General features: G+C 41.3%; 2 protein-coding genes and 3 long non-coding RNA genes across 5 annotated transcripts; 3 read left to right on the top strand and 2 right to left on the bottom strand.

The window, feature by feature from the left end:
* Positions 1–4702: 4702 nt before the first annotated feature.
* LOC139985016 (uncharacterized) lies at positions 4703–11395 on the bottom strand. Its single transcript, XR_011799254.1, has 3 exons — positions 10234–11395; positions 5872–5933; positions 4703–5456 (listed from the first exon to the last, which is right to left on the bottom strand). It is a non-coding gene; the product is annotated as an uncharacterized lncRNA (long non-coding RNA).
* A 3454-nt stretch (positions 11396–14849) lies between these two features.
* LOC139985015 (uncharacterized) lies at positions 14850–20886 on the top strand. Its single transcript, XM_071999195.1, has 7 exons — positions 14850–14898; positions 15443–15527; positions 16292–16466; positions 16657–16865; positions 17562–17718; positions 18327–18457; positions 19435–20886. Exons 4-7 carry the CDS (start codon positions 16710–16712, stop codon positions 19741–19743), a joined length of 753 nt encoding a protein of 250 aa, XP_071855296.1. The 5' UTR covers positions 14850–14898; positions 15443–15527; positions 16292–16466; positions 16657–16709; the 3' UTR covers positions 19744–20886.
* Positions 20887–35919: 15033 nt separating this feature from the next.
* Positions 35920–37129, top strand: LOC139985170 (uncharacterized protein ZSWIM9-like). Its single transcript, XM_071999427.1, has one exon. The coding sequence runs from the start codon at positions 36076–36078 to the stop codon at positions 36790–36792; it is 717 nt and encodes a 238-aa protein (XP_071855528.1). The 5' UTR covers positions 35920–36075; the 3' UTR covers positions 36793–37129.
* Positions 37130–39526: 2397 nt separating this feature from the next.
* Positions 39527–51170, top strand: LOC139954846 (uncharacterized). The gene is made up of 3 exons (XR_011788212.1): positions 39527–39541; positions 40720–40871; positions 50526–51170. It is a non-coding gene; the product is annotated as an uncharacterized lncRNA (long non-coding RNA).
* A 5502-nt stretch (positions 51171–56672) lies between these two features.
* On the bottom strand, positions 56673–61483 carry LOC139954644 (uncharacterized). Its single transcript, XR_011788149.1, has 3 exons — positions 61369–61483; positions 60481–60719; positions 56673–60168 (listed from the first exon to the last, which is right to left on the bottom strand). It is a non-coding gene; the product is annotated as an uncharacterized lncRNA (long non-coding RNA).
* Between the last annotated feature and the right edge of the window lie 3579 nt (positions 61484–65062).

Genomic DNA, 65062 nt, shown 5'->3' with positions numbered 1-65062 from the left:
TTTGCTTTTAGCAAGGAACCAAAAAGCTACTAGGAGAAAGCTGAACATTCCATCAGGATTGCAGGGGGAGCCTCAGAAAAGTGCCTCTGAGCTTAAGAAATAGTGGTCAGAACTGAAGATTCTGGCCAAAAAAATATCAAAGAGCAAAACATACAACAGGTAAATAGCAATTATTGGCACCTCACATCCATCACGGTTTTCTTGACATATAATTAAATGCAAATTGGATAAACATTGTTCATATCATTTTATTTTAGGTGGAGGGCCAGCAGCTGATTACAGCCCTGTTTATGAGGCCGTTTTAGAGGCAATGGCCTTCAGGCCAGAGATGGTGTCAATGCTCTGAGGACATCAGAAACAGACCCTTTGACTGCTATGAGCGAGTCATCACAGGTACAATTTATATGATATTCATGTTAAAAGACCCAATTTGAATTTGAGTACAAGAAGCCTATAGTTTTTGGTGATCACCAGAAGAAATTATGAAAGCCTACCGTGGTACTTTTAGTCCGCAAAGCGATGACAGCCGAAGGGTCGCCAAACTTCACCTCCGCGCACAGCTTTGAGAATTTTCTCTCCGCCGCCGTGCGCGGGTCACGCAATACTGAATTGCGTAACGTTTGATGCGCAACTTGACATCATCCCACCATTGGGATGTAGAGGCAAAGGCCGGCTTCAAGGTTTGCCATCCTTTGTACCTGGTTTCGAAACCTTGGCGGAACTCTTCCTCGCCAAGTATCTGACAGTTAAGCTTCAATAGGCCCCGCCCGATTGGGAAAATGGAAGGCAAAACAAACCGTGCTACAACGGTGTCATGATCAGAGCGCGGACAGCCCAGTGTCACGCAACCCGAAAATTTCAAACTAACGGGCGCATACACTCGATCTATCCTGAAGGCATCTTCCTTGTTAGGCCTCACCCACGTGTACCCCGTACTACATGGATGCATATGCCTCCAGACATCGGCTAAAAGGTTTGCAGAGGTAAAACTGCCCAGTTCTGTGATGCCAGCGTCAGGACTAGCAGACACAGAAGCCCCGAGTCTGTCAAGACCAGAGTCTGGGACACAGTTTAAGTCTCCGACCATGACACATGGTGCACTACCAGGAACAAAGGAAGGCAGCGTGTTAAAAAAATCTCGTCTAGCAGAAGGCCGATTGGGAGCATACACTGTGCAAAGGGAGATGTTACCCTGTGGATACTTGAATAGAATGCAAACCAATCGGCCCTCGTGATCCGTCTCCACCCTAGTGGCACAACCCGCCTGACGAGGTGACAGAAGGATGACAGTGCCACAGGATGAAGACGAACCAAACGAAGCATGCAGCCCACCACCCCACTCAAAAGCCCATAGAGGGACATTTTCTTCCAAAATGTGTGTTTCTTGCAGGCAAACGCAGTCGATCTCCATTGACTTACAATACTGGAAAATGCGACTGCGCTTGCGATGATCCATCATGCCATTCACGTTCAAAGTGGCAACTGAAAGTGTATGGGCCATTAAGCTTCAAGCGCGCCCTAGACGACATATCATCGTCCGAGTCGTCACTTGAGGCCGACCTTTTTTTAAGAGGGTTCCCCCATCTCGTCGTACCAGCTCGTCCCAATGGCACGCTTCGGCTCGATGATCACCGAGTCTCCGGAGTCGCCGTCAGACAGAGCCTCCGGATCTGGCGATACCGGCGCGGGACTGGAGACGGAACTGGACGAGTTGATGGGGGAAGCTGGTGGAGACCCTGTGTCCCCTTCACGGTGTGGTGGATGCGGTGTGGGGAACGACTGCAACAATGGGGGAGGGTGAACCAGGTGCGGAAGGTGAATCCTCACCCGGTTCCCCTTCCTTGCGTGAAGTTTCCTTCGAGGCAGTAAGTGCGTCAGAACTTAGGGACTTTACTTGACCCCCACTCTTTGTCATAAAGACATAAGAGGAGGGACAAGCGCGAAAGACATGTCCCTCCTTTCCACAGAGTGAACACACAACTTCTCTTTGGCAAGCAGAGGTATCATGCCCAAGACGAAGGCAGCGCCCACACTTTTTGTTTGGGCAGCCCTTGGCTTCGTGCCCGGTCTCCCCACACCTGAAGCAGGTACGGGGCTGACCGGGATAACGCACGTGAGCTTTATGCCCGGCAATAAAGAGGAAGGAGGGAATGTCCTGCTTTGACAGCCCCAAACCGATCTAAAACAGTTGCGACAAGTTCCTGACGCACCTCTAGTCCTACGTGGATGACAGTTACCCATACGGAACGTTCGTATGGAGTAACTGTCGACCATCGACACCACTCAAAACGTGTCACCCTTCTGTCGGGTCACGTCACTGGTAAAACGTAGATCGTACGTATTACAACCCTGGAGAGCTTGCAAAGCATCAACCTCTCCAGGCACCGGTGATGTCGTGCCCATTGGGGCCCAATTTTGTCAAAGGTGTCATAAAATGTTCTTATTTATAAAAAAAATTAAAAAAGTATAATTTTATAAAATGTTATAAAAATTTTATGAAATTTTATTATTTCTAAAAAATTTCTAAAAAAAAGGGTTTTTGAAATCGCCTCTTTCATGGTCGTTGCGGATTTTCCAAACGTCGCTGGTGCCTACCAGCTAATTCTCACCCTGCAAGTAACTTCCTGCTCATGCGAGCGCGGCTTTGTGAAGAATTCTTTGCGGACGAGCATGTCCCAAGCACGCCTGATCGACCTGGTGGTGCTGGACATGCACCCCGACCGCGTGGAAGCGTGCAAGCTGACCGACATTGACTCATTTTGGAACCTAACTCAGCGTCGTTGAATGAGAACAGTGTCAGCAACTGAATTTCTTGTTGGGCCTACGAGAAATGGGGCTTCTGTTGACTGTTTGGTCAATGGTAGTTAATTGTTGATATTCAGTCAATCGAAACAGTTAATTACTGGTTGATAAACAAGAGCAGCAATGCAGCTGTATCTCCATCTATATTATTTCCACCGATGTAAAATGCTATTGAAACATTTCTTGAGAAATAAATCAAGGTGATCGGTCTCAAGTGTCTCGCATGATTGAGCTATCAGTGTTTTTTTCATCGGTATCCATGCAAATCACCTGTTCCAGAGCAAATGAGCCTACAACTATATAGCAAACCATGTCAATATAGCTGCTGTGGTTAATAAGATATACTTCCCGTGAACTTTGATGATAATTACCAAATTTGCTCCAATGACCTTATGTACCAAGTTTCATGTTGATCTAACAATTAGGATTTATTTCACTGTCTAGAGTGAGGTTATATATAGAATAATCAACGCTCTGGGTTTAATACAAGCGAAGTCAGAGTGCATCCAGCGATAGCATTAAACACAGAGCGTTGATTATTCGTTAGATAACCTCACGATAAGACCAATCAAATTTGAGGATTCTATTCAAGCATGAATGAATGTCTAGTAAAATGACCTCCCCATTTTGCAGCACGAAATGTTGGCTAAAGGTACCAAGTTTCATGTTGATCCAACAATGTCTAGTAATTTGACCTCAAATTTTCAGCATTTTCAACATATTAAAATATACAGAAAAGACAGTCGTAATTGTTTGTTTTATAGGCTCGTTTTATTTCAACACTATTCTAGAAATGGCTGATAGAACTATAAACATAAAAATAAAGAAGAACAAATGATGTAAAAGGAATATAAAAAGAAACTTAGAACAATAACAATGTCATAGTCTGTCTAAAGACTAAATGGCAGGAATGTGTTGGATATTACATGTCGGCAAGGTGATATCAATTATTTAGTTGAAATATAGGTGACTTTTGGAGCACACATGATAAATAAGTACTATTTTGGGGGAAAGAATCGGTTGAGAAGACTGGGAAAGTATAAAATGATATGTTGTTAAGGTAAAAGCCCCCCTCTGGTTTGTTCTCTCTGAATAAATATCATGCACAGCCGCCACTGATTGTGGACCTGTCCACCAAATATGAAGTTTGACCATAGCTGTGCTTCATGTGGAAAAATTCATTTTAACCTCTCTTATTACTGGATTACTGGAACAATAAATAAACAATATAGGGGTAGACTACTTCCTTGAGACTGCCCAAGATAATGAAAGGTATATGTGAATACTGCACGTAATAACCAGAAATCTGTAAACACCGCATTTTTGAATGGTGGTGTTGATAAACAGAATGAGGTCACTACTGACGTTGTCTGGTAGGCTACGAATCGAACCGTATGTAGAAAGTTTCATTGTTGTACACTTGCTTAAGATACTCATTTTACATTTACTGAATTGTTACATGGCATGTTCAACAGAAGTCAAGAATACAGGTTTTGTAGAACCTGTATTCATACCTACAGGAGGACATCCTGACACACAATCATGATTGCATAGATTCTTTGAGCCTCTGGCAAGGAATATAAAATAATTTATTTGGAAATAGTTTGATAAGACTGAAATTATGATATGTAGTGAATAACTTCAGTAAAAAAACTTTGTACATGAATATGTTTCACTTTTGATTTACACAGCTGTCTTTTGCATATAGTTTCAAAATGAAGAAGTGTATTACATGTTATGGAAAACCGTGTCTAATGGAACAGTAACAGTTTGTAAAAACGAATGTTTAATCTGATTATACAGATGACCAAATAACAGGGGCTACTTTTGTAAAAACAAATAACGTCTGGTCATGAGCAAAATTGCATTACGTTCCCGCCCCTTCAGAATTTTCATCAGATGAAATTTCGTACCACACAAACGTACCAAACCACCTACCAATGCCATCAAAACAAGTTTGATCAAAATCGGACATGCAGTTGCCGAGATATTGACATTTTAGAGAATTCGCTCTAAGCCCTGCCCACTCATAAATATTCATGATATTGGAACCAAAATAAATAGAGATCGTCTACTAATGATGGGCAACTTCTGTACTAAGTATGACCTCAAATCCACTTTTTGAGTGCCGAGAAAACCTACTTACAAGCTTTGTGTCACACACACACATGTCACATACCCATACACGCACACACACATGCACTCATGATTGCATAGATTCCTACGGCTTGAGCTCCTGGTTGTCAGTTTCTTATTTTGACTTGCTAACTATACACAGGTAGCAACAGGGTAAACTGTTTATCTGTGACTTTATTTTCTATTGTCAATTGACATTGAAGCGGAGTCATGTTAATAAGGTCAAAGCCAGTGACTTCGAGAAGACTGGGATTATAGAGATGACCAAATAACGGTCAATCAGGGGCCAATTTTGTCCAGAAATAACCTCTAGTCATCAGTTTCTTATTTGGACTTTCAACTATACTGCTGCAGTAACAAGATACTCGAACTGAATCTTCTTGACCTTATCTCCTTCCACTGTAAATTGACATTGAAGCGGAGTCATGTCAATAAGGTCAAGGCCAGTGACTTCGAGCAGACTGGAAGGTAGGTCGAAGGTGTTCCCGCACTCTGTGATGATGGAGATATTGTCTAGTCTGAAATTTGAGAAGAAATAAAAGTAAATAAAACTAGGGCAGATGAATTTATTTTATTTTTCTTTATTTTCTTGGTACAGGAAAACACTCAAGATAATGTGTCTCCTTCTAAGGACAGGGAGAAGGTTGTACACTTGCATGTTTACTGATAATCATCGTTCAGCGATCAGCAAAAGGCGACAGAGATATTTCTGATTGTTTTACAGAAAGTGAAAACAAAGGTAACGGAAGGCTGTTTTTTCTTCCAAAACTTTCAATTTGCTGTTAACCTACAACTGAACCATATATGATTTTAACTTGAATAGTAGGGTGGTGTTTTGTTCAAATATGGTGATTGGTGAGGATGTAAATTTTCTTGTAAGGAAGGACACTAATGCTCATGTGTGATGAAATTATCTATGTCAATTGAACTTACTCTTCGTTATCTATGCGAATGATGGTGTAGGTTGCTTCGGCTGAAACTTGTTTTCCTGTTATCTGTGAAGAAATTGGAAAATAGTTGTCATGAGCATTTTTGTTCATGTGTTTATGGTTTACTGGTTTTGATTGTTGAGTTAGCTTTATAATTTGTTGTATTATATTATAGGCAGGAGCTGAAAGGCACAATTGAATTTTGATACTGAAATTTGTAGGGTCATTTGACTTGGTTTGGAATGCAGTCTTCAGGGTTGTGCACAATAGAGAGGGCAGAATATTAGTACTATAAGAGCATGCAGTAAAACTTTCCCAAGCTTTTAAATCAAGGTAAGATATGCTTATAACACTTATTCCTATGGCTCCTTAGGTGTTTTAATTAACACTTACAGATTCTCAGGAGTACAGATTACAAAGATTAAATAAGACTCTTTCATTAAAGTCATGTACTACAATGGGTGTAAAGAAGTTATATGTTAGAAAATGTAGTTTCTCACCACACTGAAATCACTACAATACTTTAAAAAACTTCTTTTGGAAAAAATCATTTAGAAAATAGTATTTTTCAACAGACTTCAGCATCACTCTGCAATGATGTTGAAATAGTTTATTAGTATGTACATCACATGGGAGTCTATATATTTTGAGAGAAAAAGTCTGAGGGGAGCAGGCAGAGTGGCTATGATGGCCCCAGTTACACGTACTTAATTCTGCCTATCCTTTTATCCAGAAAAATAATGAAAAATATTGTAAGTCTGAGTGTCGCAGGCAGAGAGCGTAAGATGGCTTTAATTCCATTGTTTTCATTGCGGCCTATTTTTTATACAAACAAATGTTAAAGAAAATTTTAAGTCGGAGGGAAGTAAGGATAGTGGCTACGAAGGCTTGGTTTTCATTTCTGCCTATACTTTTACATTCTATTAAAGACCGAGGGAAGTAGAAAGTCTGGCTACCATGGCTCTGATTGCATCGGTCTCATTTCTGCCTATCTTTTAATAAAGAAAAATGTGAGGGGAGTAGAAAGAGTGGCTAGATGGCTCCAATTGCAGCGTTCTCATTTCTGCCTATCTTTTGATACAGAGAAATGTTTAAGAATTGTTTAAATCTCAATGTGTAGGAAGACTGGCTAGGGTGGGTCCATGCAACTGCAGTTGCATCTTTCTCATTTGTGTGTATCATTTTGTACAGGGAACAGTAGAAAATAATTCAGAGTATGTATGTATGTATGTATATGTGATCTTCCCGCAAGCAGGAACTCGCGAAAGAAGCCATGGAGGCTTATAGACTCGCAAGCTGACCGAAGCCAATCTCTCGGCACACATCCATTTAACGTCCATGTCGGGAAGTTGTTATTGAACAACACCCGTGCTTTTTACGTGCAAAAAAACGGACACGGACCAAAGGTCAACAAAACCAAAAACTGTTTAACAACCACCAAAAACCCAACTGAAAACCCACAAACAGAAATCTCTCACTAACCCACAAATGTATAAAATATAGCGTTTAACGTGACCGTGAAAAGGACACGGACCCAAAGGCCAACAGAACCAAAACAATAAAGCTCCACAAACCAGCCCCAAAAAGCCAACACCAAACCACAAACAGAAAACCCCCAACCCATATTATGTAAGGACCACACAAACCCCCCACCCCACACATAACAACTAACTCCAAAACTCATCCGGGGTACGCCGTCCCGATAGCAGACGACAGGCTTGCGCATTACCTGCGAAATTTTCCCAATACGGGTCTTTTCAAGCCCCTAACAGTATTCCCCCTTTTCTTACGAGGGAGCAGAGTTCTTAACTCCTCGTCAACCTTGGTCGAGTGGACCTCCCTGTCAGGAACAGGAGGTCCACTAGCGACCATCGTGTCCGGTATAGCGGAAGCGGCTGCGGGTAGGGTGGAAGGGCCACTCGAGTCAATGAGATCAGTGGCCTGTTTTGTCTCATCAAACCAATCGGAGGACTCCTTAGCTACAACTAATAAGGCTGTAGTGCAGTCCTCCATTGGCGAGTCAGAATCTGGGCCACTTAATGTCTCTTGGGCCGGTTGACTCGGGGCCCGACTAGTATCACCGATAGCGGGCGTAGCTACCGGTGAACCAGTACAAGCGGCATCCTGCGCCGCGTGCCACTCCGCTAGTACCATCTCCGCCGTTTTGTCCTGCTCTGCCTCAGTGGGCAGGCTGGCAGTCTCGGCAAGTTCGATCAGGGGAGAGGTCGGACACGAAAGGGGGAACAAAGCCTCCATCGGGGCGCTAGTGTCGGACACTGGGGCGATGACAGGAGCATCATGTGGTACGGTGTCAGAGGCCGGGACAGGGACCGCTTCAACCACGCCCGTAGCCACTCTCGCGGCGTATGAGCGGTCTGGGCATAAACGGGCGAGATGGCCCGTTTTCCCACACGAGTTGCAAACGATATCCCCTTTACACTCGGCCAGGGTATGCCCAACCTGTAAACAGCGGCTACACCGCTTGTTCGGGCACAACCTGGCCTCATGCCCTTCCAGCCCACACCTCCAACAAGTGCGAGGCTGGCCCGGGTATGCAACGTGGGCCCTGTGCCCATTAGCCCACAAGGTAGAGGGGATATCGGACTTGAGTTCAACTCTAACTCGTCTAGTCCCGGTCTTGACACCCATACATTCAAGGAATTCCGGCTCCTCGTAGCCGGTCACTTTGCCGAAACGCCCCAGTGTCCGCACAACAACCTGTTCAGACATGTCCAGAGGGAGATGGAGGACTGTCACCCACACCGAACTGTCATACGGTGTGACCTTCAGTCCCTCAACTCCCTCCAACACATGGACGCCTCGGACGCGGGCAGCCTCGGAGGTAAACCGTACATCAAAACAATTCATACCCCGGAGAGGTTTACGCTGAAGCGCGTCAACCTCTCCAGGGACCTTTAAACCAACAGAACGCAAAACTGAAAAAACTTGTACGGGGACGACCTTAGCCTCCCCCGAAAAACTCAACAATACGATTTTGCTGTCACGGCGAGCCGCCATGACAGCTAGGGGTGTGGCAAAGCCACGCACCTATACACAAACCAAAACGAAACAAACCCAAAACACACAAACTACACTAAAACAAACTGTAAACTAATGAAGGGCCAACGTAAAAACACAATAAAGGTGTGGTCAACGAAAGGTGGAGAGCAGCCGAAAACACGTCCGCACTCCACGAGAACTGAACTGAACTGAACTGAACTGAACAACACCCGTGCCAGACGACACACCTTGCTCTCGGCGGGGAATCGAACCGGGGATCTCATGACTGGGAGACATGACTGGGAGAGTCAGAGGGAAGTCGGGATAGTGGCTACGATTGCATCGTTATCAAGAACGTAGCCACCAAGCAGCCACCTAGGCCTACAGGGTGCAGGTAAATTGTGGCGGGGTATTAATGCAACTAGGCCTGGCTGGAGCCTTTATTACATATATTTGAACTGGTAGGATTTATTTTTCTCATGCTGAATTATTACGAAAATGAAGGTGTTCAGACTATGCATTGTTCCTAACTTAGCATTACTCTCACTGTTATATATTACTTACGAGTACAACTGGCCTAGTACTAGTAGTATTACTATTTAAATGGACCCTGCATAGTTTAGAAACAGAATATGAGAGGATTTTCAACCATTGAACTGAAGAAATAAACGTGTGAAACAAAATTCACCCTTCATTAAATCTGCTCAGCAGATATCAATTGTGAAAGTTTCGTAAATTCCGGTAAATTTTTTACGAAAAATTGTATTTTCTGTACACGAAAATATTGGCTCAGCCTAGCCTATGCCTAGGTTGACAACGTCGGAGTATAATTCGAACGGCCAACTAAAATGGCGGCCAAAAGTTAAAAGGCATTAAATATTTGAAATAGACTGGTCTAATTCTTACCTTCAATTCATAATATATTCACTTTATTCAACGAAAATTGTGGTTGATTGGTAAAAGTGTTGAGTTTTGCGAGGTTCCATTCAAGTTAACACAATGTTCAAATACCTGACGGAAATATTTTTTAAAGGTCATTTTTTCTGGGAAGATCGTAAAATGTTGTGACCTAACAACGAATTTGTTGATGATTTTTATTACATATTAGGTTTTCATTTTCCCTTGCTGTAATATTACGAACATGAGGGTGTCCGATCTTAGCAGAGTTCCTAACTTCACAATACTGTATATAGGCCTAGGTTAGGCCTAGTAATAATAGACTAGTACAAATCAGCCTTAACTTAGACCTACGCTAGGTCCACTGTACTAACGGAGTAACGTTAGATCGAACACAGTGGCCAGCCAAAATTCATATTATTATGATTTAAATATTATCATTAAATACTTACTAAATAAATAGACTTACCGCTTTCTTCTACTGGCGAGTCGGATTTGGTAAATATGGAACGCAAATACCAATATTCTACTGCAATGGATCTATCTAATTGTGGAGAGTTGGGTTTGGTGTGCTTTTCACGTGACCCGCCATGCGGGATACAAAACGTCACGGGTGGTACGAGCAAGTGCACAGTCTAGACGGAAATACACACAGCACTCAAACATCCAGCATATCGACAAGCGCTCGTCCAATCACAATAGGAATCATAAATTCAACCAATGATATTGCCTTATTACTGCATGATCACCGTGTGCTTTTATCTAATTATCATAAAGACGGAGTTGAATTTAAAGGTCCAGGTCACCGATGTAATTGAGCAAATGGTTACGTCTACATCGCAATACCTTTAAGTACCATGCGCTGTATTAAAAATCACCTAAAAAATTACGGAAAACGTACCAAAAGAATGCTTTCTGATCATTTTAAAATGTTATTAATAAGTAACATTTAAGTGTCATCTTGTGATGTACACTACGATGAAATTTCACATCAAACAGACATTAGGGTGTTACTAAAACGAATGACAATTGCGTTACACATAACGAATGACAATATGTTGTACACACTAAAAAATTGCGTTGACTAAAACGAATGACAGTAATGACAGCACAGACATTTGCTTCAACCGGATATCACAGTTCAGACTTCGTGGGTATCCAGATCTAGTAAAGTACGGACAAGATAAAAACGCACCTTATAGTAAGCGAAATTGTAAGTCTGATTTTAAAAAGTAAATTTAAAGTCATTTTTCCGATATTAATTGTTAGAAACTAACAATACTATAATCTTGAAACGGCTTCAGTTATCTTTCTATATAAATCTACAGAGGTAAAAAGCACAGCACTCAAGCGCATTCTCACACAAAAACTTTCCCTGTGGTTTCTATCCGTAAATTACACCAAAAGCCTGCAACCACGTAACATGCGATTTTCCTCAAATCATTTTTGCGCAGAAAACCAATAACCGCATTTACTCTACTCCGTTAATCATTCTATCTTTTCTCAACACTGTCCTTCGTTGTCCTTTGTTGTCCTTTGTTGTCCTTTGTTGTCATTCGCAAATGATAATTAACCCTGTACAAAGTCAATTGTCATTCGGTCCTTCACTGTCATTCGTTTTAGTTTGTCCCAGACATTAGGGTAAAAACTAGTAGGCATTTAAAGAGCCCTCAGACTGAAAACGATTGGTGTGAGATAATCTCCATATATGTAATATATGGAGATAATAATGAGCCAAATGTGCCATCAACGCTGCCATCGTTGAACAATATTATATAAACTAGTCCCAGAGTAAGTGCAACCCGTTAACTTTGCCAAAGTCAAGTCAATTTACCATGAAAAAATGGCGATTTTTTTCATTGTTTTCTACACTCTTAAAACACCTGGGTCATATTCATGACCCAAACGCAGGGTCGATGGTCTTATAACCCAATTTGGGTTGTACCATACACTAAGCTGACCTAATGCTAAGTCCGAAACTGACTTTCATCAACGAGTCAAAATAATATTGGACTATGATTGGTCAACATTATAGGAATATGAGTGCACCATGTCAGATCAGCCAATCAACGAACACACATTGACCGTCCGATAATATTGACCCTGCGCGCGCGCCATAGACAAATTGGCTGTAGGACAAGTTTGCTGACAGAGCGAACATGATCCGAAGCACAAATTGATTCGTTCGTGAAAGATAAACTAGAAGAATGGGGCTTGATGGAATGGGCTAATTCATTTCAAGGTATGGTATCATGTGCAAATATCTTTTTTAATATGTAATTAAATTTCAAGAAATGCTGAAGTAGCATACGAAGACTTAACGTATGGCTAAGTCGGTGACTAATTCGTAGTCGTACTAGCCTATAGCCTAACGCTAAGCCATAACATAGGCTAGGCCTGTAAAGAGTTCACTATTGCAGTTGAGATTGAGATGATGTATACATGTACGGAACCTCTAGTATCTGATAGATAAATCCACAATCCTGATATGAATATTAGGCCTCTAATGGTTGAAATTGTTAAAAATGGAGCTATTTAACAGAAAGTTCTGTCCAAGTTGTTAAACGGACCCGTTTAGCCTAGTCGCTGCCAGTTAGCCTAGGCCTAGGCTACGTACAAAAAATGCAAAGTTTTTCGATAGGCCTGAGAATAAGATGTCAATATATCATTTAGGGCCTAGGCCTAGGCCTATTAATAACGTTAGGATCACCCGTGGAAAGACCCATGGACTTGCACGGAGACCAATCATTATTCCATATTTTTTACATTTGCCGAACTGTATATTTAAAATAAATATGACGATGCACAACTGCATAGGCTAAGTAAGAATTGTTGACAATGCATAAGTAGCCTAGGCCTAAGCAATGTTGTGCCAAGTTTGGTAAGTAAATATGATGAGGCCTAGGCCCCTAGGCGAGGCCTATTTGCGATCATGAGGGTCTGCGATCATGAGGATGACGGCTAGATTTAGACAGGCTAATGGAGTGGGGTTTTTTTTGTACACACAGGGCAGCTACTGTAGTGTGAAGCATTTGGAATATGCGTAATGTCGTAGGCCTACAGTAGCCTAACGTTAGGCCTAGGCTAGGCTAGGCACTACTGCGCATAGTGTTATAGGCCTAACGTTAGGCCCAGTTATGGAACAAGCCCCAGTGACCCAAAAAAATCATCAGCGTTTTTACCAGAATTTTAGGGTTACTGTAGGCCTAGGCCTAAATAACAAAAATAGCTTAGCCTAGGCGTACTGTAGCCTAGGCCTAATGTTACATCTGATTAAGCAGTAAGTGTACTAACATAGCTTATCAGACTAGGCCTACCGAAAAAAAGACAAACAAGACCAAACAAGAGGCAGAACTTGGAATAAATTTACAACAATTTCATTTAAAAATTTCTTGGCAATGAAAATTTTGAATCTTCATACAAAATTAACATTTAGGCCTAGCCTAGAATGTTAGGTCTTTTTGGTCAAGATGTGAAAAAGACAGCCCGTTTTGCATATATTATGGTTGAAAATAAGTAGGCCTAACAGATCTTATTTGTTCATGGCACTTTTTGAGCATGTTGCTACGGTAATATTGGAACGTAATGTTAGGTAGCCTAGGTTTATATGCATTATACAGCCCCCGCAGTATTCGGGCACCTTGATATACCCTACGATAAGTACTTGTATATTAATTCTACAAATTAAGTATGTACAGTTAAGCAGGGGGAGGGGGGGGGTCGTTGTTGTAAGTAAGTAGCACTGGGTTCCTGTATACTGTGCACTTTTCAGCTAAATTGCTTCAACATTCATTGAAAATATTTACATTATGATGCCTGCACCAGTCAAACCTCAATCTATATAGGCCCTGGCATAATTGCCAAGGTTCGAAATACGTGGTAGTTCAGTAGGCTGTAGCGGAGTGTAGCCCTAGACGACCAAATATACGTTGGACTACCAGAACTGTCAGAACACTGAGTAGCAGTAGTCCGGTGGGCTACCAAAATTTCCCAACTTGAAAGCTATTGTTTGTGATAAACTGTTTTCACCCACACACACAATGTGTAAATCTTTTCTATAGCAATATTGTATACTGTATGTCATGTATCATCATCGTTTAAAAAATTATAGGAAAAAAAATAAAAAAATAATAAATTGGACCAAGTTTACCATAATAGAACAACACAAAATGGCTGCCAAGTTTAAATCTCATCTATACAAAAAACAATGATAAAATTTTTTTTTTTATTATAGATTAGGCCTACCTACAAATAGTTCAAAAATTATATCCTTCTATAGAATCACATTTAAATTATGCTTCTTCCTCTGGAAAATACAAAACAATTTGTGGGGTTGACTACTGGTACGCAAAATGTACATACTTTATCTAAACCAAAATGGCATATTGATACATTTTTATTGGTAATATTATGTTACCTGAATATTTGCTGCACGTACTTAATTCAGGTGTTATTTTGTATTTTAGTCATAATTTTTCTATTTATTTTTTACATTTCTATCACATATTTTTCTATACAATCTAATCTTTTATAACCTTTTAACTTTTATACTTTGAACAAATTTTTTATCTTTTGCTGTAAAGCGCTTTAGAGCAATTTTTTAATTGAATAAGGCGCTATATAAATTTTGTGTAATAACAATAATATTTCTTAAGAGGTTGAATATTAATCACTCTACTCTAGGCCTAGTTTTTTCACTGTCTTGTTTAATTTTTTGGCAAATAAAAAAAAGTTCAACCACATCATTTGTTAAAACTGTGCAATTCATTCAAACTATACTGTCGTTTATAGTTTGCACACCTACTACTGAATTATTATAGGATTGTACGAGAAAAGCGTTTCTGTGTACACTCAGCTTGGACTGCACCAGCCCATCATTAAAACAGTATTTTTCTATGTGCAAACAGTAGTTTCTTCACAACACCTAGATTCTATATTCCTTTATCCCTTCGTGGGACCAGCGTTAAATGGTTAATTTGCTAGAGTTTTTTTTTTCTTTTTGCAGACTCAGGATAGCCAGGCATATCAATCTACATTGCAGTCTCCAACTTTTTCATTACAATCACCTAAATCTTTGATAACCACCTCAACACCAGAACATAGCAATACCCCAAAGAGACCGAAGTTACATTTTGTAAGTACTTCTCCCTTGTATAAATCTGCATTGGTATGTGATTGTCATTAATAAGTCTGCCATCTTTTTACAGTAATCGAAACAATTCATGCAGCACTGTTTAAATGGTGCACACATCAATCATTACACACCCAATTAACCAGACAGATCTGTCTTCTGTAAGGGGGCTGTTGTTCCCCTTTAATAGGTACAGTACAAAGCACAACTAAGCTCCAATCTATCAACATGTATAAAAAATATGAATGAGCAATCACCAGTTTTGTTCTTGATTTCTCCTTTTCAAAGGATATCCGTAAAATACTAAATGATAACAACGGCGGAGATATCATTGAGTCTGAAATGGACGAAGGACTACTTGGTCACAAATATCGGATTCAAGCTGTCAGGATGTTTGTATCACACCTGATAGAACAGTTTGGAGGTGATTTGAATTCTATTTCTTTGAGAATTAGTGGTGACCAGTGGTGAACAAACATTTTTAGTTTTCACAATGTTTACTTTTATTTAGCAACTCATTATTTTACACAAATTGTTTATATTTCAGGCCCACATCCCATGTAAAAGAGGCTCTTGCAAGATCCATTGTAAATGAGTTTCCCAAACTGAAGGGAGAAGATGGAGATGGTTATGTTAGTATCAATTTTTGTCATGTTAGATCACTTTTTTTTTTGGATTACGTTTTTAAAATGTAGAAGGATGGCTGTTGCCAGTTGGATACTACCATTCTTTATAATTGTCAACATGTTATCCAAGTAGCCTATATACCATATACAGAAAACCCTTCGTTTTAAGTCAGTGGGTCAATGAAATAGCTTTGACAAATATATATTTGGCATAAACTGGGAACATCAAGAAATGAATTGATTTACTCTGAGAAACATGGAAATTGTTCTCTCCCGGCCCATGTGATCATATGCATTTGAGATGAGGAGGAATGTGCCCCCTCAACTTGGCTCATTAAAAAATACTGTCATTTTATTTGCACTAAATAATTTCAGCTCTGATGTGATTGGTGAGTTCTCAGTTGAATGTTCAATTTGGTTTCATGATTTGTTTGCTGGAAGCTAGAGAACATTGATTATAGATGTGTCAGGTCGTATGGATGGGATTACATTCGGTTCTAGGACATCTCACCCCGCATCAATTCCCCACCCGGACAATTCCCCCCCCCCGGGCATTCCCCACTGTCCGGGGGAGGTGTCCGGTCACGATACAGTCTGCCTCAAACCAAAATGAAAGGGGGCGAAATCATCATTTACATTGACTTTCTGTTATGAGCATATAGCTAGGTGCTCATTATTCATAACTGCTGAGTAGTTTTAGGATCGGGAGTTTGAGTTCTGACCATGTGTCCTTAGGCAAAACATTTTACCTTCATTGGTTGTTTTCACAGGAAGCTTGGTACACTTCTAGCATTGGACAGCATGCAGCTACAGGTTATTTGGAAGAAAGACTCAGGAATGTGAGGAAGAGAACAGCAAAGAAGAATCATGTGAGCATTCGGAAGGCCAACAAAACAAACTCTGACTCCACAGCTTCATCAGTCAGTAGTCTGGAGAGTGATGAAGGTATTTTTATGTGTTTTTTTTTTAAGTTAACATTTGAAATGTTAACAAGAGTAAGAAGAAATTACATATCATGCATAGGATGTTCATTCCTGGCGTACCTTTTCATCTCCTTTGTAATGTGCAGATTTTCAGAATTCACATTTAGAACAATATCTTTGTCATGATTCCTTGGTATATCCATTCTTCATAGGGCAATTATTGTTAACTTTTCCAGATGACATCGAACCTGCTGCCATTGAGGCGATGGTACAGTGGATGAAACAAAATAAAGAACCTCTGGGTAAAGTCAGAGAATACCACCAAAAAACAGCGAAGTCCAGGCTCATGTGGATTAGAGAAAATCCAGAGGGCGTCGCCATCTTTGCGAAATATCCTAGACTACTGGACACTTCAGGACTGGTGGGTTTTATTTAGATAGTTGATTTATTCTGTGATGTGGCAAGCTCAGGGTAATAAGCAGGCAAATTTCATTTGTAGGTCTTCTCATGTGTGAGCCAAGAAATCAGTGAGGAAATCTGCTCGTACCTTCAGATCAAGGATAGGGCAAGAAGAAATGGCCTCTGTCAATACTCGAAAGACACCCCCTCTGGGAATACATCCAACTTTGTCGGTGAGCTAATGGTACGATGAAGTGTAAAAACAAAAAAGGGATCAGTTAACTCAATGGTATACTGTTTTTGTTCTCAAGAAGGGCAGAATTATAAGCACAACGCAAAAATAAAAAAAGGCATAATACCTGCTGTATAATTTCATTTTTTTGTTCATAGTTTGCTTTAGCAAAATGGAAGATTTTGTTCAAATCGATGCAAACAAATATTTGGTATGCTTTGTGGGATATGTACTCTCAGTTGCATTTTCAAGAGCATCACGTTACTCCTGTATCTCTAGTTAAACAAAACATCTGAGATGATATGGTCCTATGCTCTGTAGCAGTATCCAACAAAAAGAATTCACCTCAGTGCCAGGATATGGGACATCTACATCAGTTTGTTTGGATGGTCCTCCAAGACTATTTTGCAGCTCTGTTCACAGTCCAAGTCTGGGTACAAAAAATGCTTTCTGTGCAGACATGTCTCATATTTCATCCTTTTTCAGATTAATCTGGACTTTGAAGTCATCAAGCCAAAGTGTAGGGACAAATTGTTCCTGTTATGGACACCTGCAGTCGCTAGGAACCTACTGCATTATGCTGACAAGCAAAATGATTGGTCTCGACACCTGGGGATTGTTCAAGACAGCAGTCAACTATCAGGTAACTAAGTTGCAATAACTTATTAACCCAGGTAAAATGCATGTGAACTGTTTTCATGTGGCACTGCCAGTGATGTTTCAATTGGCCCCCAGTTGAGCTTCACCTCAGTCAGGGGAAATAATGAAAATGGTGTGTATTTGGAGGAGGGAGTCAGTCAGGGGATTAAGGTGGTCAGACAACAGAATAGTGTCAAGTATTATGCCTGATTGCCATATTTCAGTACACAATGCCCCAGGTCTGGCATGGGCACAACCCTGCACAGTCAACATAGATGACATCGGATTTGTTATAAGCTACAAATGTTTTCTATTCTCGCATCAGAATTCTGGTAATATTGTATTGCTTCATCGACGAACATTCATTGGCCTGGCACCCAACTTTGGATCACAATCAGAGATGCTGTTGAGAAATTGGTGGATTTGTAGAGCAGTCAGAGATCCTATCCACACTATATAATGCATATTGTTCCACTGAAAGACATTTTTTAACTGAAAAATCATCATATATTCCCACAAATGTGTTAGCTTATAACACGGGTATAATCAGTGCCTCCATGAGTGTTAAGTCTGTGAATCTTTCCCCAAGGTTCTTATTTTCCCTCTTTACAGATGATGAAGTATGCAACATTGCACTGCAGTGTATTCCATGCATTCTACCTGTTGGGTCACAGAAGATAAAGGGCAAAGGAAAACGAGCTACAATTGAAGATGCCCTCACTTCATTTGTAGATTTGCAAAAGGTGAGCTGAAAGCTAAATTTGAAGTAGAAAAATTCCTTTTATAAGATCATCGTCGGTTACAGGTTCATCTAGGAAAATTGACAGACGATAAAATTATGGATGAAACAGGCAAAGAGCTTGCCTTCTCTTCGCGAGCAGTGTACATCGATTGGTGAGACAAGACATTCATCAGATACAATCCCACCCTGCTCCTAGAACCACCATTTTATGTTCCCATCTGAAAGACATGAACGATGCATTCAGCCACTTTCCCAAGGGGAATGGTGGAAGGGGACTATCAAAGCATCGGTCACTAATGCTCTGCAGCTGTGCCAATCAAATGCCTGAAGAACCTCACCAGCCCCAGAAATTGTGGAACCATAACCCACTAGCAAGTTCTCACACAGACCACTGCACCAGGTTGCATTGTACAAACCCTTAACCAAATTTATTACAGGTAGAGTTGTAACAATGATTTCTTCATTCCAGTATACACATGATATATGAATACATATATGTATATAAATGTGAATGCAGAATATGTTGAATGTGCAGTAGAAGAGTGTACAATCTAATTCACACCGATTGGATAGGACATTGTGGTATTCCAGGCAGTATGGTGTGATAGTATGATTGTCTTGTTAACTTCTGAACACTGTGTTCATCCATAATCAATTGTCAAGGGTTCCTAGATGAGCCTCAAAATAACTTACAGAGACCCGACAATTCCTAATATCTGAAATAGTTTTAAAAAAAACTTGTTTTCAGTACAATGCATAAAGTACCTGGCACCTCTAAAACCCGCTATGAAATTGTGGCACTATTCATCACTGAAGTTGTGAAATGCTAAATACTGCACATTCTTAATCAAAACAAAGATTGCTTCTATCAATCCGCCTTCTGGGGAGTACTACAATATATGATCCTTTCTATATGGAAGGCAGCATTTGAATAAATCTAAGAAGTTTGCTTCCATAACCTTTGCTTTTTCATTTCAGATTGGAACCAATATTCCACACTACCTTGAAGGGGTGAAACAAAAGCAAGCATTCGTTCTAGCTATTGGAAGCAGCAGGGTTAGCCCGGAACAAACGTACATAATCATAGAGAGAGAAGCCATTCCACAGGAGTCGCTGCTTAATGCCATTGATTTATGTTTTAAATGTTTTCATGTTTTTGATATGAATTATCAATGGCAATCATACAACACCTGGCAGTTCCTCCAGACTGTTGTATACAACTTACCTGGGAAAATGTCATCTTCAGTTGTGTCATTGAAGACATATTTGAAAGTCAGAAGGAAGTAGGGCTGAAAATGTTCAGACCTGGGTCCCATATATATGCTTCAATAAGAACTGTCAACAAAGTTGAAACAATAGTCGCACAGTGCAACACTAGAATTAACTTGGCAATCGATTCAACTGTCCATTACAACTCCTTTTTACATGACAGTTGAAAGAATTTGGACACAATTTTGTTCAATGCCGAGCAATCTTTATTATCATCTGAAGTTGTGTGATTTTAGTTGAAATCTCAACTGTTAGTTGAATCACGTTTATGGGACCAAGGCATACTTGCCTCATATACAAAGCAAAGATATGCTTGTATTCTAAGAAGAATTGGCAAAACGTTTTCAGCCTGTATGATCATATTTGTTTTCATCTCATAAATTCCAGTTCCAAAGTTGCAGCTCACAAATATTTTGCTGTCATGAAATTTTAGAAGCAAATTATATGGATTGTCCCAGTCCCAGTTATCTGCTCTAAATAAATTGCTTGGACTATTTTCAATTGAACGGCTCTTGGAATACAGAAATATGTGTATCCATTCTACACATATTTACATATACAATATTTACCTGTGCTGGGTTATGTACAACAGCAGTATATTACACATAATATATGGACTCATTACTTAAAGGCTTTCCGCCGTTTAATGAAATCCATGGATAAGTGTTAAAAAGGGGGGAGGGGAATCGTCTTTACGAGGCCTAATTTAGTGAACATTTTCAAGACTGACCATCCAGCAACCCATCTTTTAAAAATGGGCAACCATGTTTTGATTGTCATTTTCTTCTTTTGTTATTACATCGTAAGTAAGGCAAATACTTTCCCATGCGAGCTAGTCTATGCTCTAGCTGATAAATATCATTATGAAGACACACACATGTCTAGCTAGAAAGTGTTCGTTCATTCATTCAGCAAATTGTATTTTATCCATACAAGTCTAATAAAATGTTGAAATTGTTTATGTAAAAATTGCACTGGGGTAAAAAACATTTTTGATTCATTGGTAACGCTTCAAACAATTCCTTCCTTTAGATCTTGTGCTATGGTACCATATTAATGAAACATTCAGTTTTGTTGCAATTTTACATTACTTTTTAGCAGTTTTTCAGCAGTTCACTTTCTTTGAAGGAGTTACATCAATAAATTGCACTGTCAAATGAAGCCTTTTGTATTTATGTATTTTTTCCTATAAGAGTCAAGCTGACCCAAATGTGGTTGATTTCCATCATAACCCTTGCCGGGGTCAATATTTACCAATATTTCTGGGTCAAATTTACGACCCATAAATTGGGTCACTTATTCTGACCTAATTTTCTGGGTCAGTTTGACCCAAATGTGTTAGGTTCCCTCCTGACTTTCATTTGGGTCAAAAAGTGACCCAATTTGGGTCAATTTTAACCCAAGTGTTTTTAGAGTGTAAGCCTGTAACCAAGTTCTGAAAGTTAAGATAAATGTAGTGAACATCCGTGTGAATTTCTTCTTAAGTAATGCAATCAGTTCGCTAAAAGGTCTACCAGGATAAATTTTCCTCATCATCTGATAGGTAGTTTCGAAAAAAAAAGTGAATAATAATAATCATTTGAAATACTGACACACTTAACCTGGAAAATAATCACTTCGTTATCGCACGTTTTACCTTAGGTTTCGCTACTTTCGCTTTTTCTGCCCATGTTTTCAAACGGCATAGCTTTTTCCTCACCCAGTCACGACTTCTCACGAGCATGGGCGGCGATCATGGATCAGCCAACACAAAAATGTTTCGATTTCTTAAATTTTGGGCGCTTCTGGAAGACGAGGAATTGGTAAACTGAGGAATATCACTTCGAGAATATTTCCCAAAATAAAAAATTGCCGAAAATTGTTATCAATTTCAGGGGTGTTGCTTACTGCCATAAGGCACGGGAAGTGCCGTTTCCTGCAATCTGAGGGGTCCGCCAGACGAAAAATTTTCTTCTACGCTTAGCGCCCATGTGGTGGCGCTCCGCTTAGATAGTCATCACCTGCTCACGGGCCGCCCTTAAATTTATTTTCGCACGACGACCCTGCCAGGCACAACAACACCCTTACTTTTCAAGATACTAAAAACTTCCACCGGTGGAACCGCTTGTTCACCGGTGAAGGTCAACTTAACAATTTAAGAATCACGGCACGATGCCATGATACCGAAGGTGGCTAGGCCACAGAGGAGCAAAAAAAAAAAATAAAGACAGGTTGGTGAAACTACAAACGATTTACGAACTGACGCACACACAAACACAAGCTATCACACCCGCCTGGCGGGAAGTGCTTTTTACGTGCAAAGAAACGAACACGGACCAAAGGTCAACAAACCCAAAAACAATCCCAGTCTGTTTAACAACCACCAAAAACCCAACTGAAAACCCACAAACAGAAATCTCTCACTAACGCACAAATGTATAAAATATAGCGTTTAACGTGACGTGAAAAGGACACGGACCCAAAGGCTAACAGAACCAAAACAATAAAGCTCCACAAACAGAAAACCCCCAACCCATATTATGTAAGGACCACACAAACCCCCCATCCCACACATAACAACTAACTCCAAAATTCATCCGGGGTACGCCGTCCCGATAGCAGACGACAGGCTTGCGCATTACCTGCGAAATTTTCCCAATACGGGTCTTTTCAAGCCCCTAACAGTATTCCCCCTTTTCTTACGAGGTAGCAGAGTTCTTAACTCCTCGTCAAACCTTCATCGAGTGGACCTCCCTGTCAGGAACAGGAGGTCCACTAGCGACCATCGTGTCCGGTATAGCGGAAGCGGCTGCGGGTAAGGTGGAAGGGCCACTCGAGTCAATGAGATCATTGGCCTGTTTTGTCTCATCAAACCAATCGGAGGACTCCTTAGCCACAACTAATAAGGCTGTAGTGCAGTCCTCCATTGGCGAGTCAGAATCTGGGCCACTTAATGTCTCTTGGGCCGGTTGACTCGGGGCCCAACTAGTATCACCGATAGCGGGCGTAGCTACCGGTGAACCAGTACAAGCGGCATCCTGCGCCGCGTGCCACTCCGCTAGTACCATCTCCGCCGTTTTGTCCTGCTCTGCCTCAGTGGGCAGGCTGGCAGTCTCGGCAAGTTCGATCAGGGGAGAGGTCGGACACGAAAGGGGGAACAAAGCCTCCATCGGGGGGCTAGTGTCGGACACTGGGGCGATGACAGGAGCATCATGCGGTACGGTGTCAGAGGCCGGGACAGAGACCGCTTCAACCACGCCCGTAGCCACTCTCGCGGCGTATGAGCGGTCTGGGCATAAACGGGCGAGATGGCCCGTTTTCCCACACGAGTTGCAAACGATATCCCCTTTACACTCGGCCAGGGTATGCCCAACATGTAAACAGCGGCTACACCGCTTGTTCGGGCACAACCTGGCTTCATGCCCTTCCAGCCCACACCTCCAACAAGTGCGAGGCTGGCCCGGGTATGCAATGTGGGCCCTGTGCCCATTAGCCCACAAGGTAAAGGGGATATCGGACTTGAGTTCGATTCTAACTCGTCTAGTCCCGGTCTTGACACCTTTACATTCAAGGAATTCCGGCTCCTCGTAGCCGGTCACTTTCCCAAAACGCCCCAGTGTCCGCACAACAACCTGTTCAGACATGTCCAGAGGGAGATGGAGGACTGTCACCCACACCGAACTGTCATACGGTGTGACCTTCAGTCCCTCGGCTCCCTCCAACACATGGACGCCTCGGACGCGGGCAGTCTCCGAGGTAAAGCGTACATCAAAACAATTCATACCCCGGAGAGGTTTACGCTGAAGCGCGTCAACCTCTCCAGGGACCTTTAAACCAACAGAACGCAAAACTGAAAAAAGTTGTACGGGGACGACCTTAGCCTCCCCCGAAAAACTCAACAATACGATTTTGCTGTCACGGCGAGCCGCCATGACAGCTAGGGGGTGGCAAAGCCACGCACCTATACACAAACCTAAACGAAACAAACCCAAAACACACAAACTACACTAAAACAAACTGTAAACTAATGAAGGGCCAACGTAAAAACACAATAAAGGTGTGGTCAACGAAAGGTGGAGAGCAGCCGAAAACACGTCCGCACTCCACGAGAACTGAACTGAACAGTTAGGATCAATGACAGTTAGGATACCAACTAAATGCCATAAGTGTGGCTGATGTGCCGAATGTTCCCAAGTAGTTATGGCAATGGAATTTTGCATGGACATAATGGGTCATGGGAAATGAGTCATTTGGCGTTCATCCCAAATCTCAACCTGATGAAAAATCAGTATTTCAAACAACGATATCCACAAAATGGAGATTCGGCATTAGTCATCTCAAATGTTGGCAGCCATTCTTAACATCTGTATAGATACGAAGGCACAAGAAAAACTGGCCAAATTCCCAAAAATAGGCCAACTATTTAGATGGGAAGATGTCATGGGAATGTGTGTTGGTACTCGGCCATTTTGGATTTTCGGCTGCCTGTTTGTATTCTTACATAGGATTATACAAAATAATCAATTCGAAATGATTTCCATTGGCTAAGATTTGGCTTTGGCGGTGTTGAAAACCATGCGACTTGCTGTTCAAAATTTTCAAAAAATAGACTTACCAGATCAAAAGATATCGTGAAATTGAATGTTGTATTCAACTTGTTTTTTTTTCCGCTGCCATTTTGGATTTTGGTACAGGTAGATAACGACCGATCGATTCGAAATGCATTTCATTGGCTTTGGCAATACTGAAAACCATGATTTTCAGTTCAAACCGGCAAAAGGCACTTACCAGAAGGGAAGATATCATGAAAATGAGTCTGTGATCGGCCATTTTGGATTTTTGCCGGCAATTTTGGATGTTTGCACATGAATATACCATCCAATCGGTTCAAAATGTGTTCCATTGGCTTTGGCGCTGTTGAAAACAATGAAATACTGTCCAAAACCAGCAAAGAGCACTTACCAGACGGGTAGATTTCTTAAAATGAGAGTCTGTGATCGGCCATTTTGGATTATTGGCGGCCATATTGTAATTTTGCCTTTCGCCTGCGTAAATTTTTCTACACTTCTGCTTTTTACGTGCAAAGAAAAAACGGACACGGACCAAAGGTAAACAAAACCAAAAACAATTCCAGTCTGTTTAACAACCACCATAAACCCAACTGAAAACCCACAAACAGAAATCTCTCACTCACCCACAAATGTATACAATGTAGCGTTCAACGTGACATGAAATGGACACGGACCCAAAGGCCAACAGAACCAAAACAATAAAGCCAACTCCAAACCACAAACAGAACCCTCCAACCCATATTATGTAACGACCACACAACCCCCCCCCCTCCCCCACACACCTGAAAAATAACCCACTCCAAAACTTCATCCGGGGTACGCCGTCCCGATGGTAGACAACACGCCTGCGCATTACCTGCGAAGTTTTCCCAATATGGGTCTTTTCAAGCCCCTGGCAGTTTTCCCCCTTTTCTTACGAGGGAGCAGAGTTCTTAGCTCCTCGTCATTGATCGAGTGGACCTCCCTGTTAGGAACAGGAGGTCCACTAGCGACCATCGTGTCCGGTATAACGGAAGCGGCTGCGGGTAGGGTGGAAGGGCCACTCGAGTCAATGAGATCAGTGGCCTGTTTCGTCTCATCAAACCAATCGGAGGACTCCTTAGCCACAACTAATAAGGCTGTAGTGCAGTCCTCCATTGGCGAGTCAGAATCTGGGCCACTCAATGTCTCTTGGACCGATTGACTCGGGGCCCAACTAGTATCACCGATAGCGGGCGAAGCTACCGGTGAACCAGTACAAGCGGCATCCTGCGCCGCGTGCCACTCCGCTAGTACCATCTCCGCCGTTTTGTCCTGCTCTGCCTCAGTGGGCAGGCTGGCAGTCTCGGCAAGTTCGATCAGGGGAGAGGTCGGACACGAAAGGGGGAACAAAGCCTCCATCGGGGGGCTAGTGTCGGACACTGGGGCGATGACAGGAACATCATGTGGTACGGTGTCAGAGGCCGGGACAGGGACCGCTTCAACCACGCCCGTAGCCACTCTCGCGGAGTATGAGCGGTCTGGGCATAAACGGGCGAGATGGCCCGTTTTCCCACACGAGTTGCAAACGATATCCCCTTTACACTCGGCCAGGGTATGCCCAACCTGTAAACAGCGGCTACACCGCTTGTTCGGGCACAACCTGGCCTCATGCCCTTCCAGCCCACACCTCCAACAATTGCGAGGCTGGCCCGGGTATGCAATGTGGGCCCTGTGCCCATTAGCCCACAAGGTAGAGGGGATATCGGACTTGAGTTCAACTCTAACTCGTCTAGTCCCGGTCTTGACACCTTTACATTCAAGGAATTCCGGCTCCTCGTAGCCGGTCACTTTCCGAAAACGCCCCAGTGTCCGCACAACAACCTGTTCAGACATGTCCAGAGGGAGATGGAGGACTGTCACCCACACCGAACTGTCATACGGTGTGACCTTCATTCCCTCAACTCCCTCCAACACATGGACGCCTCGGACGCGGGCAGCCTCCGAGGTAAACCGTACATCAAAACAATTCATACCCCGGAGAGGTTTACGCTGAAGCGCGTCAACCTCTCCAGGGACCTTTAAACCAACAGAACGCAAAACTGAAAAAAATTGTACGGGGACGACCTTGTAGTGATATTAAAAGCTGTAATAAGTGGAGAGCGGAAGCGAAACACGTCTGCACTCCACGAAAGCCAACTACCCACTTCAGAGGTAGGTGTTAAAGCCAGTCCAACATGGGATGCCACTAGGTTACGTCCATCAATCTCTGAATCTTCATAACTGTTGTTACCAGTAACTGTTGTTATCAGTACCAACTACCAACTGAGGAGCTCGCGGTAAGGGCGGCGTCCTGAGTCATGTGGTGCTCAGCGGTCTAGTTGGCGTTCGTGTCGTCGGGTAGGTCCCGAGTCATGGTGGGAGGAGGGAGAGACAGGTAATTATCGTCGCTCCTAAATCCCCAAACCAGTAAGTTTTGGGGAATTTACTTCGCTCCTCTCATACCTGTCTCCCACTCCACTATTGCACGGAGTGGCACTGTTGCGATGGTGGGAGGTCCAACGGGCGGGACCTGCCCAAAGGAACCCCCAACACCGTTTTGTCCGAATAGTGAACTACAATATACAGTCATAACTGATACTATATTGAGTTTGTGATTTTGTTTGTGTGGTTTTTGGACAAATCTAAAGAGATGTATAAATTTAGATAGTCAAATGAGCTGAAATGATACGATACCATACCTCGATATGTGTTGCTTTGTACAAGCTTACTTATTGAATGAGGTCTCTTCGAGTGTGGCTGGGTTCTGAATAGGCGTCATCAACCACGGCTGTAGAGGATAACCAGTCCCCGAAAAGTATCCCTTGAAGTTGGTGTTCCTCAAACTGTCTTCCAACAAGGCTTTCACTCAATATCCTACTGCCATGAGTACTGCCTTGCCGTCGTGCTACAACATTGATGATTTTGTATTTTCCACTATACAAATTAGCTGTACATTGATTGCATGTCTACCTTTACGGCTAACAAAAACATACTCATCCCCCAGGAAAAAATTTAACCTCAAATTTACCGCGGTAACATACCACACTTTTACCACGGTAAAACCGGGGTAAAAACGCGGTAAATCTGTTGTACATTACCGCGGTATTTTGGCCCTATGGACGCGGTTAACCGCGGTTTACCGTAGTAAATTACCACAAATTTACCATGGTGTTACCTCGCTTTTACCCCAATTTGTCCACGTTGTTACCATACTTTTACCGCGCTTTTACTACACTTTTACCACGCTGATACCCCAAATTTACCGCAATTTTACCGTTCTTTTACCGTATATTTACCACGCTTTTTCCTTAGTTTTACCTCAATTTACCATACTTTTACCACAGTTTACCGTTCTTTTCCCCCAATTTTACCCTACATTTACCACGCTTTTACCCTAAATTTACCACAGTTTTACCGTTCTCTTACCCCAATTTTACCGTATATTTACAATGCTTTTTCCTTAGTTTTACCTCATTTTACCATACTTTCACCACGCTTTTACCCCAATTCTACCACGCTTTTACCTTAGTTTTACCTCAGTTTACCATGATTTTACACTAATTGTAGGACAGTTTTACCTCACATTGAGCACGATTTTGTCCTAATTTCAATCAGCATGTACACACCATAAATTTCTCTGAATTTCACCCATCAGTGTAATGTATCATAATTTGGCTATGTGCCTTTACCCTTATTTTAATGGTTGTATGCCTGTAAGTCCACAGTTGTAACATGCAACAGTTTTTTATTCATCAAATCCATCGAGGTTTCACACATAGGAATTTCAATTACCCTACCTGGTATGATTCCTGACTCTCTTCTTTTGACTTAATTGGTAGTCCAGATTGGACTTTTGATCTCTTAGTATCCTCAAAGACTTGTTTTAAATGAAGAGAGTACTCTGATTATAGACACTTAGACTTGTCGTGTCATTTAATGGACCTGACAGAGAATATCCAAATCTGAGGACACTGATTGGTCAATTTTCGTGTGCTACAGTGTTGAGGCACAGATGCTTTGCCAGATGTGTGCTACTTTATATAGTTCTTTTTTTTTTCATTTGAAAGTCTTTTAGGTTCTCCCTCATGATGAAAAAAGAATTAATTGTTGTCTCCTCTCAAATATATCAGGGATTCCATGAAGGAATTCTCTATGTATCTATCCTCTGCTTGTTTTTTTTTTAGGTAAAAATATACATACTATAACATATAAGAATAGCTGATTGTCTCTCTTCGTTATTCAACTCATATCCACAGGTAATTTATATTGCCAACATTATATGAGTAGAACAAAAGGTTTGTCATATTAGTATTGCAAAAATATGGGACAAAATCATGGAAAAATTGCTGTAAATGCACCATCATGTTTCATAGTGTGACCCATATATGTTCTACTGTGGTAAAATCATGGTACAATTCTGGTTAATTTATCATAGTATAATTTCACTGTAGTTTATGTACCATATAAATTTTCTCTACTTTTACTCCAGTAATATCATGGTAAAACTAGGGTAAATTTACCGTAGTAAATGTACCACACTTTGACCCTACTGTTACCGCGGAAAAATACCATGGTAAAACTGCTGTAAATTTACCGTAATAAATGTACCACACTTTTACCCTACTTTTACCGCGGTAATACCATGGTAAAACTGGTAAATTTAGCTTAGTAAATGTACCGCACTTTTACCGCGGTAATACCATGGTTAAACTGCTGTAAATTTACCGCAGTAAATGTACCGCACTTTTACCCTACTTATACCGCGGTAATACCATGGCAAAACTGCGGTAAATTTACCGCAGTAAATGTACCGCACTTTTACCCTACTTATACCGCATACCATGGTAAACCTGCGGTAAATTTACCGCGGTTGATTTTACCACAATTTTACCACACATTTACCCTGTTTACCAAACATTTACCATAGTTAACCGCGGTAAAATTAGGGTACATTTTTTGCTGGGCCGGCCCATAGTTACAACCGTGGATTCCAATCGATGTCCCATCTACTGCACCCACACCTGCGGAAATCCTGCTCCCTCTGAGCATTGGTCACAGAGGCTGGAGTGATTGGGAACTTAATTTCATAATTCCGGATTTGAACCAATGCTCTTGTAACCCTCCTCAATGCCCGTGAAGCAAATGACTTGCTTCATCCGTGTAAAGAGGCACACTCTGCTAAGGCACTTTTCGATCCTGATGCATAAAATCTTAGAGCAATGAAAACCTGCAAAATGGCTGACAGAGTTGGTGGGATGTTCTAACTGGGCCTGTAATCTATTGATTATAGCGATACAGCCTAGCCTAGTAAACCTATATCTTTGGTATATGTCAAAATCATTGTCAAGTTCAAAAGGCTGCCTTCTGTCTATAAAAATTCTCTCTCTTTGTAGAATCCGACGATAATTGCGTGGTTGACCAGCTTGCTGATACAAATATAACGCCTTTTGTGCACAAGTATAAAATTCACATATTACTTCTACATGTACAGTAAAAAACTCAAACAAATTTAAATCAATTGCTTACCATAGCAACGTATCATACTTACGATTGATCTGGATCACTACTTAAAGTTACGCATGATCGGATTGAACTTTAGCTTGATATCAAGAGTAAGTTTCTTTGTGGAACGGAGATAAGTTTGATATCAAACTTACGCTCGATAAGGTGACTTACGCACGATTGATCAAACTTAAGATTAAGCGTAACTCTTTGTGGAACGGGGCCCAGGGCCCCATTTCATAAAGTTCAAACTTAAGTTCAATCTGATTGAACTTAAGTCCGTTGCTCAGCGATCGATCGTAAGAAAAGATCAATTGTTAAGTGGTTTTTACGTGATCCGCCATGCGAGATACAAAACGTCACGGCCAAACGGCACTACCGAACCATCCCATTCTGACCAACGAAACTCAGGTCAAGCGAGCCAAAAAAAAACCTACGCCCGCCGACCTGCGGAGACAAAACGCCGAACCCCCCACTCAAACATTCCAAAAACCACAAAAGGACGACCCACACGCAGCGAAACGAAAAACCCCTCCCCAGCACACCACCGTCCAAAAACGTTGTGGCTATTCGCACGAACGTAATCGTGCGAATAACATTGACTATTCGCACACATGTAACTTGACCAATCAGCGCTCGTGGTTGATGTAACCAATGAACTGTCCTGATATGTGCTGGCCGGGAGGGATGAACAGGACAACAATAACTCAGCAGTAACTCAAGCGAGCCAAAAAAAAAACCTACGCCCGCCGACCTGCGGAGACAAAACGCCGAACCCCCCACTCAAACATTCCAAAAACCTCAAAAGGACGACCCACACGCAGCGAAACGAAAAACCCCTCCCCAGCACACCACCGTCCAAAAACGTTGTGGCTGTTCGCACGAACGTAATCGTGCGAATAACATTGACTATTCGCACACATGTAACTTGACCAATCAGCGCTCGTGGTTGATGTAACCAATGAACTGTCCTGATATGTGCTGGCCGGGAGGGATGAACAGGACAACAATAACTCAGCAGTGCATGACAATGGAAGAGGAATTTGATAACAATGGGGATTTCCAGGGGTATGTTCAAAGGATATCTGCGGATACTTTTTCTATTTTTGTAATAAAGGATTCCAAAACCGTTGAAGCAGCAAACAAGCGACTAGATGAAGGCAGTACACGATTCCATGAAAAGTTTAAATATGCCTATCTCAGATTGACGTGCAAGCATTACGGGGAAGCCCGCTCTAGTAAGAGTTGTCGGAAACGACCAAACCAAAGGTAAAGTAAGTCTAGGACTAATATTAATGAACCCTTTCATTCCATTCTCATCATTTATATGCTAGCTCCTAACTTTTCTTATTTGTGTCACTGTGTGCTTTTTACGTGCTAAGAAAAACGGACACAGACCAAAGGTCAACAAAACCAAAAACAAACCCAGTCTGTAGAACAACAACTGAAACCCATCAATCTCTCACTAACGCAGCGTTAACGTGACGCGAAAAGGACACGGACCCAAAGGCCAACAGAAGCAAAACAAATAAAACACTACAAACAGGCCCCAAAAAGCCAACCCCAAACCACAAAGAGGAAAATTAAACCAACCTATATTATGTAACGACCACACAACCCCCACACCTACCAACTAACTCACTCCAAATTTCATCCGGGGAACGCCGTCCCGATAGTAGACGACAGGCTTGCGCCAGCGTCTACCAAAGGCAGTGTCGGGAAGCCGTGACTGGTCCGCCTCCATGTGCAACCTGATGTCACTTTGCACGAGGGGGGACAACATCCTCTGCCCTCCAGACGTCTCCATCGAAAACTAGGCGGCATCTGCTGTTCCAGATGTGTCTCCTGATGACAGCGGCAAACAACAACAGCAGATCCCTAACCCAGGTTAGGCGCACAGGGGGCAACAAACCATACAAAACAAAATCACTACTAATGGCCCACTGTGTGCAACCAATAACACCAATAACGAAGGCGTGAAACCAATCCCACACCAACCGGACAAAGGGACACTCAAGCAAAAGGTGTTGCATAGTCTCGATGGCTTTACAGCCCACACGGGGACAAATCCCATCACCTAATCGCCACCTGACTAGGCGAAAATGGTTAGTGATGAGGACCCCGTGTGCAATCCTCCACGCCAAGTCCCTGAGACGGCTATCTAGTGACTTACAACACACAGACCGCCACACATCTGGAGAGATGGCGGTCAGGCAAGCCGACGGGCACACAGGCGCGAGCATTGAACGAAACAATGGTGGGTATAACACAGAGGGGGCCACGTTCAGCAGAACATGTGGCCCACCCTCTTCTTTGATTCTACAAAGAGTGTCACCAATCTGAGTATAGACCCCAGAAGGGCGTGTCGCCTTTGGCCGGTTATTTGAAAAGGATCCGGACCAGTGGTGTCGAAAAAGAAACCCACCCCAGTACCTAACAAAAAAAGCAAAGGGAAACGAAGGATTTTCAAAAGCAACAAAAACACCTTTCAAGAGGAGAAAGCGCAGTTAAGCCCACCGATCAAGGGGGTCTTATACAGAACGGTTCTTTTGACAAGGTTTGGTTTGCGCTTTCCCCAAATGAAATCACAAATGATCCTCTCCAGTCGCACCAAGGCATGATCCGGTGCGGCGATCACCGTACCAGGATACCAAAGGAGAGGAACAATAAACCTATTTACAACTGTAACCTTCACAGGGAGGGAGAGCCACCTGTGACTGAATGTGTCGAGCCTTGCCTCCACCTGATCAGCCTTCTCGGCCCAAGTGGTGGCCTCCGGGGCACCATAACCTAGCCAGATGCCATTTACCTTGATCATGACATCTGACCAAGTAGCATCGAACGGGAGGGATTGGCCGCGCCAACCTCCCAATCGCAGCCCTTTGGTCTTGGACCTGTTCAGTCTGGCACCAGTAGCCTCTTGGAAGGTGGTCAAAACCTTCGATAAAGGCTTGAAGGAGGCGAGGTCCGACATAATACAAGTGACGTCATCGGCATACTGCACGCATTTAACTCTAGCCCCACCCGGTACGTTGAAGGGTCGAAATCCAAAGCATCTGTCCAGCGGGGTACTGAGCGTTTCGCTGAAGAGAACATACAACAACGGGGAGAGGGGACAACCCTGACGGACTCCTCTTCGAACCGGGAAGGGACCAGAAGTTAATCCGTTAACAGTGACAATGCTCGTGACGTCCTTGTATGGTAACGAGACCCAACGAATATATACGGAGTTCAATCCGAAGGACTCTGAACAGGTTCTGAACAGGAAGTCGTGATCTACCATGTCAAAGGCCTTTTCCTGGTCCAATGAGACCAGTGCACATGGCAAATCACGAGCTTTAACAAACTCGATCAAGTCTCTCATCAACCAGAGGTTATGTTGAATACACTTGCCTCGCACTGCACAAGTCTGGAGAGGACCTACAATATCCGGCATCACGTCCGATAAGCGATTTCCTAATGCTTTGGCCAGGATTTTGTAGTCCACATTTAACAGCGTTATTGGACGCCTATTTCTAGGGTCCAAAGGGTCTCCCGACTTTGAGAGGAGAACAATATTTCCAACCCGCTGTGTTTGGCTTATGTAATTCATCTGGAAAGCGGTAGCGAACACATCTCTCAAGTCCCCACCGAGGACCTCCCAGAAGGTCCTATAGAACTCTGCCGGTAGGCCATCGGGACCGGGGGACTTTCTCTTCTTCATCGCTGCTACCGCTGTCCAGAGCTCACCAACGGAGAGATTCGAGCCCAAGCTATCATTTTTACTCTCAGGGGGGCCTTGTCTATACCAGACAACAAGTCCTGGAGATCCTCGCTAACAGCAGCCCTGGAGTACAGGTTCGAAAAGAACGACCCAAATACCCCTAGGACTGCCTGCGGGCTCTCCACGAGGACCCCACCAGGATGACACACTGCCCTTATTCTGTGGTCAACCACAGACTTGGTGTCGTCCCGGTAAAAACGAATAGTGGGCTTCTCGTCCGCCTCAACAAACTGGATTCTGGCACGCACTGGGGCTCCGCAGTTTCTCATCGAGAAACACTCCAAGTGCATGCAGATCGGACGATGAAGAACCATCCCTTGCTCTATTGCACAAGGAATGGAACTTGAATCTCCGTTGGTGAGCTCTCTCAACACAATACCCGATTGCGAACTGCTTGACCTCGTCCCACCAGACTAACGCATTGGGAAAAGCACTTGAGGGACTGCCATCCTCTGTACTTCTCGACAAATTGCTCCTTGAAGTTTTGCTCTTTAACAATTTCCGTGTTCAGCCGCCAAAGTCCCTTCTCCACATGAAAGGACTCCGGCAGCTGCAAGCGCAAAACAACAGCGTCATGATCAGATAAAGGGCATGAAATAATCGAGCACCGAGATCGAGGAAACTTGCGCGGGGCATAAAACCTGTCGAGTCTGGATGAAACTGTTCCATCTGGTTTATGCCACGTACAAGCAACCACACCTGGGGATTTTGGGACCTCCAAACATCCACAAGATCTCGGTGCTTGACAAGCAAGCCTAGCTCAATCATGCCGGTGGTACAATTGGGGGACTCTTTCCTCGAACGTCTATCTAACGCAGAGTGAGGGACACAGTTAAAGTCCCCCCAAGGATACAATTTGCCTTACCCGGTACAAAGAATGGCAACACCGTGAAGAAATTTGTCTTACATGCTGGCCGGTTGGGGGCATACACATACAACTCACCCCGCTTGAGCCTTAAGTGTATGCACACCACCCGACCTTCATGGTCTTTCTCCACTTTTCCCACACAATGACACAGTTTTGGGGCCACCAAAATTACAGTCCCGCAAGATGCCCCTGATCCAAGATATGTGGGTCTCTTGCAAAAGGACCACATCCACTTGGAGCAACTTGCAGAACTGCAAAATCCGTCGCCTTTTTGGGGTACCCCTCATCCCATTCACATTAAGGGTGACGAGGGATAAGGTGTCTGGTGTCATAACCTGCGATGTTTTCCCAATACGGCTCTTTTCAGGCCCTTAGCGGTGTTTCCCCTTTTCCTACGACCTAGCAGACCTCTTAGCTCCTCGTCACAAGGAACAGGTCCACTAGCGACCATCGTGTCCGGTATAGTGTAAGCGACTGCGGGCAGGGTGGAAGGGCCGCTCGAGTCACTGAGATCAGTGGCCTGTTTTGTCTCATCAAACCAATCGGAGGACTCCTTAGCCACAACTACTAAGGCGAAGTACAGTCCTCCATTGCCGAGTCCGAATCTGGGCCTCTTAATGTCTCTTGGGCCACTGGGGTCTATTGTGCCACTGTTCATAAGTCGTGTGATAGGCTAGGCCCGGGAAAAAGGCCCTAGGCTAAGTTTACAGGTGACTAAGGCCTAGGCCTACACAACTAAAAGGGGCTATACAATGAATCCAGCCAAGCAATTAATGTCAGGCGCCCTCTATTTTTCTCCAACTTCTGATTCCGTCTGACTAAGGGTTGTACTATTGTGTGTGTGGGAGGGGGGGGGCTCAGGCAGTGAAAGGTACGGTTACACCTCAATTATAGTAGAATGACTGTGGAATGCTGTATAGGCCTAGATGTTTATGTTATTGGAGAACGCCAAGGGAGTTGTTATATATACTATTTGGAATGACCTGTTATTATTTGTAGTGTCGGACATGTGTTTAATTTTTTCACACACTGTGGGCAAACAAATTCATAAATTTTTGGGTCGGCCAAGAGCAAAGGATGTGATGCTGATTTATATTTTTAGTTATTTTCACTGATGTAATGCATAGTGGTAATTTAATATGACATATTTATGGGTGTAATATTCTTAACCTTGGAGGGTCATATTTTGTTGGGACATGCATTCCCCTCCACAGATCAACAATAATTCTGCTTGGTAGAAATAGAATCTCTTCAAAATATTCTAGGGCTTAAATACACAACGTCAACAACCATGGGCAAACGTTAAAACTCCAAAAGGTAGAAGTTGTGCACTAGGATGTGTTCAATAACTAGGGGTGTTCCATGATGTTGGGAATTGGGTGGGTGGTCCATCACATTGAGACTTTGTTCATTTAAACTGATAACAATTTTTGCCGTTTTTCTTCCAGAATTATGTAAGCCATTCTTTTAACTAGAGGATTAACAATATCACTGAACCAATGAGCGCGCTTTAAACCTCTCAAGTATGTATGAATGATTTTTGATAATGTTATGTCTAATTGTATTTTTCAGGACATTTAAAACGGGCTGCACAGCGTTCGTCAAAGCTTCCGTTGATCGAAAAAGAAACAAGCTAGTAATCATTGAACAAAATTTAAACCATAATCATGACACAAATGAAGAGCATTTTTCTGCAATCTGCAGAGCAGAAGATGATAGACCAATTTCCAGAAGTTCTTCATTTGGACGCTACCTACCGGGTAAATAATAGACGTATGCCTCTCTATGTAGTAATGGTGGAAGATGACAATGGTAAAGGGGCTTCTGTTGCGTATGCTTTACTTGCTAATGAAAGGAAAGAAAGCATATTTTTCTTTCTTAACACACTGCTTAAAACTAATCCACTAGTCAAAGACCTTGCTACATGCTTTATTGTGGATAAAGACTTTACTGAAATAAATGTTATTGAATCTCTGTTTTCCAAGGCACAAGTAATCTTATGTAGATTTCATGTGTTGAAGACATTCAGACTGGAAACTACCAAGCTCAAGATCACAGATGATGAACGAAACACAATCAGATCAATTCTCCAATCACTTGTGTATTCCACGTCTGGAGACAAGTACCAAGAGAGCCTTGAAAAATTGGAAAAGATTGCCACCCAGGGCTTTATCCAATACTTTACTGACAACTGGGACAATTGTCGACGAATGTGGGCAAGGTATCTGTCCAGTGCAGTTAAGAATTTCAGTACCAAAACAAACAACAGGTTGGAGAGACATAATCAAGAAGTGAAGAAAAGCCTGAACAGCCACGTTTCTGTTGCGGTGTGCTTGCGAAAGCTTATAAAGTGTAATAACCAGTGTATCGCAAGGAGAGAGTAACGATGTATGTTCTTATTACAATGTCCTCGATTCCGAAGAAGGGGTATTTAGTATCAGAGCCACAGCAACACCGTATGCTGCAACTGCTACTATTAAGCAGTTTACCAATGCAATGGAATTGGATAAAGATTCGGTAAGGGAGACATTTTACAACTTCTACAGCGTTGGAGAACACCCATGCTCTTTTGAGAATTCAACCCCACATGTACATGTACTTTTTTCTGCTCAATGTCTTTGCCTTGCAAGCATATTTTCAGCGTTCTACATGTCCACAACATCCCCTTTAGTGAAGACTGGATTGCTTCTAGGTGGCGGAAGTCTCATAATTTTCAGGTTCCATCAGATAAACGGCTTTCTCTTCAAACAACTCTGTCAGTAAGGGTACCAACAAAACTATCAAGAAACCAGAAAGTTTTTCAGTTTAAAACTATTCTCATGGAAATTGCAGGTACATCTTCGGAAATCTGCCAAGAAGAATTTGATGCCAGACATGAACAGATGCTGATGATACGTAATGCCTGGGTTGAGGGGAAAAAACACCCATGTAATAGTTGAGGATAGTGTAAGCGATCCTAAATATGCAGGGATTAAGTTAGCAACATGTGCCCAGCCATATCAACTGAATCACCAATGACAGATATGAAGGCAGAATCATTGGCAGACCTGTCAACAGAGCAATCAACATATAACAAGTCCTTGAAAGACTTAAAGACAGAAGACATGTCCAGATCGACACCACTGACAGATTTAAGCCCCGTGCCACTTATTGTTACAGGAGCACAAAATCCATAGACAGATGATGGAAAGGACAAAGATAATGATTTACCAAAAACGGTAAAGATTTTAAATCAAAAGGAACAGGTAGCAAAATCTTGTTGGCCGACTGTTCAACCAAAAGGATGTGACACCTCAAATTTAAAATTAAGAGGAAAAAAAGCAAGGGACACCAGCAGATAAGTCAACAAAGCCAAACAAATATACCCAGCCTCAGACTGATTCAAAGACAGAACCACCAATTGTCACAGCAGTACAAAAAAGACAGATGATGTTGAGGGCAAAGATACTGATTTAATGAAAAAGCCAAAGATATTGAATATAAAGGAGCAGGAAACCCCAGAAGAATTTCATCTGCCAACAGTTCGAAAAGTACGTGGACGACCTAAGGGGTGCAATACCTCAATTGCTGGTGTTAAATTTTCCAATTGAAAAAGAAAAAGACAGATACATTAACTGAGCCACCAACACTAAATCAGCCACCGACAGCTTCCAGTTCAGAACCCACAACATAAATATCCACAGAGTCACCATTAGATGTTAAGAATAAACCACAGAAAGACAAAACCAAGCCATCAGTATTTACCCACTTACCTGCAAACCCAAAGACAACTTTCAGAAAGATACGAAGTCGATCCAAGACCAGTACCAACTCAAGAAATAAAAAGAAAAGGAAGCAGGCAAGTACTGATGTTTCATTGGAAAATTTCAAAACGAGTGTTTGCAACTTTAAAGAAGGGAAAAGGCTACACGAACTTCTTGAATTCTTATCCACACCGCACATGGTGCCACCAAGACATGCAGTAGAATGTGTGAAATTTCTGCAAACAGGGTACTTACCGCCAACAAACAGCATTAGTTTTGAGGCGAGCAAGCTTGAAGACAAGTTGGATATAGTTATGTCCATTTTAACAGAGAATGCTTCAGCCCTTATTAAAAATGTCTCTTTTGAAAAGAAAACTGACATTTTTCAGCTACTTATGGGAACAGTTTTGGTTGCTGCAGAAAATGAACTCAACATGGCAGAGGTGAAGGAAATGTTCAAGATTCCACCGTCACACTTGAGGGATGAACTTCTAGTAGCTCCAGCAGCAACTGGGAAGGGAAGCTAAGAGTTGGCAACACCTCATTCACCCACACAGATTTTGGTTCTTTGTGATTTTGAAAGAAAAGTGGCTTTTAGATATGAATGTAGCGGTAATGGTTAAAAATTCACCAAAAACAAGGAAATTGCAAAAATGAAATAAAATGCTTTGTAAAATTGTAATATTTATTGTTAATCTAAAAAGTACTGTCTGTTGAAGTAAACAAGAGTGCAGCTAAATATCATAAGAAATGTGTTAACCATGCACCCAATCATAACTTAATACAGACACAAATTATTGTTGTGCTGCCTGTACTGTAACATCACAAAATATGAGTGCAAAAATTTCCAAAAACTTATGTCCTAAAGAATTATCAAACTTGGAACACTTGCATATTGTTAAACTTTTGAAATCTAAGCTCTTTGCCATCATGCAGGAATATCTTAAATCAATCCATAACTTGTTCTGTTGGTTGTAAAGGCATGCATAGTAAAATTAAACGCAAATGAAACAGCAGCAAAATGGTTTATATATATACAGGGAAAGGGATGTGAAGCATGGGACTTGCAATAAACTTTTGTCTGGCCTGATCCAACTATCTGATCAAATCAAACTTAATTTTAATGAAGGTTACATCTGGATTTGTAAACAGGATGCAACCAGATAAATTTCATGGCAAATTTTAAATTGTAAATAGCAACTTGTCCCAAATTTCCCAAAGTAAGCACGCAGTATTTATTGCTTGAAAAAGTTTCCATGTAAATTATGCAATTATTTGTTAATCCCTTTAACAGATTATCCATGCTTATCTGAATCTGCTGATGCAAGAACACCATGGGAAAGTTTATATACTGCCATCTTTTCTTGGTTTGAAGTGGTTGTATAGTAAGGTAAGTAAAAGGAGGGAATGGTCCATGACACTGACACTTGTGTCTGTTCTTAGAAGTTATAGAATGTGTAGTGGTTTTTTATAGCACCGATTTGTACATTAATTTTACTCTGCTTTTATTTATTTCCTGTTTAATATTTTTATAACCCTTCAACAGCTTTGATAGTTTTGCAATCTGCCATTGTAAAATCTAAAGAAATTTATTTCATATTCATTATTTGTTGGTAAATGTACAAAGTATGACTCTTGTGTTTATATAATCTGATGTATGTAAACCAATATCAAGCAGTTACGTTAGTTACAATTTAGTTGGGCTCGAGTCAGGGGTGAGGGGAGATTTTGAAGAACTTTATCATAGTTTGTGATCATTCATCAGAGTGGAATCCATGGGAAAAGCAGTGGGTATTGGATAAATTTATTGCAATATCTTTGTAGGACATATTCTAGCAAATGAATAAGATAATCTTGACAAAATAAAAGGAATTTCAGCAACATCAGGGAGAAATTATCCTTTTCACAATTACAGCCTTACAGCTCACTATGGTACATGCAGAGACAGTGCTTATATGACAGTTATATGCTTCTAGTGTGTATAGATGCTATGGATGTGCAGCAATTTTTACATAAATTGAAAGAGCTTTCAAATCTGAGCAGGCTAGTTTTTGAATTTTGAAAATAACAGTTTTAGTCTTCGAGTTATGACCTATCAAATTTTCATCAATTTATTTATATGCTAAATTTTTGATGTATGACCGGTGTGACATCTCAAAATATTGATATAATTCTTTAAAATGTTCTCTTCATTCTCATTCTCTGAAAAAAATAATCTTGCTGCAATTTTATAGGGGGTATGGTAAAGACTCAAAACCCTAGGTGCTGTACCCTTAGGTGCTGTACCCTTTCAAAATATAACCCTTAACAATTCCAAAACAAAGAATTTACATTAGAAAATTTCATATTCGACCGGTACTACGTTCTCAAATTTATGCATCAAATATGCAAATTAGGGATTTTAGGTTGAAAATGCTCTTAAATGATCAATCTTTAACTGATTTGAATTAAACTTTTTGTCATTTTCATGATTTTCAATATACTTTAAAGCAATTTAGCCTATGTTATATATTTAGGTGTCCATAGCGCTTTAACCAAAACCAACTTAATGCATCATTCTTCTTGCAGGTTGAGTTCGCACAGTTCAGGTGGATAATGATGCCAGTTTTCCAAAAAAATCATTGGCTTCTCTTGACAGCTGATACTCTGAACAGCACCATCTGCATTTTAAACTCTCTTGATGATGCTAAGGTAGAACAGGATTTCTTCAAGCATTGGTGGTGAGTTCAAATATTTTTGTTAACATGATAAATGTTGCGAATGTCAACTGCAGACATTGCAGATACAGTCCCCATTATAGGCCAGTCAATCTATCACGATTTGGGGGTCAACCCACCACAAATTGCAACAGGTTTCTCTTCGATTTCGGTATCAGAAAAATCCCTAGAATAACATAAAAAGTCTATAAAAATCTATGCAGGCGAAAGGTAAAAATTCAAGATGGCCGCCAAAAAATTCAAAATGGCGGATATGAAATTCTTATTTCCGCCATAATTTGACTGTTATTCATCCGTTTTGCATAATTTCGAATCGGAAATGGGGGTTTGCGAAACAGGAGAAGACACTCATACCAGAATTGGAAAGGTCAACTGTCAGGGCCAATATGTGAGGGCCAATATGGCTCCCAGAATTTGAGTCAACTACCGAATTGTCGTGGGTAGGGGGGAAATGTCTCACTTATTCAAATCTAGGAATTGTGATAACCCTGAAATGGATTCTGGGGATGGAATAGAGAAACGGGCTTCAATGCTCATGCATTGCCATCATGCATTGCCACTCCATGGCATGGGGATGATTGCTGCCAATCACACCGCAAAACAAGAGGATTCAACATATTCCAAGAGGTACTTTCAGCACAGGCGAGATATCAGCAGTCGGTACTGTTAACATAGTGCCCTTCATGCCAGTGCTCGATGGACTCCGAACTCTCTGCTATTAAAAGCTGCAAATCATCGAGAAAGATGACCTAACATCACGGATCGACGATCTCTGGTAACTATACTTCTCAGTGCGTTCTCCGAGGCCAGCATGGTCGGGGCTCATGCAAATGATGCAAAAAGGAGACCACCCAGGCCAATACTCCGTTGTCTTCCTGCCTATGATAGATATGGACCCGGGGAACATGTCTTGCGTGAGTTTCACCCTTCATTTCATTGGCCAGCATGCTCAACGGAATGGCGTGACACCCATCATAACATTCGACCAACCATTGTAAGGCCTTGCAAGTGATCAGGAGCCAACCGGCAAACAGCCTGCTGCACTCCCTTGTTTTGAGATTAGGAGGCTTTCATACCGAGATGAGCTTTATCGGCTGCATTGGACATCTGATGGCAGGATCAGGACTGCAGGAGTTGTTGGAAACAATCTATGCCAGTAACACTGTCAACCACATGCTCTCCGGGAAGGAAGGCAATTGAACTAGCAGTCCGAGGTCTGTTCCTGGTGGATTCAGTGTCAAGCCGCCCTGCATCGAAGCTAAGATCAATAGCGCAAACAGAGTAGATTTTAGTGTTGATTGGGATATACCAGTAGAGTGCAAAGCAGATCTTGAAGCTGTGGGCATCTTGTTCGATGAGCTGTTGTCAGGTAAGACAACCTTTAGTCTAGTGCATGATTCAGAAGCCTTCACCAGGATTCATGGACAACTTGAGGCCGAGAAAAGGTCCATGAATAACTCACGTACAGACAGACTTTGGCTTCAGTTGATGGAGATGGTGCAAGTTCCTGAAAGGTGAGCGATTAGGCATATGGGACCTCCACATTCAGGCCATGGTTGAGATGCTCCCCTACCTTGCTGCTTCAGGACAATTTGCAATACCTTATCAAGCTCTCCGAGACAGCTCCAGAGATCTTCCAACATTTCAGTGGAGGACTACACGTGGTACGCAGATCGGATCGTTTATGGGCCAACCTTTCGGCTGATCTGGTCATCGAACAAGTTCTGATGCGCAGCATGAAAACAACGAGAGGGTTGACACGAGGCCGTGGGATGACGGAAACCCAATGCAATGCAGCAGCAGCTGGCAGGTATAAATCATACCACAAATGATCAACATAAAGAAACTACAAATGCCAGACACGAAAGGGACATGGCAGATATCTGCGAGTTGGTCGAGTTCCTGGAAACACGGAATCCGTTTAGTGATGCCCAGAGCTTGCGGAGAATTGCTACTGGCATCAATGCAGACGGCAGGGTAAACGTAGACACAGCGAAGGATGTAGGACAAGGCATTCTGGATAACATTGTTGGGAAAAGTGTTCTGGAACACTCTTTCAGAAAGAATTACCAGGCGGTGACACTCAACACATCAGTCATGAAAATCAACCATGATACGGTGAACAGCGATCCACAACTTATATTCCAACGACTTGTCACGATGGGAAGATAGAACAATCAGCTGCAAGAGATTTTCAAGTTTGAGCTATGCAGTTATCCACCAGCATTGTTTGAAGGCAAACAAGTATTGAGGTCTGCTAACAAACCAGCACTTGCAGATGCTATCTGGAGTCTGATGCAAGACGATATGACTGAACCTGTTGGTCAAAGCCAGTACGTCCTGGATGGTGGATCCCTATAACATCGGACTCCTTGGCAGCGTGGCTCAACATATGGTGGCATATGTGAGCGATACACCAACTTTGTGACACGCCAGTATGGGAAGGCAGTCATTGTGTTCGATGGGTATGAGTATGATATGTCAACAAAAGACGGGGCTCATCACGCCGAACAAGTGGACGAAAGGGACCGAAAGTAGATTTTTCTAGGTAAATAACTATGAAATCCAAGAAAGAGGAGTTCCTGTCGAACAAAGACAACAAACACAGTTTCATCCGGCTACTGAGTGTACATCTAGACCGGATGGGATGTAAAACACCATACTGAAGGAGATGCTAATGTACTCATAGTACAGACGGCCATAGAGTCTACAGAAAATCATCAAACTAACTATCGTTGTAGGTGACGACACGGACCTCCTTGTACTCCTGTTTTCATACTACAGAGGATTCTTCAAATATATTCTTCAGACCAGAAGGGAAGACTGGAACAAAGAAGCAGTCACGATGCTGGAACATCAAGCATGTTCAGAAGGTTTTGGGAGAAGAAGTCTGCCAGAATATCTTGTTCACACATGCAATCCTTGGTTGTCACACGACGTCTCGGTTGTTCGGCCTTGGATAAGGACTCGCTCTGAAGCACATCCGTACTGACGTCTGCTTCAGAGCACAAGCTAATGTATTCCTGAATGGAAGATCTACATTGGAGGATACGGCGAAGGCAGGCGAATCGGCATTGATGTCTCTGTATGAAGGCTCAGCAGGCGACACATTGGACAAACTGAGACTGGAACGCTTCTAATAGAAAGTAGCTACAAGTGCTAGTTGCGTTCGACCAGAGAACTTGCCTCCTACGTCATCTGCTGCGAAGTTCCACAGCCTCCGTGAATATTGCCAAGTCCAAGTGTGGAAAGGAGTCACTCTCGATCCTCAGATCTTTGAATGGAAAGCAGTGGAAGGTAAATTGTTGCCTGTGCAATGCAACATTGAGATTGCACCCAACACACTTCTACGAATACTGCGATGTTACTGCAAAATGGGTTCCAGAGTATGCGATGCTCCTGTCGACAAGCTGGACTGGACTGTTCAACAGGCTGTGGAGAGTGCCGTGATATTTGCACAAACATGTCTGAGGAGAACACAGATCGAATGGATGATATGTAATTCAAAGATCAATGACAGTGTGCTTTTTACGTGCAAAGAAACGGACACGGACCAAAGGCCAACAAAACCAAAAACAACCCCAGTCTGTTTAACAACCACCAAAAACCCAACTGAAAACCCACAAACAGAAATCTCTCACTAACCCACAAATGTATAAAATATAGCGTTTAAAGTGACGTGAAAAGGACACGGACCCAAAGGCTAACAGAACCAAAACAATAAAGCTCCACAAACCAGCCCCAAAAAGCCAACACCAAACCACAAACAGAAAACCCCCAACCCATATTATGTAAGGACCACACAAACCCCCCATCCCACACATAACAACTAACTCCAAAATTCATCCGGGGTACGCTGTCCCGATAGCAGACGACAGGCTTGCGCATTACCTGCGAAATTTTCCCAATACGGGTCTTTTCAAGCCCCTAACAGTATTCCCCCTTTTCTTACGAGGTAGCAGAGTTCTTAACTCCTCGTCAAACCTTCATCGAGTGGACCTCCCTGTCAGGAACAGGAGGTCCACTAGCGACCATCGTGTCCGGTATAGCGGAAGCGGCTGCGGGTAAGGTGGAAGGGCCACTCGAGTCAATGAGATCATTGGCCTGTTTTGTCTCATCAAACCAATCGGAGGACTCCTTAGCCACAACTAATAAGGCTGTAGTGCAGTCCTCCATTGGCGAGTCAGAATCTGGGCCACTTAATGTCTCTTGGGCCGGTTGACTCGGGGCCCAACTAGTATCACCGATAGCGGGCGTAGCTACCGGTGAACCAGTACAAGCGGCATCCTGCGCCGCGTGCCACTCCGCTAGTACCATCTCCGCCGTTTTGTCCTGCTCTGCCTCAGTGGGCAGGCTGGCAGTCTCGGCAAGTTCGATCAGGGGAGAGGTCGGACACGAAAGGGGGAACAAAGCCTCCATCGGGGGGCTAGTGTCGGACACTGGGGCGATGACAGGAGCATCATGCGGTACGGTGTCAGAGGCCGGGACAGAGACCGCTTCAACCACGCCCGTAGCCACTCTCGCGGCGTATGAGCGGTCTGGGCATAAACGGGCGAGATGGCCCGTTTTCCCACACGAGTTGCAAACGATATCCCCTTTACACTCGGCCAGGGTATGCCCAACATGTAAACAGCGGCTACACCGCTTGTTCGGGCACAACCCACACAACCCACACAACCCACAGCCCACACCTCCAACAAGTGCGAGGCTGGCCCGGGTATGCAATGTGGGCCCTGTGCCCATTAGCCCACAAGGTAAAGGGGATATCGGACTTGAGTTCGATTCTAACTCGTCTAGTCCCGGTCTTGACACCTTTACATTCAAGGAATTCCGGCTCCTCGTAGCCGGTCACTTTCCCAAAACGCCCCAGTGTCCGCACAACAACCTGTTCAGACATGTCCAGAGGGAGATGGAGGACTGTCACCCACACCGAACTGTCATACGGTGTGACCTTCAGTCCCTCGGCTCCCTCCAACACATGGACGCCTCGGACGCGGGCAGTCTCCGAGGTAAAGCGTACATCAAAACAATTCATACCCCGGAGAGGTTTACGCTGAAGCGCGTCAACCTCTCCAGGGACCTTTAAACCAACAGAACGCAAAACTGAAAAAAGTTGTACGGGGACGACCTTAGCCTCCCCCGAAAAACTCAACAATACGATTTTCCTGTCACGGCGAGCCGCCATGACAGCTAGGGGTGTGGCAAAGCCACGCACCTATACACAAACCTAAACGAAACAAACCCAAAACACACAAACTACACTAAAACAAACTGTAAACTAATGAAGGGCCAACGTAAAAACACAATAAAGGTGTGGTCAACGAAAGGTGGAGAGCAGCCGAAAACACGTCCGCACTCCACGAGAACTGAACTGAACAGTTAGGATCAATGACAGTTAGGATACCAACTAAATGCCATAAGTGTGGCTGATGTGCCGAATGTTCCCAAGTAGTTATGGCAATGGAATTTTGCATGGACATAATGGGTCATGGGAAATGAGTCATTTGGCGTTCATCCCAAATCTCAACCTGATGAAAAATCAGTATTTCAAACAACGATATCCACAAAATGGAGATTCGGCATTAGTCATCTCAAATGTTGGCAGCCATTCTTAACATCTGTATAGATACGAAGGCACAAGAAAAACTGGCCAAATTCCCAAAAATAGGCCAACTATTTAGATGGGAAGATGTCATGGGAATGTGTGTTGGTACTCGGCCATTTTGGATTTTCGGCTGCCTGTTTGTATTCTTACATAGGATTATACAAAATAATCAATTCGAAATGATTTCCATTGGCTAAGATTTGGCTTTGGCGGTGTTGAAAACCATGCGACTTGCTGTTCAAAATTTTCAAAAAATAGACTTACCAGATCAAAAGATATCGTGAAATTGAATGTTGTATTCAACTTGTTTTTTTTTCCGCTGCCATTTTGGATTTTGGTACAGGTAGATAACGACCGATCGATTCGAAATGCATTTCATTGGCTTTGGCAATACTGAAAACCATGATTTTCAGTTCAAACCGGCAAAAGGCACTTACCAGAAGGGAAGATATCATGAAAATGAGTCTGTGATCGGCCATTTTGGATTTTTGCCGGCAATTTTGGATGTTTGCACATGAATATACCATCCAATCGGTTCAAAATGTGTTCCATTGGCTTTGGCGCTGTTGAAAACAATGAAATACTGTCCAAAACCAGCAAAGAGCACTTACCAGACGGGTAGATTTCTTAAAATGAGAGTCTGTGATCGGCCATTTTGGATTATTGGCGGCCATATTGTAATTTTGCCTTTCGCCTGCGTAAATTTTTCTACACTTCTGCTTTTTACGTGCAAAGAAAAAACGGACACGGACCAAAGGTAAACAAAACCAAAAACAATTCCAGTCTGTTTAACAACCACCATAAACCCAACTGAAAACCCACAAACAGAAATCTCTCACTCACCCACAAATGTATACAATGTAGCGTTCAACGTGACATGAAATGGACACGGACCCAAAGGCCAACAGAACCAAAACAATAAAGCCAACTCCAAACCACAAACAGAACCCTCCAACCCATATTATGTAACGACCACACAACCCCCCCCCTCCCCCACACACCTGAAAAATAACCCACTCCAAAACTTCATCCGGGGTACGCCGTCCCGATGGTAGACAACACGCCTGCGCATTACCTGCGAAGTTTTCCCAATATGGGTCTTTTCAAGCCCCTGGCAGTTTTCCCCCTTTTCTTACGAGGGAGCAGAGTTCTTAGCTCCTCGTCATTGATCGAGTGGACCTCCCTGTTAGGAACAGGAGGTCCACTAGCGACCATCGTGTCCGGTATAACGGAAGCGGCTGCGGGTAGGGTGGAAGGGCCACTCGAGTCAATGAGATCAGTGGCCTGTTTCGTCTCATCAAACCAATCGGAGGACTCCTTAGCCACAACTAATAAGGCTGTAGTGCAGTCCTCCATTGGCGAGTCAGAATCTGGGCCACTCAATGTCTCTTGGGCCGATTGACTCGGGGCCCAACTAGTATCACCGATAGCGGGCGAAGCTACCGGTAAACCAGTACAAGCGGCATCCTGCGCCGCATGCCACTCCGTTAGTACCATCTCCGCCGTTTTGTCCTGCTCTGCCTTAGTGGGCAGGCTGGCAGTCTCGGCAAGTTCGATCAGGGGAGAGGTCGGACACGAAAGGGGGAACAAAGCCTCCATCGGGGCGCTAGTGTCGGACACTGGGGCGATGACAGGAGCATCAGGTGGTACGGTGTCAGAGGCCGGGACGGAGACCGCTTTAAACACGCCCGTAGCCACTCTCGCGGCGTATGAGCGGTCTGGGCATAATTGGGCCAGATGGCCCGTTTACCCACACGAGTTACACACGATATCCCCTTTACACTCGGCCAGGGTATGCCCAACCTGTAAACAGCGGCTACACCGCTTGTTCGGGCACAACCTGGCCTCATGCCCTTCCAGCCCACACCAACAAGTGCGAGGCTGGCCCGGATATGCAGTGTGGGCCCTGTGCCCATTAGCCCACAAGGTAGAGGGGATATCGGACTTGAGTTCGATTCTAACTCGTCTAGTCCCGGTCTTGACACCTTTACATTCAAGGAATTCCGGCTCCTCGTAGCCGGTCACTTTCCCAAAACGCCCCAGTGTCCGCACAACAACCTGTTCAGACATGTCCAGATGGAGATGGAGGACTGTCACCCACACCGAACTGTCATACGGTGTGACCTTCAGTCCCTCGACTCCCTCCAACACATGGACGCCTCGGACGCGGGCAGCCTCCGAGGTAAAACGAACATCAAAACAATTCATACCCCGGAGAGGTTTACGCTGAAGCGCGTCAACCTCTCCAGGGACTTTTAAACCAACAGAACGCGAAACTGAAAAAAAGTTGTCCGGGGACGACCTTAGCCTCCCCCGAAAAAAAATACGATTTTGCTGTCACGGCGAGCCGCCATGACAGCTAGGGGTGTGGCAAAGCCACGCACCTATACAGAAACCAAAACGAAACAAACCCAAAACACAAACTACACTAACACTAACTGCAAACTAATGAAAGGCCAACGTAAAAACACAAAAAGGTGTGGTCAACGAAAAGTGGAGAGCAGCCGAAAAACACCCGCACTCCACGAGAACTGAACTGATGTATATTTTACATTTATATTTTACATGTATATTTCTACACTTCTAATATGTCATTTCAGACTCATATCCAATACCAAATCTGAAGGAAAACCTTCTTGCAATTCGTGGTGGGTCAATCAGTATATTGACTGGCCTAATTATAACAGAAACTAAGGAAGCTATTTTCAAGGTTTGAAGGGGGAACACTCTGTGGCAGTGGAACAGAACAAATTATTTGTTTATCTTGATTTCCCATTTTACTATTATTGGAGAGGGACTAACTTGGTTTCGTGGTTTTTGTGTGCCAATTTTTGGATAATTTTATAGCCTTTCCAAGACCCAATTCCAGATTTTAACTTACTGTACAGCATGAATTTACATTGGTTTCCTTTAAAAATCCATCCAGATTCTGCTCCTCATCCTTCCCCCTCTTACTACCCCTTTTTCCTGCAAAAAGGTTTCAAATTATTTCATTGTTAAACTTGATGTTGAAACATAACAGTTGGAGGCTTCCTTTGATTTCATGGTTTGCACAGTTTGAATTTGTCTATAATTTGTGAACATTACTATATAGACAATAAGTAAAATACACTATTAGCTATATTATGATGCACTGCTGATGTACATTTGTTGAAGTCAGCATACATACGATGTAGATCTTGAGTATATTTTCAGTTGACGAATCAGAATATCGACTGTTATATGAGTATGCACTTTGTGTACATGCATATATGCAAATTTTGACCCCATGCCAATGGGTAATCACGATGATCCAGATGTCTTCCTTTCAGAAAGCCAAAAACCAAGTCTACATCATATTCATACAAGAAGTTATTCAAGTTTGAGCGGAGAGAATTGTCTGCAAGTGGTTGGTTATTTGTCTTTTGTGACACAGATCTTTAAAGTGCTATGGACATGAAGCAATTTTACATTAATCGAAACAGCTTCTAAATCTGAGCAGGCTAGTTTCTCAATTTTGAAAATAGCTTGCTTAATTTAGAGTTATGACATAACAAAGTTTCATCAATTGATTTTTCTGCTAACTTTTTGACGTATGACCAGGGTGACATCTCAAAATCAAAATTCTTTAAAATGTTTTCTTAAATCTCACTCTCTAAAAAGTATGAGGACTAATCCTGCTGCAATTTGATATGTGTATGGTAAAGACTCAAAACCTTGTGATCATGAGTTGTTCTACCCTTTCAAAAAACTAACATTACACAATTCGAAAACATCGAATTTACATGAAAAAATTCCATGTTCAACCGGTACTAAGTCATCAAATTTATGCATAAAATATGCAAATTTTGGAGTTCAAATTGAAAATGCTGTAAAATGATCACTCTTTAAACGATATGAATGAAATTTCTTGTCATTTTCATGATTTTGAATATATTTTGAAGGCAATTGAGCTTAAGTTCCATCTACGTATCCATAGCACTTTAAACATGGGAACATGATTTACAATGTTATTTGTAATGACAAAACTGTGTTTTGGTAAATGTTTCTTTTATTTATATATTTTTTGGCAGTAAGTTCATACAGACTAGGAACCAGAAGACAGCTTTTCAACTACCAGATTGCCGAAAAGTGACGTCTAAAAGTGGCCAACAATATGACAGTCACAGCTGTGGAGTGTTTGTTCTGATCGTAAACTAATTTTTGTAAGATATAGGTGGAGCATCACAGACTGCACTGGTAGTTGGGGTTATATTAAACAATCCCATTAGGCCAAATTTGTTCTGAGCTTGGTTCTTTTAAATTCAGGAACAACTTAATCTCGACTGCTTGAAAAATAATAAAAAGCTTTTTCAATTTTATTTCATTATCTATAGTAGACACAAAATAGGTTTAGTTGTGACTCCTCCATTTTCCTTAACACTGATCAGAAAAATTTCACATATGGCAGATATTCATAGTAACCTGTTTATACATTTGGAATAAAGTTCCAATAATTTCTTCAAAATTCCATGGCTACAGCCAATAGTAGTAGAAATTCCTTGCCCACAGAATATACTTTTTTATGCATTGTGGTTTAATATTGATATGGTTTCATGTGAAATTACTGTGTACTATTTTGATGTTCAATTTTACTTCTTCAGACATCATGTTTACAATATTTTCAGAACAATAGGGCTCATCTACTCAATTTGGGCAACCTTTGTACTTCATAGGAAGTTCTACAAAGTTTTACTTTTTGAGATATCATATATTAACGGTTTTAAATTTCAACATTTGTTGACCACAAATGACCTTTGACCTCCATGACGGATTCTCTACTCAACTAGGGCTACCATCAAACTAAATTTGTAAGTTCAGTCACCTTCTGCTTGAGATAATGTAACATATTTTGCAATTTTGGGATTACATTACATTCAATTCAGACTGTGACATGGTGACCTCAGATGACCTTTATCCTTTGTGAAAACAATGGGGATCATCTACTCACCAACAGCTACCAACATATCAGACTTGGACATTTCTTGACCTGAAATCACTTGTGACCTCCATGAAAAACAATAGGGATCATCTACTCTTTATGGGCAGTCTATCTGCTGTACCATGTATACAAGTCTATATAAAGTTCTTCTCACTTTTGAGAAAAGTGAATTATCAATTAGGATTTTAGTCAAGCTGATGCAAAATAAATTTTGTCTGTGTTTTATACAGAATGCAGAAGCCCTCTTCTGTGGTGTGAACCCTGCCGTTATGAGACAACATCATGCTGCATGGCACCGGACATATATCAAAAGACGTCTTTTGAAGAACTCCTGATCTAACAAAGACAGCATGTGTGACATGCCATTCTGTAGAAAGCCATCCCGATCACAATTTTTACAGTGGGTGCAGTGCGACACTTGCAACCGATGATACCACACTGAATGTGTCAATCTGTCTATTGTCCCAAGAGGTTCTTTTTATTGTATACTGTGCATTGCATAGTTAGTGATTTTGATGGTATTCAAGTAAAAGTAAGGAAGTTCCTCAAGTATACGTTTGTTTTCATTTACTTTTTAGTATACATTTACTGAGAAGTTGGTTCTTAATGTTAACTTGATCACAAGTCTCATTTATGAAACAATTTAATGAAATCTGGTCTTGCTTTAAGGAATCCATGATTTCACTTTTTAATTATTCTTGATGTGAAAAACTGACCTTAAATGGTCAAAGACTTGGCTATGCAAGCTAGAATCCTGGGTTCAATTCCTGGTGGGACTCGAGCCAATACATCACCACTGGTTTATCAAACCACTGAGCAAAACATTTGACCTTAGCAGTTAAAGTGCTTTGGACATGCCACATAGGCTTAATTGCTTTGAAATGTTGAAAATAAAGAAAATGACCCCAAAAATCATTTAAATCGGTTAAAGATTGATCATTTAACAGCATTTTGAATTTTAACTCCCTAGTTTGCATATTTCATGCAAACTCTTTGTTTGTGAATTGTTTATTGTTATTTTCTGAAAGGGTGAAACAGCTTATTATCAGAAGGTTTTGCGTCTTTACCATAACCCTTGTCTAATTACTGCAGGATATTATTTCTCATACATTCAGAGACAACAATGTTGCATATATATTACTTACACCTGTTGACACATCTTATTATTTCAAAACCAAGTATTTACCCCTTTTCAATCAACTTTTTATAGCTGTATAGTGTTGAGATAATGAATTTTCTGAGTGTTAAGGACGTAATAGCCTTCACATATCTAAATAGCATAGATTAAGGTTTCTCGCCCTTCATGTAAGTGTAAGTACACATATTTGCAGCTTCAGTCACATGACCATGATATGTGAAAGATATTTGTTTAATGTATCATAAAAATATTTTTATATTTCTTGCCACTGCTACTTTCCATCCATTCTACAATTTTACTTTTTCCTTTCAACCAAACTAATACCAAAGAAGTGGTTTCATTTTAAAGATTTTGATATTGTAAAAAGAATTAAGGATGGTTTATCCTATGACATTACATTCATAGACTTCCAACAATTATCTGAAAACTTGTTGATCTTATTATAATTAACCACAATCATTTTGCCATCTGACTAAACACTTGTTTAGGTTTTATGTTCAAAAGTACTGCAGTAAGATGAAAGTAGGACTTCTTTCCTAAGCTTTATGTGTGCTATGCAAATTGTTATTATTTGTAAAGTCTTTAAAGACTTCTATGTTATGCCAATGATTAATATTCATGTATTTTTTCAATCAATTTTAAAGGATCGTTTGAAGCTTTACTGTTTTTATATTTATTAGCATTTATTTCTGATGTCTTATTTTTAAATCAAACACCAAAGCATCACATTTTCCGTCCAAAACTCAGGTTGTAATTCCTTTTGATCATTTTGTTTGATAGTACAAGGGTGAGAAATATGAATTGGTCAATATGAATTTTGTTTTTCACTAAACTTTATCCGGGTTGTTCCAATTTTTCATATTTGGAATATTTCTGCAAGTTATTTTGAAGGATAGTTTGTTACACAACTACTTAAGCACAAATGACTATAACTTGCTCTTACATCATTGCCAAAGCAGAGGAGTTTTATATGAACTACCTAGATTTGTTTTCATGCTTTAATGTAAATACTTGCATACTTCATTTAGTATTCATTATATTATTTATTTCCAGACAAAGAAGCATTTTTTTTGGTTCCAAAACTCAAGAAATTTTTCTGTTTCATAGTATTTAGATAACAGTATGATTTCTTTCGTAAGCTTTAATAGTGCTATTCAAATTTTTATGTTTTTTTTAAAATCTTTAAGGATTACGTTTTATGCCAATGCTTACCATTTTTATGTTCTTCAAATAAGTTTAAAAGATAATTTGTAACATACGTATGTGTGTATAGAAAAGGGATGCCCATATGACACAAACTTGCTCTTAGATCATTGCCATTGAAAGTACAGGTATTAAAATATTATTCAAACTATCAAGAATTGTTTTCTTGCTTTAATGTAAATATTTGTATACTTCATGTAGTATTCATTTTTGATGCAATACTTTTTTTCAGACATTCATGCATCTCTTTCTTGTCTCGCAAACTCAGGAAATGGCTTTCATATTTTAATGTTCGATGGTAGTCAGATAACAGTATGATTACTTTACTAAGCTTTATATGTGCTATTCAAATGTTTATAATTTTGAAAATCTTTAAGGACTAACATTTTATGCTTTCTATTCGTATGTTCTTCAAATGAGTTTCAAAGATACTTTGTAACATACATACTTGTATAGAAAAGGGGTGCACGTATGACTAAAACAGATCATTGCCAAAGTAGAGGTATTTAAAGAATACTCAAAACTATCAAGAATTGTTGGTATTCATTTCTCATATAATATTTATAATGGATATGTTGTTAACCAACTTAATGTGTATTCATTAGTATTCATGTTTGATATATTATTTTGAAATCAAACACCGAACATCTCATTTTTCATCCAAAACTCAGGAAATATTTCCTTTTGATCATTTTGTTTGATAGTATAAGGATGATTTTTTTTTTTTTTTGGCCATTTAACTTTATTACTTGGGAGATGCAGGATGACCAGGTTTATTCAATACTTTCATATGTGGAAAATATTCTTCAAGTAAGTTTGAAGGATAGTTCGTAACATAACTACTTATGTATCAAAAAGGAGTCCACATATGACTAAAGCAGAAACTTGCTCTTAGATCATTGCCAAAGTACAGGTGTTTAAAGTTCTAGAATTGTTTTCTTGCTTTATTGTAAATATTTGTATACTTTCGTTTAGTATTCATTTCTGATATAATATTTATTATATAAAACAAAAGCATTTTTTGTGGGTTCAATATGGAAATGAAGGGCACAAAGAACTAAGCACAAAGTTAAAACAGAAAATCAGAGGTGTTTAAAGATTATACTATCTAGAATTGGTGTCTTGCTTAAGTATTCATTTACTGATGTATTGCCTTTTATCTTGTTTACTTGCAGGAAACAATGTCTTTCTTTAGTTTGATAGTATCCAGATGACAGTACAATTTTCCTACCATAGCAATTCTGGTTTGAAACTAAAAGTTGTCTGGTAACAATCTTTTTGAAGAAGATTTTGTAAAATATTTTTATAAATGATGTGCCTTTAATGAACCTTTGTATTTACCAAAGCATTGCCATTACCCAAAGTGTGCCTTTCACCTAATAAATGTTTCCTCTGTAAATGTTTCTGCTCTCCATTTTATGTTTCATATATCGTACTCAGACTGCAACTTTGGGGGTGGCAGAATGAGGCTAAGAGAAGAGTTTAGGCAGAAAGTTAAAGGGGTGTTGTGGAAAGTACTTTTGTCATTAGTTACCAAGCTCTCATACATTAAGTTTCAAATTTTCTTGAGTGTTTTCTATAGTCTTTGATTTTTGTCACTATGTTAAAGTGAAAGAGGGGATATTGTCGGGAGTTCAGATTCAAATCTACGGATGCCCGTAAGATCATTTTCAATTGTCAATAGGCTCTCCTATTCTTTTGAGGCGAATCGCCCATGTCATCTACTTATTGGCTGGACGATGGGAGATACCGTATATTATGAAAAGGTTTTTACAAGTTGACCACTGGTGACCCTAAATGACCTTCGACATCCACCAAAAACGATAGGCTTTTTGTACTTAATGTGGTCAACCTACATACCAAAAATGAAATCAATCCAAGCTTTGCTTCTTGAGATATCATGTTTACAAGCTTTTCACTATTTGACCCCAAGTGACTTTTGACCTACACCAAAAACAATAGGCTTCATGTACTAAATATGGTACTTCTACAAACAAAATATGAGAACTGTCCAAGCTTCCCTTCTTGAGATATCGTGTTTACAAGCTGGGCGTTACAAACGCACACACACACACACACGCACACACACGCGCATGATTGCAAAGGTTACGATTATCATCGTATGATGATATCATCGTATGATGATCGTATGATCGTATGATCATCGTATGATGATTCATCGTATGATGAAACCAAAAATGGTGGTCAGGAAATTTTCGACAATTCAGACACAGTGTATTTATTGGTGTACAAATATTAAACCTCTTACAACGGCTATTATGAAACTTCGTTGAAGGAAATTAAAATATACCACTACGCACATTAACAGTTTGGAGGCTGTTCATCCCGGAACGCCATTTTCCATGCTCACTGATATGATGTGATATCTGCAGTTTGCTTTAAAAATTCAAATAAATGAAATATATTGTGCAATGCTCCACCAGTGGCGTAACGATGAGCCTGGGGGGGGGGGGCTCCTGGCCCAAAGGGTCCCCCTATCAGGAGGCCTAGCAAGGGCGTCCGCAGAAATGTAGTCAGGGGGGTCAGTAGGTCATATAGGTATAACACACTTGATACTATTTATGCGGAGCGCCACCATCGGTTGGCGCGGAGAATACTCCTAGATCGTCGGAAAAGACACTTCCCGTTCAAGTTGCATTTACACATCGGTTATTTTGACATCTCATGTCTTAGGATTTTGACTTTCAATAATTTCAGTGATGCATTATGGGTCAGTATGCAATGACCATAACTAGAGAACTGTTGGCTGGGGGAAATCAATGAAATGTCAATGATTAACTTTATCATTTTAATTTTCCAGGGGTGAGCAAGTGCCCCCCCCCCCTACTGTATGGAGTATAATGGAGACTACTGCACAAATACAGTTATAAAACCTAAGCATAGGGCCCACAGGAGTTGCGCCCCACATTCTTTTCATTTCGAAAGACGCACAGTTTTAAGTTCATTACACACTGAAGGCTTCGATTCTCTATCTGCCTTCAGTTTAGGGAAGATCTTGGGATTTTCATCCCTAGATATCGCTAGATGTCCATACAGTACAGTGCCCTTTGGATTTCTCGGGGCCTGATCTTGGGAAATTGCAAAGTCGGGAGTGGTCACACTCCATGTAGGTCAGTGCACGACCTGTAGACATCACTAATACACAACCCAATCAGTTGTTATCGATGAAGTGGTGTGTTGCCGGATTGTGTCAAGAGGTCTTGGTACTACGGGCAAAGGTCATTAATTAAGTTTCGTAACTCATCGGGCAGTGATGAGAGGGGTGGGCGTAGGGCTGTGGGCGCGCGTTTTCATGCAGATGGGAACAATCTCAAGAAGTGGTGGGTGCGCCCTTTTCTCCTTTTTTTTCTCTTTCTTCTTTTCCCTTCCCTGTTCTCCTTCCTCCTCTTTTCCCCCTCTTTTTGTTCCCTTTTTTCTTGTTCTTTTCTCTCCTCTCTTTCTTACCCGGGGGGCGCGCGTCTCAACGCCCCCTGGATACGCGCCTGCTTACATACCAATAGCCACGGTAAACTTAATAGCGGGAATTGCTGATATCAACAATTCATTTGCTGATATCAGTAATTCAAGCGTATCGAACCGACGTCTACAAAAAGGAATTGAAAACGAGCGCCATCAACAGAACCTCATCCACAAAACCCCGATAATTCTGAAGTAGTGGCCTAGTCTAGTATTGTATTAGTACTATACTAGCCTGCTAGTGTAGTCATGGAAGTATTACTTCAATGGTGTAATAGTGTTCGACAGTACCTATGTACGTATATATGGTACAAACATTTTAAGCTACATCGGCATAGACATACAAACAGTGCAGTAATGCTGTATACAGGATACTAGAAAGAATATAAAATGTTTATCGAAGCTAGTAACCCTAAAGAAAAGAAAGAAAAATAAAATGTACAAAAGAAACTTGACAATAATATCAATCACGGTACATGGAAGTTAGATAACTCTTTAGTTTATAAGAAAATGATTTCGAATGTCTAAAGTGTGACATGTACACTGCATCGTACAAATTGCAAGATGGAAGAAGCGGGTCCAAGTTCCAATATCGGTTCGCATCGAACGGTTCATAACCTAGTCGGAAAAAGCAAGAGCAGCTATTGCCGGGTCTAGTTCGGAAGAAGACACTGATAACGATTTTGATGTCCGACAGACTTTCCGATCTTTTCGGAGACGTCGCGATACCGAAGAGAGCTTGCGTAAGTCTGACGTTAATTGGGATGACTTGTTAGTGTCACTATTAGGCCTAGCCTAGGTCTAATGTTAAAAACACAAAAGGCAGTAATTACACACAGAAACATCTGTGTTTCTATTGTGTAAAAACACAATACGCCTAGCCTGGGGCAATATTCTATTCTATGCTAGTCCTACAGTACTTTGTACATACTTAACCCAGGGCCCAGGCTAGGCTATATGTTACAGACTACAGTACTTACACTAGAGGCTTGAGGGCATAGCCTGGGTTGGCCTAGCATAATAATTAAGTTAGGCCTAACACATTTGAAGCGTACTCGGCCTAACACCGGGTGTTCAAATAATAAGAGAATAACATGTAGGCTAATAAAAAGGCAAATAACATGAAAAACATGAAAGTATGCATTTGTAAAATAAAGGTCTAAAAAGGTAAAAGTGTAGGCCTGTGGTAATAAGCCTAGGCCTAGTACTAGCCTAAGTACTATATGGAAACTGCAAAAACCATAAAAATTCAAAAGTGATCAAGTGAAGCCTTGAAGCATTGAATGGTGTAACTGTGTAAGACTTTGAAATGCAACACACGGTAAAAAGTCAACTGTTTGGCCTATCCTATGGCCTACATACAGGAGGCTAGACACGCAGCCTGCAAGTTATGCACCTATCAAATTTGTATGACGCAACCTCCTACCCCCGGGTCAATGTTCAAAATTAAGCTGGACATTGTTACACCCCTGCATAGTTAATCTGGTACACCATTGCATGTCTTTGAACCACATCAAATTTACATTTTCACTGACAATTTGCTGACCATGACGGAACATATGCACCTTTGATGCACCATTCCGGGGGGGGGGGGGTCGTTGAGTCCATCTTACAATTGATAGCTGCATTACGGAAGGGCTAGAGGATGCATTGATTACGTGCTAAGCGTAGGCTCTGGTAGGTGAAAGTCAAGGTGAAAAAAGTCCTTACATAGCTTCCCATTTACAGTGGGCCTAGCCTATATAATTAGGGCAGTTTGTGGTAATTTTGCCCCCATCGCCAGTTCACCCAAGATTCTAGTCTGCCCCCAATGTTTACCACTTCGCTTAAAGACGACATAACATGATTTTACTTATCGCCCTCTTTGGTTTACTGAAGTATATAACTCCACAGAATACTAAGTTTTGTAGCGAAAAATATTCATATAAGTGCAAAAGTTCCCTCCTAAAATCCCCTCTCCGAAACATAGGTCCGTAAGGTCACCTGACCAAGTGACGCAACATGAGGCGGTATTGGCACATGACCCACGCTACGCACAAAGCTCATTAGTTCTGTTTGTGTACAACCTACTCTAAATCAATCCTTAATTTCGAGTGTCAAATAAGGAACGCTACTTCATCCGTTTTACCGAAATGCCGCGCCGATGTGTTGTATGCGGGTGTTAATAATGTTTCTGGAAAAGGAATTAGCACCCATAAATTTCGAAAAAAAAATAAGAAACTTTGGGTATCCTTTGTGAACAACGCCCGATCGAATTTTAAAAGGCCTACTCAGCATACTGTGATATGCAGCGATCACTTCGACGAGGATTGCTTCTCAATCGCTGCAAACCTTCGACGGCAGTTTGGCTTTGGGGACATCTCAGGCAAGGGATTCCGCAGCATTCTTCCGGGTAATTACCGAACAATAAAGAGGAAAAAAGCCGGTATGGAACATGTAGGCCTACCCTCAACTTCGACATCCACAAGCAGTGTTGATATTAGTTCGGAGCGTAGGCCTAGTGTTACGATATCTTGCCCTACTGCAGTGGAGTCGACAGACGTGACTATTATGCCTTCTGCATCACCCCCGTAGAAGAAATGGTTAGCATCAGAGCGAAGGGCGAGGAAAAGGTATGTCCATTCTATTTTGTAGCCTGCCCAGGCCTTTTACAATTATCGTATACAATTTACAGTTTCGGATTCAATCAAATGAATTAGCTGCATACTAAGTTTGAATTCAAAACACTGAAAATACTGTGTTAACAAGAAAAAGAAATGTTGACCTCTGTTTACCTAAAAGAAATATGACCTCCATGGAAGTATATTCTCTCAGAAAGTTGAAATGTTTCAAAACACTTCAGATTTACAATTCTGTTGAAGTTGGGCAAGCAAAGGACCGGCGGCTTTCCTTTCTCTCCACACTTTCGAAAAACATTCTTAAAGGGAGAAAAAGATGTGAAAGGTGTTGTTAAATACAACAAAATAACAATTCATGGTAACCAAATAGGTCATAAAACAACCTTGGTTTTGCAATAGGTTTGGGCCAAATTGGCAATCCATATTGGGAATATTAAAACACATCAGAATGATAAAGCAAAACCCCATAGGTTGTCTTTACCCATCAAGGTTCATATTATGCACTGAGGTTGCAATTCTGTGAGGCATTTCACGTGCTTTTCACTACTTTCAGGGCATTGTTTTGATGACCAATGAAGCTAAAAAAAATCACCATCATTTAAGGATCATACCTCTTGCTGCCTGTAAACTAACAGGATCCAGGGGTACACTCTTCTCACAAGAGTTTTTGTTAACGGCTTGCCGTTTTCCCTGAGCGCACCCATTCTTCATCTCTTCTGGCGTGAACAGCAAATCCTAAAACTCTCCTCAAAACTTTTTTTGGTTTCTTCCCATTGGACTGGAGATGAATGTTAGCAAGTTGCGCTCTTGTAACCAATGCCGCATACCCTTTCACCAACTCTACTTGGTCCTGTAGAAGAAAATGGCAAGCTTTCACTTGATTTAAGACGAAACAAATAAGTCGATACTTTTGTTAAATACCAGCCTATATAAAGCATCTTACCTACCATTGTCACTTATGTACACACCAATGGAACAAAAAACTTAAATTTTGATCTTAAAGACTAGTTGAAGCCAAACATGTGCTGAAGTGAAAAACTTAAAAGGATATTCCAGAATTATTCTTGAGGAAAAAGGTCTACACATTTTGGTAAAACTTGCAGTCAATTCATATGAGCCATTTATTAGATTATTTTCTACCAAATTCAAATCGAAGCAAACTTTATTGTTTGCCCAATGGAGATGGGATGCATGCATGTGATGCATTTACATTATGAATGAATGATTGAAATTTTGGCATAGAAATTTTTGGGTGAAGAAAACAAAACTTATTCCTCAATGTGCACCTAGGCTATGTACACCTGCATGCTTCAAGTCTTATTCTTGGTACAAAATTTGAAAACTTCAAATGTTAATATTCGAGAACAAAGCATTAGATTTGAATTAAGTTATACCAGAAGGTTCAGATTATAGTACTCTGTGATATAGCTTTTGGCTGGACAATCCTTTTCAAATGGCCCAAAAATGCCAGCATAATTGGATGTCTATATGTGACATACCTCAAAAGTTTCACTACTCTCACATTCTTGGACAAAACTGTCTTCTTCAACCGATGTCTCTGGCGGTTCAATGGCATCAAAAAATGAAACTTCTGGTTCTGAAAAAATTGTCTGTAAGAAAGAGTATGAACAACTTTAAGTTATAAGCGACCTCAGGCCTAGAGGAAGATGATGGATGGCTGTGGAGTGTCATTCTTCCCTTTAAATGAGGGACTATTATTCAAAGAGTTCTGTCAATTGTTCTGATTCATGCCCTTGCAGCATATAAAAACAAAAAGAGAAAGAAAGCAAACATATATCAACATCACTTCCCCAACACCTCTACTACTTTAATGATGAACGATAATGAGATTTTACATTACTCTCTGTACAGTGGTTTATATTTGAATTTTCCTTAAAACTGGGAAGTTGACTTTCAAACACAAACTGTCTGTTTCTGCTAATTAAATAAATTTCTGGTTGAAATTGCTACTGATGAGGCAGTTTTTTGGGAAAATCTTTGCAGGATGCATATTTATAGCTGATTTGAAGGGAAACTGTACAGAAAGTTGTGTATCTCTCAACTACCTACCCTCCTTTAAAAAATGCCTCAAAAATCTAACCTGTTTCTTGTTGCCAAGGGAGGCTTGTTGGCATTCCAATGCACCTGTCAAGCGTTTCAAGAAATGCTGCTGTAAGGAAAGAGCAAAGGTTCTGTGAAATCTTCTTGACATAAATTGAAAATGTTTGTTAAAACTACCTTTATTCTGTCAAAATATGTCCATATATCAAAGAAATCAATAGTAAGACAGAAGAGGTAGTAGACACCGCTGAAATGATGCGTGTAACCAGAACAACAAAATTGAAGGTTTCTCTTAATGCATCATAATATCGATGGAGCATTTGCAGTTCATATTTCGACCAAACAAATTCAGAAACAATATATTATCAATTTGACCTTCCGTGATGCATGATCCTTCCAATGAATGATGCAGCTCATAATCTTACATTGCACGTCTTTTAGTTTTTCAGGATAAGTAAAAAAAAAGAAGCAAAGTAATTAAAGTAAAGACAAAATGTAAACATGATGAGAGTATCCAAAATCATTAATTACATGGTAATTTTGGTTGGGGCCTACGTTGATACCGTTGTAACTCTCTCCTGAGCTCGTCGTTCTCACGCATAAGCTCCCTGTTGGTGCACCCAAGCTGATAATAGTCTCCCCTAAGGCGTGCCAACTCATAATTTGTTACGCCATTGGCAGAATTCAAAGCTGAGGAAATTGATTGGCCAAGACAAGGGCTTCCGTCAAATGGATAATGCTGTATTGTTCGCTGGCAAAATTAATTGGTAGATGGAAATTCGGCGTCTTGGGATGGCCATGAAGGTGGAGATGGCCCTCTCGGTGAAGGTGACTCTGGTGGTGGTGCTGGTGGAGGAGGCCCTAGTAGTGTGGTGAGTGGAGTTAAGTTGGTCACTGGTTGTGCTGGTGTTGACTCTCATGATGGTTGAGGTGTTTGAGGTTGAAGGATAGGTGCAGGCGTTGGCACATATGATGATGATGGGGTCTCTGAACCAGGAAATTCGAAAGATGATTTCAGCCTTTGCTCAATCATTGTCTTGAACATTTTCTTTTCAGCACTTGCTTTTGCATGAATGCTTGTCATTGGTGCTTCACAGTTCTGCTTCTTCTGGAAAGAAAATATCAATAATTTTCCAGTTCAGGGCACAAATGGTGTCTATGTAACCCACTCCCTTTGCAAATTTTCCCCTGTATATTTGCATTATAGTTAAGCTGTCACTCTTGAGTAGCGCTACAAAGACATCATCCATCAAATGTACTGGTACTTAAATGACTGTCTCTTACCCTAAAACATGTACCAAACACACCATGTGTTATTGGAAAAGCAAATTAGTCCACATTTCACTTTCATGTCTAAAAATGTATCTCTCTTAACCCCCCCCCCCCCCTATTCCAGGTGGATTTGGAATAATGTGAGGGCATATTGCTCATCAGTTATAAGGCATAGTCAGGTATAAGGTATAATCACTGCAAAATGGTTAAAACTTGATAACTTCATCTCCATCAGGGTTGCCTGTCACAGTTTCTGTTGCTGCAGCTAAAGGTTTGGCAGTTTTCTTCCTCTTCCTAACTTTGGATGAAACATCTTCACAAGCAGTTTCTTCTGCACATGCTGTCAGCGATGGATTGGCCAAGTTAATTTCCAAGGCATCTTGTGCTGCTTTTAATGTTTCTTTGTCATCTAAAAACAAAAAACACAGTCAAATCAATGCAGTGTATTTAATGGTTCCTTGCTGAAATTGTTGGTTGACAAAACTTGACAAACTTGATGTTTTTAACCAGAAAGTCAAATAACCTAGTGATTCCTAGCCGATGAATATGAAAGGGAACTTTGAATTTTCAAACATGTCATATTACTGACCAGAAATGAGCAGAAAGGCAAGGTCTTAGAATATTGATTAATGCATGTATGCTTATACATATCAGGTTAAGGTTCAAACATTCACTTCCTCAGTGATCATATTTATTGAGACTAACAGGAACTTTTGACCTCTATGAAAAACAGTAGGCATCATTTACTTACTAAGGGCTACACGAACTTTAAATTTCAATCAACTTTCACTTCTTGAAATATGGTGTTTACAAGGTTTTCAGACTTTGACCTCTGTTAACTTCAAATGACCTTTCACCTCCATGAAAAAATATGGATCATCTATTCATAAGGGCTACTCACATACCGACTTTAAAGTACAATCAATTGGTGCAGTGGCTCATACCATGGCTTTTCTTGTTTTAATTTTTTTCACAGAGTATACTTATCATGAAATAATTTATCATTTTATCAAACTGAAAGTTAGATGGAAAAGAATAGTCAGAAATCTTAAAACCTTTTCATGTCCACTATAATATTTCTTTAAGTCTATTTACTATTGGTGTACCATTTACAGTGACCTGAATCCAGGCCAACAGTGTGTACAATAGTCTGTGCTTTATTAACAAGCAATGCTGTAGTTTTACCGTGCCGTACTCACGATCACAGGATTAACGCGATTTAAACGTCTTCCACCATACAATTCGTCCCTTGTTTCGCGTACTGACGAAATATGCATATTAGGCCTATTTTGTTTTACGCGTAGTGACGTCTGTTTTTGAAACATCTATAGCCTAAGCCTAGACCCTTCAAATTGTTTTACATCATTTAGAACGGCAATAAAATATCATTTGTTCTGTAACCTTAAAACCAGGAGACGGCTTAACAGGTTAAATTATTTGTGATGAAATCAGTTGCAAATCAGTGGAATTATTGCGTTCATCCGCCGGTAATTTTACCGTGCGTTACTCACGATCACAGGAGTAACAAAGATCAATTGACCTTAATGGACCAATAGGATATAGGAATTTTTACTTAATATGAACGTAAGGGAAAACCCCTTTCTATGAATATATAGCTACTTACCACTCATAGTAATTATATTGGCACTGTACGGACATCTCCCTTTCCATTTCACTCGGCAAATGGAATTTTCTTTTGCGTTTTTCTTGTCCCAACTGAAGACAAGGGTTCGGTGCTAACCTGTTTGTCTGCAATCCAATGCACAACGCATTTCATACTGAATTGTTTTTAAGTTGCTTTTCAGTCTGCTTACTGGCAATTTCTCCAGATAGATCTAACAATTGTTTCACATTCATCTT

Source organism: Apostichopus japonicus, chromosome 17 (genome assembly GCF_037975245.1).
Source record: "Apostichopus japonicus isolate 1M-3 chromosome 17, ASM3797524v1, whole genome shotgun sequence".
NCBI classification, from domain to species: domain Eukaryota; kingdom Metazoa; phylum Echinodermata; class Holothuroidea; order Aspidochirotida; family Stichopodidae; genus Apostichopus; species Apostichopus japonicus.
The sequence above is the reverse complement of the archived record's forward strand: the minus strand, read 5'-3'. Positions and strand labels throughout refer to the sequence as shown.

Excerpts from the sequence above, each read along its gene's own strand:
- LOC139985015 (XM_071999195.1), top strand. The coding sequence starts at position 16,710 with ATGGTACAGTGGATGAAACAAAATAAAGAACCTCTGGGTAAAGTCAGA. Across the intron at positions 16,866-17,561 it reads TACTGGACACTTCAGGACTG|ATTAATCTGGACTTTGAAGT; the intron begins GTGGGTTTTATT and ends ATCCTTTTTCAG. Across the intron at positions 18,458-19,434 it reads CATTTGTAGATTTGCAAAAG|ATTGGAACCAATATTCCACA; the intron begins GTGAGCTGAAAG and ends TTTTCATTTCAG.
- LOC139985170 (XM_071999427.1), top strand. The coding sequence starts at position 36,076 with ATGACACAAATGAAGAGCATTTTTCTGCAATCTGCAGAGCAGAAGATG.